We start from the raw sequence: 72,089 nt of genomic DNA, 5'->3' as shown, positions 1-72,089 counted from the left end.
CAGTACAAGCATTACACTATCACGATGATACCTGGGCATGGTCTGCACATTTTTAAACCATAACACCTAGAAGGTACTTTTCAAATCATAACCAACTGCTATACCATCAAGAGAAAATACCTTATTTCCACAACACTCTCGTCTTTCAATGTCGCCTCTTATGCTTACAGGCTTTGCCATAACAAATTCACGGAAACAACCCCAACCTCCAAACTTATCTAACAAGGATGACGACTAGATACCTCACATAAGCTAACTATCCATTAACTTCACCTTCAATAATTTCCACCGAAATGATGCACAAGGGATTTCCGGCTACCTTCTTAGACATAGACATATGAAAACACTGAATACATGGAGAACAATGATGGGGAAACATCATACTCATAGCGCGGCCTAATGTGAACTACACTTATTTCACCTTCATTATCAATTCACGTAACATCTTTAGGGGGAAAATGTCACGACCCGGATTTCCCACCATCGGGATCGTGATGGCGCCTACTCGTGGTAGCTAGGCAAGCCAACTTATTTACCTTTCATTAATAAATAAATCTGTTAACAATCCATAGCATCAATAAGAAACATGGAATTTAATAATAATAATAGCAGAAGTCTAATTTATAAGTCTTAATCAAAACGCGGAATAGTCAACAATAGCCTCTACCCAAGATATGGTGTCACATTACTCATGAACCACTAAGAATAAACTAAATACAAAGGTCTGAAAGAAATATAACAGCTGTCTATCTCGAAAACAATGAGGCAACAGTCAAAAGGAAAATATAAAGAAGAGACGACGGGCCTGCGGATACCTGCAAGGCTACCTCAGTCTCGTGAATAGGAAAGTCTGCTCCCGAACTACTGCTGCTGCTGCTCCTCAAACTGGACCTGTGCAAAAATGCACAGAAGTGTAGCATCAGCACAACCGACCCCATGTGCTGGTAAGTGTCTAGCCTAACCCCGGCGAAGTAGTGACGAGGCTAGACTGGACATCACATAAACCTGTGCAGTTATAACTATACAGCGGGAATCGAATACCAAGTAATTAACAACATGGGAGGGGAGACATGCTAAGGGGAGATACAATATTAACAGCAATCCAGAGTAACAACTAAAACAGCTTAGGTTCACAATGAACAAAGAATCAATACTCCAGTACAAACACATAGCCTCAATAACTGTTGCGGCGTGCAACCCGCTCCATAATTACTATTATTGCGGCGTGCAACCCGCTCCACAAATACCACTGTTGCGGCGTGTAACCCGACCCATATCATTTATCATGTATCATTGTTGCGGCGCGCAACCCGATCCTCACCTTTTACTATTTCGGCGTGCAACCCGATCCTCAATATCATTTAACAGTCCGACTCCCCAAACAACATTCACAATTAAGGGGCATAAAAATAAGTAAATATTTGACAAACATCCCGGCAAGGGAAAGAATCCAACAAGTTCAACCAAACGTCCCGACAAGGGAATAATCACCAACGTTTTCTCTTTCTTACTTTTCTTATCTCACGATATCACTGGAGCCCAAGCTCCAAGAAATTTCTTATCTAATATTCCGTCACAAACAACAATATAACGACTTCCCAGTAAGGGAACAAAACATCATCTCAAATATTCTGGCAAGGGGATTACTATAACCACATTAGTTCCAACATCTAACCACCACATTAGTTCCAACATCTAACTACCACTGCTATAACCAACCTATTACCACACTTGACCACCTCAGCTATATCTAACCGACTACCACACCCAACCAACCCATCTATAACTATAGTCATCATATGACACAAGGAAACATTAACCTGAGCGACCCTAGTATCCGTTAAGAACACAATGCAGAGGAATCACAACCCAACAATAGCCCGCCAAGAGGGAAATATAATGATCTCTCCTCTTTCTTGCTTTTACTTCACAATTCTTTTTCACAACTCGAGCAGATGCTCCAGAGGTTCAATTATCACTTATACTTTCGCAATTCGTTCTACAACTGGAGCCGACGCTCCTCAATGAATCAAGTCATTTCATATACTTTCAATATTCGTATCACAGTTCGAGCCAATGCTCCTAGGAATCAAATTATCACATCACCATTCACATGTTATTCACAATATATGGAAATGCTCCAATAAACATGAAATTCACAATAAGTTCATGATAATCACATTATAAGGACTCACGGTCATGCTAGACACCAATGTATAGATACTCGTCACCATGCCTATACATCGTACTCGATCACATAGCAGTTAGCAACAAGACTCAACTCCTATTCCCTCAAGCTAGGGTTAAACCAAACACTTACCTCGAAGCCTTGAAATCCACTTAATCGTCAACTATTGCTTTACCTCGCGGTTCCACCTCCAATTCGCTCGAATCTAATCACACATTGCTCAATTACTTTAATAAACATTATATGAATCAATTTGAATGCATGAAAATGAGTTTCCCAAGTTTTTCCCAAAAATTCCAAAATCGCCCCCGGGCCCACGTGGTCAAAACTCGAGGTTCGAACCAAAATCTGGTTACCCATTCCCCCACGAGTTCAAATATATAATTTGTTTTGAAATCGGAAACTCAAATCAAGGTCCAACTCCCCAATTTATAGAAAACCTAGGTTCTACCCAAAAATCCCAATTTCACCCATGAAAATCTTTGATTTCAAGTGGAAAACATATTTAATGATGTTAAAGATTGAAAGAATTGAGTAAAAATCAACTTACAAGTGATTTGGGATGAAGTTTGCTCTTGAAAATTCGCCTATGGTGTTTGGGTTTTGAAAGAATGGTGAAAAGTGATGAAAATTCGACTAAGTATAAAATTTGCTGGGCCTCGGATATGGGAATTGCGACATTCTTAGTTCGCATTTGCGAACCCATGTCTGGTGGCCAGGTTTCGCTTTTGCGAACATTCGATCGCATTTGCGACCAGGGCCACCTCGCATTTGCGAGCCAATGGATCGCATTTGCGATCCCAAGCCTTTTCCGCAGACTTCGCATTTGCGAAGTGTTGATCGCATTTGCGACAGTGCCACATTTTCCCAGACTTCGCAATTGCGAAGCAATGCTCGCATCTGCGAGCTCGCAATTGCGAGTCTTCCCTTCGCATTTGCGAAAACTGCAGAAGCCAGCATACCAGATTTTTAAAACATGAGAAATGCAATATGATGCCTATCCAAAACTCACCCGAGCCCTCGGGGCTCCAAACCAAACATGCATACAACCTCAAAAACATCCTACGGACTTGCTCGTGCGATCAAATCGCCAAAATAACATCAAAATCATTGAATCAAGCCTCAAAACACATGATTCTTCTTCTAAACTTCATAAACTTTCAAACTTGGAACTTATAGTCCGAAACACGTCAAACGACGTCCGATTTCGACCAAACTTTACAGAAAGCGCTTAACACATATTTAAGACTTGTACCGAGCGTCGGAACCAAAATACGAGCCCGATACCATAGTCTTTTAATCAATTTTCATTTCTATTTTCCTTAATAATTTCAGAAAACAATTTCACGGAAAAATTCATAGCTCGGGCTCTAGGCCTCGGAATTCGATTCCGGGCACATGCCCGAGTCCCATATTTTTCTATGGACCTTCTGGGACCGTCCAATCTCAGGTCCGGGTCCGTTTACCAAAAATGTTGACCAAAGTCAACTATAATCATATTAATATCAAAATTCTTCAAATTTTTTCACGGAATTCACATATTTCAACATAACAGCTTTCCGGCTACGCGCCCGGATTGCGCACGCAAATCGAGGCAAGTAAAAAAATGAGGTTTTAAGGCCTCGAAAGCACGGAATGGATGAGGAAATGGGTGATGACCCTTTGGGTCGTCACAGAAAATATTGGGAACAACCTGTTCGCCCTCCTAAATTCTAGATCTCTACGCGAACACACACGCTAAACTTTTGATGACCTTCAACGATTACACCAAGATGTGCTATAGTAAATTGACCATAAAATTACCTACTGAATGTGTGTGATCACAGGGTGACTTTGACACGTTTGAACGTTTAATACCAAATAGATCCAATACAGTAAGGAGCAACAGAGTTCAAGATTGGGCTGGAATTATTCAGGAATCCATTTATGCGCCGAGCAGAGTATTTCATGAGGTTACATACTAAGAGACACGAGGATTTCTATTAATGATGCTGACATGGTTTAGTCCAGGTGACTACATCAATTATTAGACAAATAAGGCATAGGGGTAACTCGTACATTGGCAATAGGAACCATTAAGGTGGAATATTCAAGCACGTGACCCAGTCGTCTTCTGGAGTGTATGGAAAATCCGTTTATCAAGAATGAGAATACTCTGGAACCTGAATGCGATATGGGTTTCAAAATACATGAAGTTGAATTACACTCTTAACATTAACTGACATAAGGAATCTATGCCACAAGCCCATGAGGATGAAAAGAAGTTGAACACTTATGAGATTATCACATTTCAGACAGCTTAACCCTTCTTGATAATTGATCATATATGAGAGAACTAAAGATACGACCACTTGTCTTCCAAATCAATATGCTCATGTTATGTGCAAAAATCTGAAGGCAATCTAATCTTAACCTTTCACGAGTGAAACCACATAGCATAGGACATCCTACCTTAGGGGTGAAATCATGTATTGGTTAGAGGAGTTCCAATGGTTGACGTATTGCTCCGGGAAGAAAGACATTTAAAACTCATATCCTTCTTAAGGAGGTGGAATGTCAGGGGTAGCAAAATTTCCTGCACATGACAATGACGTTGTCAATAATCCTAGAAGTCGAGTGAGCAGAAGGCCACGTAACCCATCCAATCCGACCCATTTAAGACATTTGAAAAGGGGACACACTTTGGTTTGAAATCACGGCAATTTAAGCTTGAACTTTAAGGAAAATCATTACCTTTGAAACCCCTGAGACAAGCACTCGTAGTCCTAGAAAATTGTCAACAATGGGAAGAAAATACTTAAAACCATTACGAGTTGGTATAAAACAAGGCCTCAAAGTGCCTAGATGGATAAGTTTAAAAGAATAAGACATCTTAATGCATTTATCGGGGAAAAGTAACCTAGGTTATCTAGTCACATGGACAAGTAGAGCAGGTAGATGATTGTTTAGGAGAACATCTCATAAGGAGTGCGAGCAATAATATCTTTTTATTCTAACAAAAGGGACATACCCCAACCCTTGACGCCATAAGGCATAAAATTAGATTCACGAGGAGAGTTACCAAATGAAAATAGATAGTAAGCCTAAGAGCATCGCTTGGAATCGACAAGCTTAAACAGAGTTGAAGACATTAGAAGTCTGTAGAAAAGGGGAAATTTGCCCACTCTCAGGGCGCTTGTAGAGTACATAAAAGTGAGGTTAATTAAATCAGATCATATGGTTGGATAACTAGCCGAGACATTGAGATAATATCGCATTGAAGATTACAGGTAAACAACACATGATGCAAGACAAATGAAAAGAAAGTGAGAGACTCATATGGAAGTAACCATTACATTGTAACCACTAGGAATGGTGGTAGTATAAAGCAATTACGAGAAGCTACATTTTTTTAAAGAAGATCTCTGTATGTAGTCATGTGATGTATAGCTCCAGAATTCAAAAATCCAATTATGTTTAGCAACTCTACTTCACAAGGAAGCACTACAACACACTTCTACACAACCAACTATTACTAGCCAAATTTGGAGACGCTATAAGACTTGACTGAGAGAGAAGCTTTGGCATACGAATGTGTTACTAGGTGTATTGCTCCTTGGTCAACCCAAAACCAAAAGGCGATAGTTAGACTGATAAGAAGATAAGCAGATCGTTGGACTAGCACATGTGTAGATAATCCATTATCTAAAGGAGTTCATTCAATCTCAGCAATTGCGGCATGCTATCAACCTTTGATGAACTTGAAATGAGGTGGGAACCCAATGAGATAGTATAAAATAATCATGGAAGGTTTGCAGATGTTCATAATGAGTTCTCCATGGATTTTGACTTGAGAAGTACCCAGATGCTAATGAAAGACAAAAAATAGGAGAAACAGGCGTTGTGCTACGATAACCTCCAAAGGTGCGCTTGGTCTTGACGGAGAGCCTAGTAAGGGTCCGTATGAGAAAGGAAGTGTTATAATGACACGTAGAATGATATGTTCTCTCATGATTATTGAACAAGTGTTGGGAAACTAGCACAATGAATTCACTAACTAAGGAACACAATTAACACTTCTTGTGGAGGTGTAAAGGGAAAATAAACATTTGTTATGAGCTGAACATGCTTCTGCTATATTAACTCCCAAGCCGCAATAAAATACCACGTCATGAGCAACCACCGTACTAGGAACAAAGTGAGCTACTTACTGCGGGATGTCCCAAGTGGACACGATTGTTATACCAAGATGACAACACAAGTTCTTCCTATGACGGGGATGTGAGGATCTAAATTTTCAGAAAGACTTTATGCACATGGTGACCATTTCGATTGACATGCACTCATGTGATAGGTGTTAAGGTATGCTCCTATGTTACTAGACATTGAGAAGCTTTCATGATGATACTCGCAAGAGAGTAGAGTGATTGTTCAAACCATATAAGCCATCTACACAAGTGAGTAAAAGAGTGACTCGAGAAGGATCGCAACACTGGGATGCTTTACATGGAACTTGACACCACATAGGTAAATTTTTACGACGGTGCATGCATAGGCACAAATGAGCAGGCGTTGTCCATAAAAGATTTTGTAGCAAATTCATCGGATGTAGTCCCCTGTTGAGAATTTAGGAAAGAAAGTGGGAAGTATTAATCCTAGAGTTATAACTCCATTCAAGGGCATATTTATAGAACTTAATTCCATAAGAGGATGTAAATAAGAGAAATTGTGATAGAGTGGATTCACGAACAATATGTCTCCTTCAAGGAGTAGTTACACACAAGTTTTGTGACTCATATCTTATTAAGACCATGTTTATGAGGACTCTTCAATAAGGATATAGACATGCAATGAGTAAAAATTTTTGTGTTGTTCATAATGATGTACTAGGGAGTGACTTACTTGGTGACTTTAGGTTAATAGGGCAATAACTTAATCAATGCCCTTCGACTCCACATCCCTAACGCACGTTGGTAACATACTGATATACTACATGATTTGGTGGTGCAATGACATTGATAGGAACAAGGGTACTCCCCTTAGCAACAAGTTCTACCAATCCCTCCATGGCTCGATACATTCTCCTAGCAAACGCTTGGGCAATCTCCCTCAGATTCAATGGTGGGGTTATTCCTTCCTTACTGCTTCCAAAATCATGAATTGCTCATCTTGAGATTAAGACATAGAATGGAAATTAGCTCCCTATCTTGAGCTCTACTGCACGATCTGGAGTATCAAAGAAGGGTGAAATTCCTAAATGTCCGAATAGCCTCCAACTTATAGATGTGGTCGACTACACACTGATAAGAAGGACTCTACTACACACGGCTCCGAGACAATCTAGGACACATTAAATCCTTAGGCACTGATACCAAGTTTGTCACGCCCTAAAAACCGAGGAGCACGACCGGCGCTCAACCGAGTAAACCCGACTGAGCAAGCCTGTTAGGTTTCATTCTACCCAAACTAATTCATGAATAAATAGGAGATGGACTCCATTAATCACACTTAGTAAGTATTTCATTAACAACTTCCATTTTATTTTCATTAGCAGCTTAAAACATAATTATCAAAATATTACAAGCTCTATAAATCTTTGCCAAACATCAATATTTTTACTTTAATTCCAATACCTGACACTACCCACAACCTGTCTACGGAGCCTCTAAACACAACTGAAGAGTAATGTAATATTGAAATGCTGGTAACAAGGCTCCGGCTATACCTCAAACACAAAGTACATGATAAACAGATGAAACAGGACCCCGAAACGAAGTGGGGCTCACCAAGTCAGCTGAAAGGATGTTGCGACACTAGCTGCGACTAACACTGCCTACTATAGAAACACCTACAACTATTTAAAGACGTAGCGCCCCCGACAAAAGGGATGTTAGTGCCATCGAATAGCACTAGTACGTATAACTAAACACCATCTAGTTAGAAAGAACTTTCATACAAGAATAAGAAATCACAAATATAACTCAAAACTTTAAACTATCACCACATCATCAAAGAAAGATTCATACAACTTTTGCATAATTTTTCCATAGCTTTTAGTTTGGGGCATTTCACACTATTCATCATTTGTTCACAATACCACCGCTATCATGAGCGGAGTCCGATATCGACCCGATCGGCTAGGTTGCCTCATTTGAGACATACACTTCAATTACAATCTCATTTCCCCTTTTTTCGGAATTCGTTCACAATACCACCGCTATCTTGAGCGGAGTCCGATCTCGGCCCGATAGGCTAGGCCGCCTTACCAAGGCGTTGTTTAATGAATTCGTTTCACATATATCGTTTCATAGGCACTTGGGGCCACAACTTTATCACATCATTCTTGGCACTAGGACGCATTTTACATCATTCCCGATTTCAATATTAGCTTTGCCATTTAGGACAGTAGGTGCACACCAGGGCAATTTAGATTGTAAGCATAGATAAGACTTCACATAGATGGCACAATATATGCAGCTTCAATCACAATTTAAGGTCAAAGCATTTCAATACATAATTCATATCTTTTGCTCCTTTCAAGTTATCAAGATAGCACATTGATCATGTTCAGACACATCTTTCACGCATATAAGGTTACAACACCAATTCATGTAAAATAACAATCGATGCAACAATTCAACTTTAATCTTACCATATTCACACAACACCGATGAAGCTCAATTTCTAAAAGACGGGGTTTTAGCCATACATACCTCAATAAAGCTTTTCTTAATCATTACAAAATTTGGGAACTCTTAGCACTTCGATCTATTATATAAGAATTACAAATTGAACCAAGAATTAGGGACAATTTTAGGATTCTAGCTCGTTTGAGCATATTATCAAGCACTAGGGGTGCATTGTGATCGTAGGTCCTTTTTGAAAGATTTCTATCATTTTATACCCCAATTGCTTTCTTTTTACTTCACAACCTCCCAATATTACATTATCTATTGTGCATGCAAGAAGCCTATTCTTATACCCATAAATTACCTCACTAATGACCCCTTATGGCTTTGTTGACAATTTAAGAGCTGAGGTGATGAAGTCTTACCTCTTGGGATGAAGGTTTAGGTGCCTCACTTGATTATCTTCAATGTTTAACAAAGATTTGTGGAGAAATTTTGATGCTAAGCAATTCCCCTCTCTTAGACCCTCTTTCTCACCCCAAAAGTACAAGGAAAATAGGCTCAAAATGAGCTATTGTACAAGATATATCGACAGGGGGTCGGGTCATGAAAATAGGAAGATTAACCCTCCGAATTTGGGTCTGCGGTCTCATAATGGACCACAGAATGGGTATGCTGGCCGCAAACGCGTCGCAAAACTCGGTGCCCAAAACTGGGCTACACTGGTCCAATTTGCGACCATATTTGTGATCGCAGATCGGTTATGCGGACCGCATAATGGTTTTTGGGATCGCATATCTGACACAGGATCGCATTTTTCCAGCCTTTGGTAATTTGATCATAACTTTGTGTAGGAATGTCCAAATGACGAATGGTTTGAAGCGTTGGAAACTAGACTCGAAGACCTTTCATTTGATAGATTTCTCGTCACATAAAATCGTATATATATATATATATATATATATATATGGTCGTCCAAAGTGGGGACTTGTGCGAACTCATTTGGAATTTTAGCCTATTATGAAATTTTCCAATTTGCCTTAGACTTAGGCCTTTCCTTGGACCCCAAATTACTTACCATAAGATTTATACACATATTTACCAAATCCAATTGATGCCCATCATGTTAATAGCACATAAAATATTATAATCGTCCTACTTGACACCACGAAATCCTAAATTACTTAGCGAAAGTTTTTCGGGGCCTTACAATTGCCCAGGGTCGGAGATCTCACAACTATCATGGTTGTGGTGGATAGGTTTTCCAAGTATGCCACCTTTATAGCAGCCCCACAATATATATCAGCAGAAGATCAAGCTCGATTTTTCTTCTCTCATGTCGTCAAATATTGGGGCCTTCCCGAAGACATTGTTAGTGATCGCGACTCACGTTTCACTAGCAACTTTTGCACCCAACTATTTAAGTGCCTTGGGTCAAAATTGAGTCACAACTCAAGTTTTCATCCACAATCTGATGGCCAGACGGAGCGGTTCAATGGTATGTTGGAGGAATATCTCCGCCACTTTGTAACCGGATCGCACAAGAATTGGGGGTAGCTTCTGGATGTTGCTCAACTGTGTTTCAATTCACAAAAGAGCTCTAGTACAAACAAAAATGCTTCTGAATTGTTACCGGACAGCAACCGCTACTCCCACACACAGTGAATGCACCAAACATGTCTAAATCTCCTCGAGCTGCTAGCTTCTCAAAAGAATGGAAGCGAAATTCGGAGATAGTGTGGAGCTATCTTGTCAAAGCTCAAAAGCGGATGAAGAGGCATGCTGATCAAAATTGTCGCTTTGTTGAATATCGAGTAGGAGACAAAGTGATGGTCAAAATCCCAAACCAGTACTTATTTGCGGCGGTCCATGACCCTCGCCTATTGCAAAAATACATTGGACCCTTGTCCATTGAAAGGTGCATTGGGAAAGTTGCATACCGGGTGGATACCCCAGCTTGGTGGAAAATTCATCCCGTCTTCCATATCAGCCTTCTGAAACCTTTTCGGGAAAACACGGAGGATCCTTCACAGAGCCAGCTCACAATACCCAGTATTCGAGGTCCCAATTCAACAAAAGGCGTGTTGAAGCTATCCTTGACGATAGAGTGATTCATGCCTCAAGGAAAGATCACCAAGAGTTCTTGGTGAAATGGCAGGGCTGTGATGCAGAGGAGAATACTTGGGAGAGGGGAACAAACCTCAAAGCCTACGAGAGCCTAATTGAAGATTATCTTGCAAGTAAGGCGCCGAGGACGTTGCCAACTCAGGTGGCGGAGAATGTCATGGGCGGCTTTCCAGGCATGCCCCATGACCCCTTGGGTGCGCCCCGTGGCGTCCTAGCAAGCCTCCCAATGCCTAGCGCCACGGATGGCCCCGTGGTCTTGGCTGCACCATGTGACAAGTGCGCATGTGCTTCTGTCAGCCCACCAATATCCCTCGCCGGCGCCCAGCTGCAGGCAGATGCCAACAGCGCCGCGCACGCAGACAACGCCATGCGCACAGACCGTGATACCAAAGACAATGCTGTTGACAACGGAACTGTTTCTGCCTTGCAGAAAACTAAGTCCTTTTCATTGTAAATTTAGAGTAGTTTTATTTCATGTACTTCCATTATGTTTCTCTAGCTTAGTCAAGTCTAGTCTTGTAACTTGGGTTTATTTTTTTAAGCACTATTAGGGGGGATCAAGCAATCAAACTTTCTAGCAAGCAAACAATTCTCGGTACTGGTGTCTCTCCCCCTCGACACCATGTTGCTTTTCTGTAATAGCTTTCATTAATGCAATCAAGCTTTCTTTCATTCTAAATTCTCATTTCTGTTCTCTCAATTGCTCTTGACATTGGATTTCCCGTATGGCACTGACAATCTCGTCTAGTGTACGGAGGGGACCTCAGTTGGCAGACAATAACTGCACTGACATCAATTGCTTAGCCTTACGTCGCCCTTCCAAGGAATCTTAGGAAGGTGTTGTGTAACATAACTCGTGTCAGCTACACTTCTGATTTGACTATATGTTAGGAGTGCTAAGTGCAAAGTATTCTATATTTGGACTTGGAATAGAGAGGCAAGCATGCAACCTATATGTGTGTGAGTTCACTCGTCCACCTAGAACTTTTTAGTTTTTTTTTCTTCCTTTTTTTATATTTGAAAATGATAGAAATTCTTCTTATCGATTAATTTCCTAGCTTGTTCATGAGTGAGGATAACCGAAGAGTAACTAGATAAAAACGTAGAAATGACAATCTTTAATTAAACTATTTACCCTTAAAATTGGATAACAATTAAACATATAATGTGGTTTTAAGGACACGTGATTTCACCTAATACCAATTGATAAATATGAAGATTAGTAATAGAAATTAACAATAAGATAAAGCAAACCAGTGTTGTAACGTAGTTCAGTCCTCGAGCTTGAGTGCCCTTGAATTGGTTGACGCCAAAACAATTAAGAAATAAACAAGCTGATGAACAAGAATATAAGCTAGAGAGAAAGTGTTATATTGCTTTGATACGTGAGAACAGTGTGTCTTACAAATAATTAAAAACCTCTTTATATAGTAGAGGAATCCTATCTATGGTACAATCCTAATTGTGGAAGTAAATCCTTTGATTAACTAAACAACCGCCCTTGATTTGATTTGTTCCGAGATTTTCGCCATGATCTTCGACCAGTCACGGATATATAGCCTTTCTGTTATCATGCTACCTTCGATCTTACTCGATGTTGTTAAGTTAAATTCCAAGGTTTCAATGATTGTTCATTTATTATATTTCGCAGGAATCATTAAAAGGAAAGAAAAACAATGAGAAGCTATCTAAAGATGTGATTGCTAAATAAATGGACCTATAGAAGGAATCAAAAGCCTGCAGATCTACTCAGCCTCAATCAAGGAAATAAGATTACCAATCAAGACGTTATTGCCATATTCAGTTTCCTTGATTAAAGATCAGTCAAAGGATTGATTGTCTCGTAAATGAATGTTGTGACAAGGAAAGTCACGACCGAATCCGGTCTTTCCCAAAGTGCAGGATTCGAAGAGGCACCCCTTGGATCAAATCCTTTTAAAGATCTCGTGCCTCTGTTTCTGGTCAAGACTCAACGCTCTTTTCCTCTCCTATAAGAAGGCTTCTAAGTTCAATTGGAAGACCTGCGCAACTACACACATTGTTTTCTAAGTCTCTCTACTTCTTAGCCTAAACATTGTAATATGAAGTTTATCAGTGTCTCAAATGATAGAAAGAGTTAGAACACAAAAGAGAGTTGTTTCATTATTAGAGATTCATTGTTGCTGTACTCCGTTGGTGGTGAACGAATCAAAACCATCCCTGTTGTAATACTTTCAAGGTCTAAAAGAAACCCTTGTGACCCAAGGGAAACTGGATGTAAGTACCATACCGGTACCAAACCAATATACAATTGATGTGTGTCGTTCTCTTTTTGTTTACTGTTATCTTACTTCTGCTCTCGATCTAGTCAATAGTCAACTAAAATCATCGTTAGTCGACTAATTTTTAATAGACCACAATTCACCCCCCCTCCCCCTCTTGTACTTTCAATTGGTATTAGAGCAAGGCTCAGAAACATTGCTTAACAACTACTGAGGAAAAGATTATGGGATCAAACATAGTTGTTGGTGCACTATTTTAAGAGGGAACTTCTCAAGTTCGACCACCATACTTCAATGGACAACACTTCTCTCATTGGAAGGTGCGTATGGAAACACACACAATGTCTTATGACATCAAAGTCTGGCGAGTGATCAAAAAGGAAAATCTTCCAATTCCCTCAAGGAAAGACAAAAATGGTCAAGTAATAGTATCTACTGATCCATTTGACTTAGATGACTACACTGATGAGCAAGTTGCTGTCATAACTATAAATGCCAAAGTAAAAAATCTGATGTACAATGCTATCAGTGGTGAAGAATATGAAATGATCTCAAGTTGTGAAACTGCTAAGAAGATGTGGGATAAATTAGAAGTTACATATGAAGGAACCAACAAGGTAAAAGAAACAAGGATAAATATATTAGTTCGAGAGTATGAGCTATTTCAAATGAAGGACGGAGAATTTACTGAAGAAATGTTCTCCAGGTTCAGCAAAATTCTTGGAGATCTAAAATCCTTTGGTAGAACAATAAAAAGCGGAGAACAAGTCAAAAAATTCTCAGAAGTCTACCTACGATTTGGCAGCCAAAGGTCATCGCACTCGAATCTCAGGATCTTGATAAAATCTCCTATGATGAACTCAGAGGTGATCTAATAGCTTTTGAGAAAACTCACCTGGATAGACAGATTCAACAAGAAAAGAAGAAAACAGTCGCCTTCAAAGCAATTGTGGCTGAACCAGAAGATGAAAAAGAAAATGAAGGAGGAGAACAGGATGAAAACATAGCCATGCTTTCTCAAGTTGTAACTAGCATAATGAAGAAAAACAGAAATAGCAGAAGAGGTAAACCATACTTCAGAAAGGGAAAGATGAACAACGAAAATGATGGAAGATGCTACGAATGTGGTAAACATGGACACATTCAAGCTGACTATCCAGAACTAAAGAAGAAGCTGAGCAGGAATCTTCAAAGAAAGAAGTCTTTTGGAGCCTGGAGTGATGAAGAAGAGTCTGATCATGAAGAAATTGCAAATATATTTTTCATGGCCATAGAAGATGATAGCAATGGAGAATCAGGAGAGCAAGGGTTCTCAGGAAGAAGAGGAATAAATGGAGAAGAATACTCAGATCAACGTGGTCTCACGGACGACGAGGGAACTAGTGAGGTACGTCCCCTACATTGCCCTAATTGTTATGAACTCCATGAATTCGTTGATATTGCTCTTGCAGATATTGAAAGAGTTCTAAATGAACTCAGAAAGATTCAAAAAGAAAAGAATGGGCTCTGAAGCTAGAAGTTTGTGAAATTGAACGTGATATGCTACAGGAAGAAGTCAATGAACTTCAACTTCAATTGAATGGATTGCAAAAATCCACTAGTCATACTTCAGTCAAATCAAATCAGACTGTTCGTCACAAACAGAAGAAATCTCATGGGTGTTCATTTTGTGGTAAAAATAGGCATAATACTAACCAATGCAGGAACAAAATCAAGGCATAAAAAGATTCTGCAAATAGTCCATCTTGTTTTTATTTTGGGAAAAAGGGCCACACCTCAAACCGCTGTAGGTTTAAGGATAACAGAAGATGGGTCTGGTGACCAAAATCTTCAAACCAAACTAACACTCAGCATTCTAATCCTTCTGGACCCAAGCAAGCTTGGGTACCTGAAAACAAGTAATTTTGTTTTGCAGGAACGCCGCAAGAAGAATCGAAAAGGAAAATGGTATCTCAACAGCGCGTGTTCCAGACATATGACTGGTGACAAACAATTTTTCAAGACAGTCACTAAACTAGGTGGAGGGACGGTCACATTTGGAGAAAAATCCAAAGGAAATGTAATTGGTGTTGGAAAAGTTCCTCTAAGCCCAACATGTGATGTAGATGAAGTCTACCTTGTTGATGAACTCAGATACAATCTTCTTAGCGTTAGTCAACTATGTGACAATGACTATGAGGTTCGTTTTAAGAAACATGGTTGGTTCATAGAAGATGAATCGAGTAAAGTCATTCTTTCAGGTAATAGAGATAGAAATGTCTATACTATTAGCAACCTAGATAATCTTAGGGATCAAATCTGTCTTGCTTCTATAGTTGATGATCCCTAGGTCTGGCATAGAAAACTTGGTCATGCCAGCATGCATACTATTCAAAAGCTTTCTAAACATGATCTCATCATTCGACTTCCAAAACTAGATTTTTCAAAGGATCATATTTGTGATGCATGTCAACTAGGAAAACAAACTCGCCCATCTTTCAAAATCAAGAATTTTGTTTCCACATCAGAACCTCTTCAACTATTGCATATGGATTTGTTGGTCCAACTAGAACTTCTAGCATAGGTGGTAGAAAATATGCTTTTGTTATTGTGGATGATTTCTCTAGATTTACATGGGTTAGGTTTTTATGTCATAGAGATGATGCTCTAAAGAATTTTGAGGTTTTCTGTAAGAAGGTTCATCGAGAAAAGGGTTACTACATCTCTTCTATCAGAAGTGATCATGGAGGAGAATTTGAAGTAGAGCTTTTGAAAACTTTTGCAACGATCAAGGAATCTCTCACAACTTCTCTTCACCAAGACTCCACAACAAAATGGAGTAGTAGAGCGTAAAAGTAGAACCCTACAGGACATGGCAAGAACCATGATTGTGGAAAATTCCCTACCTCATTATTTCTGAGCAGAAGCGGTAAGCACAGCATGTCATATTATCAACAGGTGTGTGATTTGACCAATTCTCAAAAAGACACCGTATGAACTGTGGAATGGTAAGAAACCCAATATTAGCTATTTTCACCCCTTTGGATGCAAATGTTTCATTCACAACAATGAAAAGGATAATTTGGGTAAGTTTGATCCTAAAAGTGATGAAGGTATATTTCTTGGTTACTCTCCTTCAAGTAGAGCATATAGAGTTTATAATAAAATAACACTCTGCATTGAAGAATCAATTCATGTTGTTTTTGTTGATACTAACCCTCGTCCAAGGAGTGAAAAACTTCCTGAAGATGAGGAAATTCCTTTTGTCCCTAAATCTGTCATTACCAGAAAGGATCATCAAAGTGAATCAGCTGATCAGCAAACTCAACCAACTGAAGAGTCTGTAGAAATTCGCGAACCATCTCAAACAGATCAGTCGACTAATGTAAAAAGAGATCCTCCTTCAACCACACCAAATGAATGGAAAAGCGAACCTGGATATCCCACAAATTTATTATAGGATATCCACAGAAAGGAATCACTACAAGAAGATCTCAGAAGAACTAATCTCATGTGGCTCTTATTTCTCAACTTGAGCCAAAGAAAGTGGATGAAGCTCTGAAAGATGCTCATTGGATAAGTGCTATGAAAGAGGAACTAGATTAATTTCAAAGAAACAAAGTATGGGAATTGGTTCCAAGACCTTCAAACTCTTTAATCATTGGAACTAAATGGATATTCAGAAACAAATTGATTGAATCTGGTCAAGTGGTTCGAAATAAAGCAAGATTAGTTGCTCAAGGATACTCCCAGCAAGAAGGAATCGACTATGACGAAACCTTTGCCCCTGTGGCAAGACTTGAATCCATTCGGATATTACTTTCTTTTGCTGCTCACAAAGGTTTCAAGTTGTTTCAAATGGATGCTAAAAGTGTGCTCCTAAATGGCTACAGCTCTGAAGAAGTATATGTAAAGAAACCACCAGGATTTGCAAACGTCACCTTTCCTGATCATGTATACAAGCTGACTAAAGCTTTGTATGGTCTCAAACAAGCTCCGCGTTCCTGGTATGAAAGGTTAAGTTCTTCTCTCTTAAATCAAGGGTTCAAACGAGGTAATATCGATACAACCCTTTATTAAGCATTCTAGTTCAGGTAATCTTATTATTCAAATTTATGTTGATGACATTATTTTTGGTAGTCCTAACTCTGCTTTATGTGAAGATTTTGCTCAATCCATGAAAGGAGAATTTGGAATGAGCATGATGGGAGAACTGACATTCTTTCTCGGACTTCAAATCAAACAGTCTCCTAAAGGAATTTTCATTAGCCAAACCAAGTACACTAAGGAGCTTATCAAAAAGTTTGGAATGAAAAATGCAAAGTCAATCGACACTCCAATGAGTCCAACAAAGACACTCGATGAAGACAACAATGGAAAAAAGGTTGATGAAACCATTTATAGAGGGACGACTGGATCCCTATTGTATCTCACTGCTAGTCGACCGGATATTATGTTCAGCGTATGCAAGTGTGCAAGATTTTAGTCGGCTCTAAGGAATCCCATGTCACTGCTGTTAAATGAATTATTGGATATCTAATTGGTACTTCTGATCTAGGATTACGGTATTATCATTCTAACAATTTTGCATTGAAAGTTTTTTCAGATGCAGATTTTATAGGTGACAAGATTGATAGAAAAAGCACTAGTGGCACGTGTCAACTCTTGGGAAATGCATTAGTATCTTGGCATAGCAAGAAACAAAATTGTGTTGCCCTATCAACGACTGAAGCAGAATACTTAGCTGTCGGAAGCTGTTGTACACAAGTTCTATGGATTATGCATCAACTTCGCGACTATGATTTATCTCTTACCTCTACTCCTATATTTTGTGATAATACCAGTGCTATTTGCTTATCAAGAAATTTTGTACATCATTCTACAGCAAAGCATATGAAAAATAAGCATCATTTTATCCGAGATCATGTTGCTAAAGGTGATATTATATTAGAATTTATTAGTACTGATTCTCAACTTGCCGATATTTTTACAAAACCACTTTTGGAAGAAAGATTCTGTTTTCTCAAGAAAAAGATTGGCATTTTGCCAAATTTGTAAATCAAATCTTTTTTGCCGTGTTTTAAAATATTTTATTTCCTTAAGTATGTGTGGTTTAATCAATTTTTGTATAGGTGTAATAATTGCTTCTTCATCAATGTCGCCGATCAGTCACTTCAGAAGCATCACTTCCTTCTGAACCCGCCTTTTTCTTTAACCAAGGCGACCCTTCATTACTCCAAAAGCATCGATAAAACCCCTCCCATCTATGTTACTCACTTCATTCTTATCAAACAAACCCTCTCACCATGGCCAAAAGAAATTCCTCTTCCTCCACTGCAACCAGACGAAGCCGAAGGTTTCAAAAACCCCTTAACCCTAAAGAACCTGTAGATTTGGATTCATCTATTGACTAAGATTTTCTCAAAACGGACAATAAGAGTAGTGAATCCTCCGAAAATCCTCCCATCAATCAGAAAAAGGCAGGAAAAAGGCCCATGGAGCAAACCCCTAAAAAGGTTGCATGCAAGAAAGGAAAGGTAGAGAACACTGAATTCGGACCTGAGGACAAGTTGATCTTTCATGGCCCGAGTGAAAAAGCAAGGTTTGAGTCCTACAAGTCAAAATCTATGGCTTATGGACGCTCTGTACGTCTTTCTCTCGTGAAAATTTGCACTGTGATGTGACCTATATATTTGATTTTCAGCATCTTTCTTTTCTGTTCAACACTGTTGGTAACTCTGTCTTTGAGGAACCTGTGAGGATGTTTTATGCAAACCTTTTTGTGAATGACAAAGATGACCTGGAATCTATGTTGTTAGGAACTAGAATTGTTCTGGACTCTTATCAATTTGAAAAGATTTTCTCTGTTAAGTTCAGTGGGTTTGATGTTTTTGTGCAAAATTCTTGGCCAAAAGATTTTGAAGTATCCTTTGAAGAAGCCAAAGTCTTTTTAACTAATAACCCCCATGATATTGGCCCCAAGAATCTAAAGTTTGAACACCGTGTCTTGGCCCACATGATTGCTACCACTTTACTCCCCAGAACCGGGTCCCTTAGTTCTTTATCCACTAGAGATGTTTTTGTCCTTTACTGTCTTGTTAATAATAAAAGACTGGATTGGTTTGTGTGGATTCGCCAATATATGCTTGAAAGTATTTGGTACATATCTTCCTCTGCTGCTTGTTTACCATATGGTCTACTCATCCCACACATCTTTGAAGTTATGAAGGTAGATTTGGCACCCTTTGCACCCAAGCACATTACCGGCACTTATGATAAGACAACTTTTTCAATGATGGGGTACACCTTGGGTGATGATGGATGGGTTAAACGCGCCAAAGTTGACAGTATTCCAGTGCCAGTTGAAGTTCAAACTGAACAACCAGAATCTCAATCGACTGCCTCTCAAAATCTTCAGCCAATGCAGAAATATTTGGATGAGGTGAAACAACTTGTGGTTGAGATGAAGGAACGGGTGGAGAAAATCAGGGAAGTCACTAAAGAAACAGGTACAGATGTGGCTAAGCTCAGAATGGATATAGGAGCTACGCAGAGACAAGGAACCATGGCTTTCATCTATGACTGAAAAAATGGATAAGCTTGTCAAAGATGTCAAGAATTCCTATGACTCCTTCTGAACCAAAGTGATCAACACCCTCAAGTACTTCCTGGGAAAAAACTAATGTGTATTCGTGTGATGGGTTCTAAACAATATTTTCTATTTTCCTATTTTTTGCTTGCTTGCTAGTAGTCCTTATAAACTTTCTTTTGCTTGGGTATGTATAACCTATGCCTCTGCTGAAGGCATTACGTTTGTTGCACTAGTTATTATATATATTACTTCCTATATTACTTTTTCTTGTGTTTGTTTTCTTTCCCTTTTTTGATTGATGTCAAAGGGGGAGAACAGGTAAGAGAAGTAAACGGGTTGAGAAGTAATTCAATTTCTCAGGGGGATCAAGCATCAAGTCAGCGGGAGCAACCTCTTAGGGTAAATTCAACCTCTTAGGGGGAGCAAGCATCAAGTCAGGAGGAGCAACCTTGGAATTGAAATCAAAAGGGAAGTTTCATAATTAATGTTTATAGTCTTTCTTAATGTTTATTCTCTCTTGATTGTCATCATCAAAAAGGGGGAGATTGTTAAGTTAAATTCCAAGGTTTCAATGATGACAATGTTCAATTATTCTATTTCGCATGAATCATCAAAAGGAAAGAAAAGCAATGAGAAGCTATCTAAAGATGTGATTGCTAAATCAATAGACCTATAGAAGGAATCAAAAGCCTGCAGATCTACTCAGCCTCAATCAAGGAAATCAGATTACCAATCAAGAAGTTATTGCCATATTCAGTTTCCTTGATCAAAGCTCAGTCAAAGGATTGATTGTCTCGTAAATGAAAGCTGTGACAAGGAAACTCGCGATCGAATTCGGTCTTTCCTAAAGAGCAGGATTCGAAGAGACATCCCTTGGGTCAAATCCTTTTAAAGATCTCGTGCCTCTATTTCTGGTCAAGACTCAACGGCTCTTTTCCTCTCCTATAAGAAGGCTGCTAAGTTCAATTGGAAGACTTGCGCAACTACACACATTATTTTCTAAGTCTCTCTACTTCTTAGCCTAAACACTGTAATCTGAAGTTTATCAGTGTGTCGAAAGATAGGAAGAGTTAGAACACAAAAGAGAGTTGTGTCATTATTAGAGATTCGTTGTTGCTGTACTTCGTTGGTGGTGAACGAATCAAAACCATCCATGTTGTAATACTTTCAAGATATAAAAGGAACCCTTGTGACCTAAGGGAAGCTGGATGTAAGTACCATACCGGTACCGAACCAGTATAAAATTGTTGTGTGTCATTCTCTTTTTGTTTACTGTTATCTTACTTCTGCTCTCGATCTAGTCAACTAAAATCATCGTTAGTCGACTAATTTTTAATAGACCACAATTCATCCCCCCCCCCCCCCCCACTTGTACTTTCAGATGTCTATCTCATTCGGTCTCAATCACTATCGGTCTCGCTCTTGACAGGTACCTTGAATCTTCGAACTTGGTACCTTGTCCTCGTACCTCGGTCTGATCTATTACGGGATTGATCTTCGATCCTTCACACCGGTCTCGATAAATCAGTAAAATTGATTGGCCCGATTTTGACCGTATACATAAATCTTTTTAATTCTTATGTTTTTTAATATGGAGATCTAGCTAAGCTAATTTTAAACTCTTTATATGTGAAGTCTCGTTAAAAGAGAGTAAAGAAAATGGAGTTTTTGGCTTCAAGATAGACCGTACGTGAAACTTCTAAATATAACAAAAGAGTGATAAAAACATCTTCTTCAGTTGGGTATTTTAACGACAAATGACTCGAACCGTAGGAAAATGACAAATCTATCAAAAATGATATCTAATGGTCCAAATTTTGTAATGATCCTCCGCAGATCAATTCATTTACGCTTCAAAGCGACAAATAATTGGCATTGTTTCTCGTAGTTAGCTTTCATCCATGCAGAGATGTCTTCACTTTTGAGAATAGTCCTTGCAAAAGCTTCATCTGCGATTTTACTTCCAAAGTGACTGATAAAAACACCTTCCAAAACAGCCCTTAGGTTTGACATTAAACTCTTTGCATCAGCTTCATCCACAAGCTTTGATTGGGGATATGTCAATTCTATTCTCTCGATGCTAAAACAGCCATTTCTCTCCACCACTTTAGTCATGTCTTCAGGAGAGGGAAAATACACTGGCACATTGAATGCGTCAACTAGAGATTCATCTACCATTCCCTGTATATATGTCAGAAACATAGAAAACTCAATTCCAAATATACAGCTTAAACTTATTGAATTAATAAGTGATTAGCTAGTTGCACATGTAGTGCACGTGAGGATAAAGCCTGTATCAGTCTATAAAAGGCTGTCATTATACATTTTGAATATTCCATTAATTGAGCATTGGAGCTCCATCTCTGTGTCAATTTCTTCAAAACTAACTAGTTTTTCATGAGTTTCACATATCCATTCACATTTCTCTCTCATCATAAAAAGTTCATTTTATATGAAATAGGTAACAATAATTAAATCTAGCTAAAATGGGAATGATAAAAGTAGATAGTTTTCAAATATGAAAATTAATGTGACTCTTTGAGACATAAAAAAGAAAATGTGTCAGCATAAAATGGAATGGAGAGAGTATCAGATATCAATCTTTGCAAAACCATGGAGTACATAATATACCTCATTGACCATATCAATAAGACTTGATCCGAAAAATTTGAGGAGACGATAACCTGAAAATGGCGAAACTAGGACCATTATTCCTCCACGAACAATCTCCTCAGCTCTTGCATTCAAGAACACTTCCATATCCTTGTCGAACTGAGAAACATAAGCGTTAACTACTGCAATATTTGCGGCATCTACATAGTGAATCAATCCCTTATTCCACGCTGGGGATTTCTCATCTAATAACTCTTCTGGCAACTTAGATAACCAATGGATAGCAGAAGATGAATGTGCAAAATGGATCGATCCTGAGGGAAATAACCTGCCGTGGAAAGACCCTGGAACTCCTGATGCAAAATAAGACCTATCGGCAGGTAGGGATCGAAAGAGGGTATTGAAATCATTGGTGATATGATCGTTGAAGAATACTTGGAATTCAGGAACAATATTAATGGAATCTGTACTGAATTGGTCCTTTACAGCTTGTATAATATGTTGCATAGCTGAGAAAGTGTTCGGTCCAACTGAACATCCCAAGTCTACAATACGAAATGTGTTTATTGAAGCTGTAAACAGGCTTTTGATGTCAAGCTTTTCAGCAATTGCATCTCTTATCATCTTTTTAGCACCATCTAACACTTCTTTCTGCAGTTGAAAAACACACATAAGTTTGACTAAGAATTTGCAGCTTTATCATGCATGCTAATTCACCAACATCTAATATCTAAAATTCATGTGAGCAATTTGTTATGTAATGTTTTTGTTGATGTGGATGTGCGGGCACACTAGGATGGATAAGATTAGGAATGAAGATATTCGGGAGAAGGTGGGCGTGGCTCCATTGATGACAAGATGCGGGAAGCGAGACTCAAATGGTTCGGACGCGTACAAAGTAGAAGCCCAGATGCTCCGGTAAGGAGGTGTGAGTGGCTGGTTTTGGAGGGCACGAGAAGAGGTAGAGGACGGCCTAAGAAGTCTTGGGGAGAGGTGATCAGGAAGGACATGGCTATGACCCTTGATAGGAAGCCATGGAGGTCGAGTATTAGGGTTGTAAGTTAGGAGATAGTTGAGTCTTTCCTTGCTTCGTACCTTTGTGAGGCTAGTCTGGTAGGGTTTTTGTCGAAGTCACCTAGTGGCAATGTTGTGTCTTACTACTCTTTCATTTTTCATAGCACCGGGTGTATGTGCTATCTATCAGTTTTGCTTTGCATCTACTTTCTCATTTTCATAATGTTATTTTCCTATGTTTTCTATTGGTGGTACTGTATATTNTTTTGTTGGTAAATATACTCGAATTACAAGAATCTATATTAAACACTAGGAGTAGTATTAGATACCACTGACGACTTTTAAATATATAGAACTAATTAATTACAGGTTTTCAACTCGAAGGTCACTGCCCTTCAAGTAGATCTCAAATTCAAGCTTATAGATCTAAAGAAAACTGCCTAGCTTTCCTTAATAACAGATATATATATATATATATATACAGTCAAATTGCTTAGGCAGTTGTCTAGCTATATGATATATATATATATATATATAGTCAAATTGCTTAGGCAGTTGTCTAGCTATATGTGAAAAAGAATACGTTCACATGCATGACTAAAAATTCTTATTAGTTACAAAGCTATGTATGTTTTAAACACTGGATTCCAGATATTTTTCGTTCCATGTTTTTCAGAACAGTTAAGCTAAGCTAGAAATTAAATATAATACCTGCAATTGGGAGTTTCTGGAGTAGCTGTTGGCACCATCACCAGCATTCATTGGGAAATAATATCTTTGCATTTTGTCTAAAGCTTGATACTTTCTCTTCATTATAAGCTTTCCTTTTTCTCTCCCACAGTTGTTGCTCATATATATAAATGTGGATAGAGTGAGTGGGACACAGATTCCCTTTTTGCAAAGCAACAACTCTAAGTTGACTGCTGCCAATAATAATTTTATTTTATTATTTCAATATGCTAAGTTAATTGGGGGAGTTTCCACAAAAATATGTACTGTATTTTGGTTGGAAGGCTGGCCACGACGTAATTCTCCCGTTGTTATGGTCTATGGAGAAAGAAAGGCAACGTAACCTACCTTTCTTCATTCCTTTTCAGTGGAGAAGCGTAGAAATTAATCATCAATATGACAATATATAATATTTTAAAGCAACAGTACCCCAGATTTCAGTGGCAATTCCCCAGCAAAACATTATCCTACAATCACTGGCAATATTATAATACCCCAACTACATATATACAAAGTAGCTAGGGCACACAATCAAGTTATTAAATGTCTCTTTTTATAACATTTTTGCATTTGTCGTTCTCAGGTCCATGTTTCATGATCCTACAACGGTTTTTATTTTTCCTTGTTTATTCTTCAAAAATATTGGCCGTAGACTGTATATTTTTCTCTTACACAAGGTTTATCCAGTGGGAACTAAGAGAATAGACGCTAACGATTCTTCACTATGTGCTAATCCCAGTATGGATTCCGAATTTAAATTTAATAATGAGTTCACCTTTTAAGATTTTTAGTATTGAACTTATTGTACTGTTAAAATCATGGGTTCAAATCTAATACTTAATGATAATTTAGTAATTCTTTACATTTAAATCTATCCCCAAGTCGAAAGTTATGGATTCAGTTGAACTCATATCCAAAAGTCTACATTTTCCCCTATAACTACTGTCATTGGACTGTCAGGTTCATCTGAATCCAATACTTCTAATGTGGAGCATAAATTTATAGGCAAAAATCTACTAATATTGGAATAAATACTAAATATGAACCCATAATTTAAGAATATAATGAGTTCAATGCAAAAACCTTAAAGATCGCATAAAATTTAAATTTTGGATCTGTCTCTATATACTGCTCCGTCTCCATACCTTTTTTGGAGAATTCTTTTGGATGCTTCCTTTAATTTAACCGTGTTTATGTCACTATGAATGTCTTGTCATAACTTTGTCACTACTTCGTCGAGGTTAGACTCAGCACTTACGGAGTACGTGGGGTCGGTTGTACTCATATTACACTTCTATACTTCTTATGTAGATTCCGGTGTTGGTCCTAGAGACGCATAGAGGAGATTGCTCGGATCAGATCTATCTAGGAGACTTGGGGTAGATCAGTATTGCACGACGTTCGCAGTACCTGGAGTCCCTTTCCTATCTTGTTTTACTATTTATCTTGTTTCACTGTTTATCTTGTTTCGAATAGTTGTATTTCATTTCAGCCTATATTTGTTGTATTCTATTCGCTTACGTACTTATGACTTCGAATTTTTGGGATTAGTATAGTCAGCGTTACTTATGGATTTATTATACGAATATAGAGTATTTCAATCTTTAATTCTTAATATCTTACTTTTAAATTGTTAAACTGATTAGTTTTTTAGCTAATTTTGGCAAGCGGATGTTAGGCACCATCATAATCCCGTGATTGAGATTTTGGGTCGTGACATTTGTCAAATGTTCCATCCAAATCATTACACACTACTTGTGCACTCGAAGCATACATAATACCACCAAGATCAAGTCCACTAGATACTAAATTCATAAGCCAAGACAATACAATTTCAGTTACTAATTCCACATATTCTCTAGAAACTTTCTTTAGTACAAGTTCCATCAACCATCCCTAATTTGTTTCTTCATAACAGAGCCACTCTCGTAGATCTATACCAAAGTAAATAGTTTTCAATGTCTATTAGCTGAAATTAGATAATCTGAATTTCGCTGACATCCGATGGACTCAGAAATAATAGATGATTGTAATCTATGCCCAGTGCTGAATTTGGTGTGACGCCTTGACTAGAACTTAAAGGTTGGATCACTACTGGAATCATTTGTTCTTCAATGGCCATTGTCAAGATTCTTCAAGAGATTGATGAAATTGAAACATTTGCTTTGAGATTTGCGGAATCGTAAGATCGAGTTCAAGCTAGGATGTCCAGCTTGACTGCTGTGATACCATGAACTGATTAATGGGTATGAACCCTAATATTGAAGAAGATACAGAAGAGCAGAAATAAGAGAGACGTAGAGAAAGAGAAGAAAATAATTGTATTAACTCTCATATGTTGGTTTGTCCATTATACTGTACATATAGAAATGAGCTTAAGAGAAATAAACCAACTTCAACTAACTAATCTATCGGTTATACACTATAACTACAAGATACAATGAAAAGACTATACTACCCTTCACTAATTATGTTACACCTTTTGCAACAATATATTAGTATATAATTACATGATGACTCAAATATTATTAGAATACGGTAAGTTGATCACAAAGTAAATAATAACATTGTTTACACTTTCGGATAACAATTAAATTTGTAAGTGGTTTTAAGGATACGTGAATTTATTCAATACAAACAGTAAAAATTGCTAGAATAAACAGATAAAAGATACAATAAATTATGAAACCGCTTGAAAATAAAGGGGGATGATTCTGGACTCGTGTGCAACCTCAATAATGTATATGTCTTCGATCTCGGGCTTATAATAATGAAACACTGATCTACTACGTAAGAACTTTGAATGACAGAAAAATAATACTCCCTCCATTCCAATTTATGTGAACCTGTTTGACTGAGCACGGAGTTTAAAAAAATGAAGACTTTTGAAATTTATGGGCATAAACAAGTCAAAAAGGAGCCTAGAGTATTTGTATGGTTATAAAAGCTTCTCATTAAGGGTAGAATTGTAAGTTTAAGCTAAATTGTTACCAAATTTAGAAAGGGATCATTCTTTTTGGAACAGACCAAAAAGGAAATAGGTTCACATCAACTGGAACAAAGTGAGTAGTATATTGCTTTGGTTCGCGTGTTACAATGTGTTTAATGAATAATCAGCCCCTCCCCTTTTATATAGTAAGGGAATCCTACTCTAGGTACAATTTCATAAAAGGTAAAAATCACCCGTTGAACTAGTTACTGAATTTCCACCGGTACGTGCTGAGATCCGTACTGTGATACCCGGTTGGTCACGGATATTACGGCCTTTCGTAATCGTGTTTGATTTCCCAATAATACTCTCTGAAATCTTTTGGGACTTTAACCGATCCTGGGGTCATGGCCCCGATATACTCATGGGCGGGCGTTTGTGCCCCCCGGAGCCTGTCTCGATGAGTCTCTTACCTCGATTCTGGCTCCTTGTCATCACGTCCTTTACTCGATTTATTTTATCGGGAACCGGGTCGGCTTATGGTCCTGTTTCACCCGTATACAGATAGTCCCATCGTTTCTCGGAGAGTAAGTTCTACGGAAACGACGAGGAAAGACATGAGTTCTTCGGTCTCTTCTTTAACACGCTGCGACACAAAATGACAAAGAAACTGAAACGTCCCGTCAGTCACATTATAATGACTCCTAACGCGTGTCACCCGTCAGCAGGCCGTGCCTGAATGCGAAACGGCGTGAAGCCCCTATAAATACCCCTTCCTTTGTTCATTTTTTACTTTCACCAAGCTTCTACCATCTATCTTTTATGAAATTACCATCTTCTCTAATCCCTCAATTTTCTTACCTTCGTTCTTCAAGCTACAACCTTTCTTTTACCCCTCACTTAAGCTAGTGTGCTTGTTTTCATCAACAAGTTCTCACCCTTCATCTCCTCATTCTACTTTGTAGTTTCATACCTTTTTATCCAAATAAAAGAAATGGAAAAGTCTTCAAAGACCGTTCCCCAGAAAGATGCTCCTTCTTCTTTGCAGCCAACCATTGAGGTCGAGGAGACCGCCCCGGGCGCGACCATTAATGTACCGGCAACCGAGCACCCCTTGAAACTGTTCGTCTCCGGGGGTCGGGTTAGGTTCGAATGATGACTNAAAAGAATGACCCCTTTCTAAATTTGGAAGCAATTTAACTTAAACTTACAATTCTACCCTTAATGAGAAGCTTTTATAACCACACAAATACTCTGGGCCCCTTTTTAACTTGTTTAGCACCACAAATTCCAAAAGTCTTCGTTTTTTCTTAAACTCCGTGCCCAGTCAAACATGTTCACATAAATTGGAACGGAGGGATTAGTTGATATGTAGCTATAGCCTTTTTAAATGATTTTAATGCCCACAATACAGCATAAGATATTTGAACAATATACTTCCAGGTTGCTTCTTATTGTCAACTTTTTGTCCTGATTTCTGTAACTTCTAGGCCGAGTTCGACTTTCATGGGGAGGAATGGGAATGGGGTGCTTATAAGACTCAGCGTGTTCTGGCAGCTGGTGCATACAGCAATGATGATGGTTTGCGTCTTGAGAGAATCCCCCTTCCTTTGTTCATTTTTTACTTTCACCAAGCTTCTACCATCTATCTTTTATGAAATTACCATCTTCTCTAATCCCTCAATTTTCTTACCTTCGTTCTTCAAGCTACAACCTTTCTTTTACCCCTCACTTAAGCTAGTGTGCTTGTTTTCATCAACAAGTTCTCACCCTTCATCTCCTCATTCTACTTTGTAGTTTCATACCTTTTTATCCAAATAAAAGAAATGGAAAAGTCTTCAAAGACCGTTCCCCAGAAAGATGCTCCTTCTTCTTTGCAGCCAACCATTGAGGTCGAGGAGACCGCCCCGGGCGCGACCATTAATGTACCGGCAACCGAGCACCCCTTGAAAATGTTCGTCTCCGGGGGGTGGTTAGTCAATGATGACTTTAAGTTGGAAAAATGTTCTTCGGTTTAAGTCCGATGCGAGGCGGTGTCACGGTACATCTGCTCTATTACCGAGGCGGTTCTTCGTGTAGTTCAAAAGGACTACGCCTGGGCTGATAATGATATGGTGATTCCTGGGCCCGATGACGATACCATTACACATGTTGAGGGATATCTGAGTGTTTACACTTATCCTTTACATTGGGCCCGATGGACCCGGTCATCTTGGACTTTTGTAGGAGGTACAACATATGCCTCGGCCAAATCCACCCATCGTTGTGGAGGATCGTGATCCTCCTCCGATATTTTATGAACAAAATCGATTTGTGCACGTTCACCATCGAACATCTACTTCCCTTATACAGTCCCCGAATCTTCTGGGGGGGACTGATAAAGCTTGTACGCTGGGCCAATAAAGCCCCATTCTCAAGCATCGACGAGGACCGAGATCGGGGATGGCAAAGACGCTTTGTCCGAGTGAAAAATGCCGACCTGATACCTGCCAAGTGGAGGCTGTTCCCCGAGAAGTAGAATGTATCACGTAAGTGTAACTTCCTTTTAAACGTCGACTTTGTGCTTCGTCTTCCTTTTTCTTATCGGTATTTGTTGTGGTGCAGCCCTTGCTCGAGTCCCAAACTCTATTCCTCGGCTTAAGAAATGGATGGGGGCATTTGTTCACAGATGCCTTATGCCGAGCGCTCATGGTGCGAGCTCACGAAGGGCCGCTGGGAGGCCCAATCTCATGGTAAGATTTCTTTCTCTATATAAGTACCTTTATACTTTCTTTTTTCAATACTATGTTTCATTACTTCTTTTCTATTTTTTGCAGGCTTGCCTAAGACCATCGATCTTAGGCCCTTGGTACGGGGCGAAGACCTACCCGCTGATCTTCCTGCTTCGGGGCAGCCTACAGCCACAGCCGGAGAGAAGAAAAGGAGGAGGGCTTCGAGTTCCCCGAGCCCGGAGAAAAAGAAACCAAGGAGAAGGTTGGCTCGTAACCGAAAGTAAAGCTCCAGCTCCCGAGTGCCTGACTCGGACTTACTTTACTGGCTCTGGGACGAGCCCGAAGAGGACGAACTTTATATGGCCCGCAAGCAATATGTCCCTGAGGAGCAGGTGGCAGCCGAGGGGGAAACGACGGAGGCTAGTCCCCCTCAAGTGCTCGAGGCTAGTGCAGGGGCGATGGCCGAGACTTCTCGAGATGTTGCCCCCCCCTCGATGTAATAGAAATTTCAGGATCGCCTTCGTTCACAGAGTCCATGTTTGATGAAGCTCGAGCGACGAAGGAGCGATCCAAGAAAGGGTTCTGTGGAGCGGACGATCCCCTCTGATGCTTCTTTGATGGTGTGGACTCAACCGACCTAGAAGGTGTCACCGGGTTTGGTGACTTAGAGGTGCCGAGGAAAAGCTCATCCTCGGAGGTTGGTGGGCATAACTTGAGCCGGAGGCTGATTAACGGATTCCCCACCGCGAGCACGGATCCTGGTTGGAAGCGATCAGTTGTTATCACCGTTATGGAGGATGCCCAAGTTCTTTCCGCCCCTGTCGGGATAGGTAGTTACCTCCGGTGTCTGGTAACCAAATAAGACCAGGCAAAAATGAACGAGGTGGATGCACCATGCTTGTTCAACAAAGCACAACAGGCACTGAACCGGGTAAGGTGTTATCACACTCTTTTATCTTTGGATTCAGTTTTTGAGGACTCTAATGCCCTTTCCTTTCCTCATTTTGCAGGCCTCGGTGCTTCATCATGAAACCTTTCTCCTGTACTGGGATGAACTTAGGCAACTAGAGGCCGAAGTCAAAGAGCTTGCTAAGAAGAGGGACATGTATAAGCTTCTCCGTGAGCAACGCGAAAGAGAAGTCAAGAACTTTCGAGCCGAGTTGGACGCGGATCAAAAAGAACATGCTAACCTGGTGGAACATGTAAATATATTTGAAGTTAGTGATGACGAGCTAGTCATGGTGACTAACTGTCAAAACCTGCAGGTCCAACAGAAGCTTAACCGGATCGACCAACTCTGAGCCGAGATGGGCGTAATCAAGGCCGAGGCAGAAGAATAGAAAGGCTAGATGGATCGTTTGGCTTCGGAAAAGGAGAATTCCTTGGAGCAGCTGGCCTCGGCGGAGTCCCAACTTTAAGCGGCGAGGGAGAAAGCTGAGGCCTGGTCCCAAAAAATCAAAGACCTCCAGTCTCAACTGGGTTCGGCTGTTTCTGAGCGGGATACCCTTGTCAATGAGCTTAAAGCAGCCAAGTTAGTGGCGGAAATAACCAGGGCAAATGCTGAAGAGATGGTGGCCCAGTACAAAGCCGATGCTGAGGCAGCCCAGGACCGCCTGAAAGACATTGTTGAATACGTGAAGTGGCAATCCCGAAGGGAGGCTCTCGAGGAAGTTCATGCCTGGGGTTTTGAACTATCGGCCGAGATCGAAAATGCTAAAAGGCTCGTGGCCGAGGCCAAGAAGTTGGCATATACCGAGGACGAGGAAGGCTCCAAGGGTTCTGGCGGGTCCGAGGGCAGAGAAGACCCCGATGGTCCAGGTGATGAGGCGGGCTCTAGCGAAGATTAGGCTTAGGTGCCTTCTAGATTTTTCTTCGTTTTTGTACTTTTATATTGTTGAAGTGATTTGGCCTTGTCGCGCCCCCTTTTTCTCGCGAAATCGGGTTTAGCCATTTCTAGGACAACTCCTTTTTTGAGGGTGGGGAATTGGATGAGTCGCCACTTGACGGATTATGGTGTGTTAGGGCACCTAGAGCAAATAACTCATACAACCAGTTTACATCACTAGAGATCGGGCAAGGGCTCGAAATTACCTTAAGGGGAATGTGTTAGGCACCTCTCGAGGTCCACAACGGTGGGTCCCGGCCGAACTTAAATTAAGCGAATTAGTCTAAAAAGGAAGAAAACAATTTGGACAAATACAATATTCGATTTATTTTAAACGGGAGTGTAAGGAGGTGGTCCTAAGTTTTTTAGCCTATAGGATCATTCCATGCAATACTTCGTAACTCCTCTAAGCCGAGGTGTTACTCATAGCATTAGCGCACGGGCTATCATATCCTTACTACCCAATTACTATCTTTAAGTTGTTACTTAAGCGCACTAGTTGATTCTAAATAGTACCTTATGCATACACTACTTGGCCCTTACCTATGGCCCTAGAGGTATTAGGACCTCTATTTGGGAAGGTTCTCGACCAACCTATGTTATTTAAAAATGTGAAATCTAGGCGACAAATAAAACAAATAGGACTTGCAGATAAAGAACAAGTATGGGCTCACATTGACCTCCACACATAGGCAACAAAAGCACGAATTGAACCAGCAACTTTATTAATTTGGGATCCTACAGGCAGGATATCTATGTGAGAAAACAAAGTGCAGAGACAGATTTGTTGAGGTGAGCATTAAGACATATTTGTTTGCCTACTGATTTTATTCAGCATGAATCTGGGCACTTCAGGCAGTAATGTCACAATTATAAACCCAAAATTATTAAATCCTATTGCCTAAACGATTGAATTCAGAACAGGATCCTATAGGCATGATTTCTACGAGCTTATTAATTATAGACCTATAGACATGGTTTCTAAGCGTAGCACTGATTTTAACTCGTAAAAAAAAGATTTTTTATTTCTTATAGGCATGCTTTCTGATTACTGAATTGACTTAAACCTTATAGGCATGACTTCTAAATTGGAAATTGATTTTTGGTCCTATAGGCATGATATCTATTGCTGGATTGATTTAAGCCCTATAGGCATGATTTCTAGGTTTGAATGGATTTAAATTCTATAGGCATGATATCTATTAACTGTGTACGGGCATAAATTAAACAGATCAGGGAGGACAGTAAACAAAATCCTATAGGCATGCTTGCTAATGCACATTTTGTTGAAACATGTATAGGTCTATAAACAGGATTTCTAATGTACAGAATTGAACGAATGTCCTATGAGCGGGATCTCTAGTATGCAAATGTAAAATACAGAATCAACATGATCATGAAAGTCCTATAGGCAGGATTTCTAAACACAGCATAATACTCACATAATTCAATCAGCATAATTGAATCATATAGGCAGGATTTCTACCCAGTTTCAACAAAAGATATAAGAAGAAACCCCCCGGCTTTATCTAAATATCCCCAAATCTGTTATTACATACCAGAATAGCCAAATGAATTACATAATGGTATCAATTACACTATAGGGAGCCTTCGTAGGCCCAAATAAATCTGGGAACCAGGCCTTCCCACATAACAGCGTTGCAGCATAGCAATGATTCATCCAAAGCACATTAAAATCAGGATTCTAGTGTGTCAAAGTTCCCAAGGGCCTCAGGGACCCCGGGCAATGCTCACACCAGAACCACACATTCAGAAAGAATGTATGAATAGATGGGAAAACCAACCCCCTAGTGTGTCAGAGTTCAGAGGAGTATCAGGGACCCTAAGCAGTGCTCACACTAGGGTGGTTGAGAACCTAAGGGACTAAGAATATGCAAAAGAGGGAGGGCCAGTTTTTTTTTAAAAAAAGATAGTTGGATTTCAGAAAAACAGGATTAAGAACATGGAGTTGCAGGCAGAACTACACCAAGAAAACATACAGAATTTATGCTTGAAACACATAATTCGAATAAGTTGAAGTTTTGTTAAGCTAAATACTCATGCTAGTAATTAAGACAATCATGGTTTAATCACAGAAACAATCAGGCGGGAACATTACATATGAGCTCAAACAACAAGCTAACCAATTACATATCCCTAGTGTGCAAAGTTCAGAACAAGTATAGAATTAACAAGCAATGCATGAGACAACTAAACCTTAGGCTAAACTATGAAATGGATTCATATTATTCAGAACAAATTAGTCATAAGTTAACAGTGCTGCTAGATGAGATCACCTAATCACACAAAGGACAGAGTCATGCTAGGAATTCAAACAGTCTAGGCAAGCAAAGCATAGAGAAGGGAATTGCAAAGGTTAGGGCATACCAGTTAAATGAGAAAGCAAGTAAGTATACCACAGCAATGAGGTTCCAGAATAATTTTTGCCTTGGCTTTCAGCCGGCCAAAATCAAGAAACGCTTAGCACAGAAATCAGAACAAGAGAGAGCACGAGAGCTTAAGGTTGTAGTAGTCAGAATAGGAAAGTTCGAGTCTTGTCTAGAGGGGAAAGGGGAAGGGTTTAAATAGCACAGAATTAGAGTACACAAATAAGGTTATAAGTCAATCATACATAATCAAGGAATGAAAATAATTCCATAATCAATTAAAGTCGGCTTCAATCACTTAACAGAACCTAATAGCATAAAATCAGGCAAGTTTTACTACAGAATCAATCAGTGTTCAAGTACCAGATCAAATAAGGTAAGGAAATAATGAGAACAGGTAAATCGAATAAAATAAGAAAATATCAGTACCATACAAAAAAGGAAAGACTGGAGTCTCAGTAAAGATTTCAAAAGCCCTAATCTTTTGGGGTAAATAAAATTAGTCGATAGTAACAAAGAGTTGTAATAAAATTCATAGAGACACATGAACGGCAGTATTAAAGAAAAGTGATTAAGAAATCAAAGCCAAATTAGATCTAGAAAGATCTGAAACCCTAATTTTGGGTAAAAAACCAAATCAACCAGAATGAAAGGAGAATAACACAGATTCGTACCAAATAAACATATATAAGAGTTTATTAAAGGAAACTCATAATCCAATCAGTTTTAATTCAAGTACAAGGAACGGTTTGAAACCCTAGGTTTAAGTAAATCACAGAATCGGTAAAAAAATCAACAGATCTGTAGATAACATAGCAAATATAGATGAAGAAAATGTTTAAAAGACAGAGTTTGAACCAGATTTGGCTCAAATCAGAGAGGATCTAAAACCCTAACCTTTAGGGCTTAGCGAATTAAGAGGGATATGAGAGAATCATTACAAATAACATGTTGGGACTTGAGGTTGTCTAGATTCAAAGGGCAAACATGGATTTAGACGGATCAAAATTGGGGTACTTGCCATATTTAGGCAAGTACCTAAGTTATTCCTGAATCGGGTACCAAGTAAGGGAAGAATGCTAAAATGGTAAGGGAGCAATGGGAGAATCCCATTAGAATAGGGATTCTTGGGGTTTTGGGGTGAGACAGCGGGTTAGGGTTTGAGAGGGTGAGAGGTGAGGACGAGAGGATTCAATGACGGCGGTTGCGGAGAAATTAATTAGGGTTAGGGGGTTAGGTTAATTAAAAAGGGGCGGATGAATGAGGGTCGTTGATCTTTCAAGATCAACGACCAGTACTAAAGGGGGGAATTTAGGTCGGGTAAGATCGGGTACTGGGTTAGGGTTACTGGGTATTTGGGTATTAGGTATTGGGCTAGTGTATATAATTGGGCTAGGTCCGAGAATTAATTAAGAAAAAGGGCTAGATTTCAAATACCCAATTAAATCAGTAAAATAATTTATAAAAATAATTAATAAACAATAAGAAATGTCATTTGTGCATGAAAATATTTTAAAATAATAACTTAACATTATAAAAATATAAAAGTCATTTTTTATTTGAATAATGTAATTATGCATGTATATGGGCTATAATTGCAAAAATATGCAATTCTAGCCTTAAATGCAAATGCAATTATAAAAATACAACTAAAATATTTAAGCACTACATAGGCATAAATGATAAATTTATATGATTAAATCATCATAAAAATAATATGAGGGATAATTATTGGATATTTGGTATGATAAAAATGCTCAAATAAATTGATTTAAAGCTTTTAAAATTATAGGAAAATTATAAAAACACTTATGCATGTTTGTAAATCTAATAATAATGCGTTTGCACTATTTTGAAAATATATATGCATATAAAAAATTATATGAGGGAAAAATTGGGTATCAACAGCTGCCCCTCTTAACCCGGGAAGGATGAAAGACTTGTCGGGTAAAGAAATGATGATCGATTTTGATCGAATGGGGTATTTTGAAAAATATAGGCCGCACCCTGGTCTCTGAGCTGCCTACATATCCCCGATTTAATAGGAATCAGGCCGTGTGTAGTTCTGGACCCAACGGTGAGTGAAACTGATGGAATTGTTATAGGAATGGTCGTATGTTTTGGAAAAGGTTCCTTTGGGAAGGATAGTATCGGATGGGTTTATGTGGAGTTGGAAATGTGAATCTGAAATGTTACGGATGTATCACAGGGAAGATATCTGAATTGTCATAGGGTAAAGGCAAGTAATTGATGGGAATCGGTTACGTTGGAAATAATGGTAGGGTGTAAATGGTATGAGCGGAAACTGGAGCGAAGGTTGCTCCCGTTTGAAAAATGGTTACTTCCTGGATCACCTGCAAAACTCAAAAAACACGATGCATGCAAGTATATAGATTATTGCGAGAATTTAAAGATGATGCAAATTCTTTTTGGACCATGAAGGTTGTCTTTGGACAGTGAGGATAACGTCCTTAGACCATGATGTCCCAAGCCATAAATCATGAGATAAGGGATTCGTAGGCCATGAAATGATGTTCTCGGGCCATGAGAATGATGCCTCTGAACCATGACACCTTTGAATAATGATGTGCAGTATTGAGAGATCCTCACGCCAAGACATGCTATCTTCGGGCTATGAGGATGATACCTTCGGACTATGAGGATGATTCCTTCAGACTATGATGCATGTGGACAAGTTGGCTATACATCAGCCCATGAAGTGCAGAGACATGATACCAAAGGTAATAACAAGACAAAGCTTAGTCTTGTGCAGAGTTTGGGGGCAGAGCTTAGCACCGAGAGAAGAGGATAATGCAAGGTTTAGAATAGAGAAACACTTATGCAAAGGGAGACAATGCTTGGTCTCATGAGAAGGAAGTGCTTAGCCTTATGCCAATAGGGAGGCAGGGCTTAGCCTCATGCAAGAATTGAGACAGGGCTTAGTCAATGCAAAGACAAGGCAATGCTTGGCCTTATGCAAATATGGAGGCAGGGCTTAGCCTCATGCAAGGTTTGAGACAGGGCTTAGTCTCATGTAGAGAGAAGGCAATGCTTAGCCTTATGCTGGTGGGGAGGCAGGGCTTAGCCTCATGCGCGAATTGAGACATGGCTTAGTCTCATGCAGAAAGAAGGCCATGCTTAGCCTTACGCAAATATGGAGGCAGGTCTTGGCCTTATGCAAGATTTGAGACAGGGCTTAGTCCCATGCAGAGAGAAGGCAATGCTTAGCCTTATGCAAATATGGAGGCAAGGCTTAGCCTCATGCAAGATTTGAGACAGGGCTTAGTCTCATGCAGAGAGAAGGCAATGCTTAGCCTTATGCAAATATGGAGGCAGGGCTTAGTCTCATGCAAGATTTGAGACAGGGCTTAGTCTCATGCAGAGAGAAGGCAATGCTTAGCCTTATGCAAATATGGAGGCAGGGCTTAGCCTCATGCAAGATTTGAGACAGGGCTTAGTCTCATGCAGAGAGAAGGCAATGCTTAGCCTTATGCAAATATGGAGGCAGGGCTTAGCCTCATGCAAGATTTGAGACGGGGCTTAGTCTCGTGCAATGGAAAAATAACAAATAGGAGCAGAATATTTCTTAGCTTGAGATATATTTGCGCTTGGTGGCCTGGTTGTTACGAAGGTAATGTTTTTGAGGCGCACGTACTGGTGGTTATTCCTTGTCCCTGCATTCGAAGAAAAATCGTGAGTTTTGTAGGGGAGATTGGTTCATGCCTTTGTCTGTCTGGAGATCTTCTTTGAGTTACCTTCGATAACACCTGGCTGTCATAGAAATAAAGTTTTCGAAAAATATGCACTTATTGATGAAATAGAAGCATTTCGAAAAACATAGTGGTTTATGGTATTAAGCAAAATAGAACCACAGTCAACCAGCTTATTGTGCCCACGTCTGCAAGTATGAGTGCTCCTCCTGTTAGCACCCTGTGAACCATGTAGGGCCCTTGCCAATTGGGTGAAAACTTTCCTTTAGCTTCATCTTGATGTGAGAAGATTCGCTTCAGTACCAGCTGCCTCGGTGTGAATTGTCTTGGTCTGACCCTTTTGTTGAAGGCTCTGGACATTCTGTTCTGATAAAGATGACCATGACACACTGCATTCATTCTTCTTCCATCTATGATGGCTAGTTGCTCATAGCGGCTCCTTATCTATTCTGCATCAATGAGTTCGGCTTCTTGTATGATCCTTAAGGAAGGAATTTCTACCTCGGCGGGAATGACAACATCGGTACCGTAAACCAGCAAATAGGGAGTTTCCCCGGTTGATGTGCGGACTTTGGTACGGTATCCCAATAAGGCGAATGGTAACTTCTCGTGCCATTGCTTGTGATTTCCTACCATTTTCCTTAGTATCTTCTTGATGTTCTTGTTGGCAGCTTCCACGGCTCCCTTCATTTGAGGCATGTATGCTGTGGAATTTTTGTGCTTGATTTTGAAGGTTTCACACATGTCTTTCATCATATCACTGTTGAGATTGGCGGCATTATCAGTGATGATGGACTCAGGAACCCCGAATCGACAAACAATACGATCCCTGACAAAATCTACGACGACTTTCTTGGTTAAAGCTTTGTAAGATGCAGCCTCCACCCATTTTGTGAAGTAATCGATGGCCACTAAAATGAACCCGTGCCCATTTGAGGCGGTGGGCTCGATCGGACCGATGACATCCATTCCCCAGGCGACAAAAGGCCAAGGTGCACTTGTTGCATTGAATTTATTTGGTGGTGCCCTTATCATGTCTGCATGTATCTGGCATTGGTGGAATTCTAGACATACTAGATGCGATCTGTTTCCATAGTCATCCAAAAATATCCAGCTCTGAGTATCTTCTTGGCTAGAACAAAACCGTTCATATGTGGTCCACAGGTTCCGGCATGTATTTCCTCGAGCAATCCGGAAGCCTCTTTGGCGTCAACACACTTTAATAGTCCTAGATCAGGTGTTCTCCTATACAAAATTCCTCTGCTTTGGATGAAATGATTGGACAGTCTATGCAGTGTACGTTTCTGAGTATGGTTTGCCTGCTCTGGGTATTCATCTTTTGCAAAATATTCCTTGATGTTGTGGAACCATGGGTTTCCGTTCGTCTCTTCTTCGACGTGGGCACAATAAGCTGGTTGAATGTGGATCCTTACTGGAATGGGATCGATGAAATTCTTATCTGGGTGTTGTATCATGGATGACAAAGTAGCCAGTGCATCTGCGAACTCGTTCTGGACTCTTGGAACATGTTTGAATTCTATCTTCGTGAACCTCTTCATCAATTCTTGCACATGATTCAAGTATGGTAGTATTTTGGTGTTTTTCGTAGCCCATTCTCCTTGAACCTGATGTACCAGAAGATCTAAATCACCAATTACCAGCAACTCTTATATATTCATATCGATGGACAAATTGAGCCCCATGATGCAAGCCTCATATTCTGCTATGTTGTTAGTGCAGGGAACCTAAGCTTTGCAGATACCGGGTAATGCTGACCTGTCTCTGACACCAAGACCACTCCAATGCCCACTCCCTTGAAGTTTGCAGCTCCATCGAAGAACATTCTCCAACCGTCATAGGCTTCAGCAATGTCCTCTCCTACGAATGACACTTCTTCGTCAGGAAAATACGTTTTTAGTGGTTCGTATTCGCCTCCAACAGGATTTTCAGCAAGATGGTCTGCAAACGCTAGTCCTTTGACTGCCTTCTGAGTTACATAGATGATATCGAACTCACTCAACAATATCTATCATTTGGCCAACTTCCCAGTAGGCATAGGCTTCAGAAAGATGTACTTCAGAGGATCCATTCTTGATATGAGGTATGTGGTATAGGCATAGAAGTAATGCCTCAATTTCTGAGTTGTCCATGTCAAAGCACAGCAACTGCGTTCTAGCAGAGAATACCGTGCTTCTTAAGGTGTGAACTTCTTACTCAAGTAATATATGGCTTTCTCCTTTCTTCCTCTCTCGACATGTTGTCCCACAACACAACCGAAAGCCCCATCTAGTACGGACAAATACAGTAGCAAAGGTCTCCCAGGTTCTGGCAGGACTAGGACTGGTAGCGTGGACAGGTATTCCTTAATTTTGTCAAAAGCCTTTGATACATCTTCAATCCAACTAGTTTCAACATCCTTCCTCAGCATTTTGAAGAAGGTTTTACATATTACTGTGGATTGTGCTATGAAGCGGCTGATGTAATTGAGGCGTCGCAGGAAGCTCATCACATCCTTCTTGCTCTTTGGTGGTGGTAACTCTTGAATAGAACGGGTCCAACTCGATTCCTCGGCGGCTAACGATGAATCCCAATAATTTTTCTGCAGGAACCCCAAATGCACATTTTGCAGGGTTCAGTTTTAAATTATACTTCCGTAGCCTGTCAAAGAACTTTCTCAAGTCTGTTATGTGATCTGTGGCCCTCTTGGATTTGATGATGACGTCGTCAACGCATACCTCTATTCCTTGTGTATCATATCATGGAAGATGGTCGTCATGGCCCTCATATAGGTGGCCCCAGCATTCTTCAGACCGAATGGAATCATTTTGTAACAATACACCCCCCATGGTGTAATGAAAGCTATTTTCTTTGCGTCTTCTTCGTCCATCCAAATATGATGATAACCCGTAAAGCAATCTACAAAGGATTAGAGTTCATGCTTGGCGCAATTGTCAATCAGAATGTGTATATTTGGCAGTGGGAAATCGTCTTTGGGACTTGCTCTGTTTAAATCTCGATAATCAACACACACCCAGACCTTCCCATCTTTTTTCGGAACCGGTACGATGTTGGCTAACCAAGTTGGATACTCAACTACCCTGAGGACTTTGGCTTTGATCTGTTTAGTGACCTCCTCCTTGATTTTGAGGCTCATGTCTGGTTTGAACTTTCTGATTTTCTGCTTCACTGGCGGACACGTTGGATTGGTAGGCAACTAATGAGCCACTATGGATGTGTTCAAGCCGGTTATGTCATCATATGACCATGCAAATATATCCTCATATTCTTTCAGGAAACTAGTGTATTCTTCCTTCTCTGACGGTGATAGGTGAATACTTATGCGAGTCTCTTTAATGGTTTCAAAATCTCCCAAATTGATTGCCTCAGTTTCATCCAAGTTGGACTTAGGTTTGTTCTCAAAATTCTCAACTTCTCTGATAACTCCTCAGGTATCTCATCATCTTCTTCCGAGTCACTATCCTTATGTTGCGTTGTCTCATTACATGTCACAGTCGTTGGTTCATCAAGGTAAGAAAGAGTAATGCTATAGAAGAAAGATATGAAAGATAATAATAAATGTTGAAATGTGAAACAAAATATCGTCTGAATGACTTCAAAACAATGTTTTCCAAAATGAAATACTGAAAGGGAAGATATTTAAAATTAAATGCTCAAAAAGACTTGTTTTTTCATATAACATTAGTAGCCATGCTACCCCGGGACTCGTCTGGCCCTTGATGGTGTGGCGGTCCAGTTCCTGAGAAATTCTCCTTTCTCCACGGTATGAATGGTAAGGCCTTCTTCCTCCTCCTCCTCAACTATCACATTGCAATCCATATCCTCGTCCTCAAGAAACAAGTTCCTTAGCCCAACCAAAGCTTCTTCCTCCGCAGATCCCCATATTGTATTGGCCTGATGAAAGGTCTGACTCAGGTACGGCACTGGTTGCTCAAGAGGGTAATAGGGACCATGCCATAGCGGCGACCAATCATTATATTCTTGCCATGTGTATGTATATCCAAGCCCAAAAGTTGTGCCGTGACGTTTCAACTGTACTGGTTTGGTAATGCCATAGAGTTTCTTCCCAAGCCCTTTGTCGGGTTCATACCCTGACCATGCCAGTATGCTTTCTATCTTGATACTCCACCATTTATCTTTCTCAATTGCATTAACATGCTCGATGCGGTGATAAAATTCTCCACCCAGCTTTCTTCTATTCTCGACAACTGGGACAGTTTGACTGGTGTAAATGGGATTACTTCCATCTCCGTGAATGATTACCTCCTGATGGTTCCATTCGAACTTCACGTCCTAGTGTAGCGTAGAAGCCACAGCTCCAGCGGCATGTATCCAAGGTCGTCCCAGTAGAAGATTATACGTAGCAGATATGTCCAATACCTGAAACTCAACATCAAACCAAGTCGGTCCCATCTGCAAACAAAGGTTAATTTCCCCAATTGTGACCCTTTGAGACCCGTCAAATGCCTTCACATTCATACTCCCTGCTCGTATCTCATGAAAATCTTTGCCCAACCTTTTCAGAGTAGTCAATGGACAAATGTTGAGGCTTGAGCCCCCATCTATTAAGACTCCGGCGATGAATTTGTCCTCAAATTGTATTGTGATGTGTAGTTCCCTGTTGTGACTTAATCATTCAGGTGGTAGTTCATCTTCGTGGAAGGTGATCTTGTGGCTTTCCAGTACTTGCCCCACCATGTTGGCCATCTCTCCACTGGTGATGTTGTTGGGCACATAAGCTTCATTCAACACCTTCATCAGGGCGTTCCTATGCGCCTCAAAGTTTTGCAGCAGTGACATGATGGATATCTGAGCGGGAGTCTTGTTCAGATGATCAACGACAGAGTATTCTCTTGCTTGTACTTTTCTCCAGAGATCATCTGGACCAGTTTCAATAACGGGTTATTTGGTAGCAGCTTTCTTGCTTGTTCCTCCCAAATTCTTGGGTGTATAGATCCTTCCAGTTCTGGTCATCGCCTGTGCAGTACCAGACTCTTCTATTTTTGGTTTTCTTTTTCTCCTAGCTTCGGCAACATAATCCCAAGGTATGGTGTTAGACTTGAAAGGTGGTATGGGTGCCACCGTCACAGTGAAGGGTGTGGCTACTTCTACTTCAAATGGACTAGGTGTAGCTGCAGATGCGGTTACTTCAATTTCAAACGGGACTGATGTGGCTCCTTCAACTTCGATTGGTGGCTGTATCTTTATTACAATAGGTGTGAGTGTGACTGCAGGTTTAGGCTCATCACCTTCTCAAATAAGCCCAATTAACCCTTTAGGATCACATTCTTCATCACTTTCTATTACATTCACTCCTTCACCCCTATGATCTGGGATGGGATTGTTGCGGATATTTAGTGTGGCTTCCTTTGCATGTATAACTTTGGTATCAATTCGGGTTTGAATCTTGTCTTTCAAAGTGCGGCATTCATCAATAGTATGCCTTTTCATGCCAGAATGGTATACACATGTTTTGTTTGGGTTGACCCACTGGGAGGAGTTTTCCATGGCAACAGCAGGAATAAGGGGAACATATCCGAAAGCCTTCAATCTTTCATATAGTTGGTCAATGGGCTCAGGGATACGGGCGTATTGTCTGGGCGGCATGCAATCAAAATTGGATCTGGGTTTTTGATAGTTTTGACGGGTTGGATGTAACACCCAGTAAATTTGAATCGGTTGTGGATGCATTAAATGAGTATTTACGTGATGGTAATCAATTGGTTATGATAATAAGTGTACTAGGAATATCATAAGTGATTTGGGGTCCAAGGAGAGACCTAAGTCTAAGCTAAGTTGGAAAATTACTTGATAGACTAAAATTCCAAATGAGTACGCAGAAAACCACACTTTGGACGAGCATATCTACAGATATATAAGGCCTTAGGTGTGCACAGCCTATCAAATGAAAGGTCTTTGAATTTAGTTTCTAAATCTTCAAACCGTTCATCATTTAGACTTTCCTACAAGAAGTTATGACCAAATTACCAAAGGCTGGCAGAGGACTGCGCGGATGCGAAGCATCCGAGGCTGCATCCAAAAAGAGGCGCTGGCAGTGAAGTACTGCCATAGCATCCGTGTAGCGTCCGAGCTCCTGAGCGGAGGACTGCTGGGATGCGAAGCATCCACGTCCGTGTCCGAAATTTGGGCTTATAAACACAATTTCGAGATTTATTTTCCCATTCTATTTGGACGACCCTTGGGGTTCTTCTTCACCCACTCAAGAGCACCAACTCCTACCCTCTTTAAGGTAAGCAATCCCCATTATCTTGGTGTGAAATTCCATAATTTCTACACTAGTATTGATGAAATCTACACATAAAATACGTAGATCTTCAAGAGATTTCTTCAAGAACTCAAAGGAGGATTTTGGAGATTTCTTCCAAAAAGGTAATCCTACACCCTTAGAATTACATGTATGGATTTATTAAGGGAATATGAGTATGAATAAGTAATAGAACTCCAGGGATGGTGATTGGATGCCATAAATTCCCAATTTAATTACATAACTATTATAGAGATAGAATAGATGATTTTCTAATGGAACTTTGTTGGTTGGGTGTGGATGGATGGTCACATATGTGATGTTGGAAGTTATAAATTGGTTAATCATGATGGGGGATAAATTTTTGATGAATGGTGGTAGTTGGATGAACTAAATATTTGGTGATGGGATGTAGAGATTTATGCCTACAAGATGTTTGATAATATGCCTAAATGGCTTAAGTTATGGAATTTGTTACTAATATTGGTTCCATTGAATGTTGCTATTGTAGATTGAAGGTTCTTAGTGTTGTGGATCATTGTAGTATCACTAAGGGGCGAAATTGAGGTATGTGAGGCTAATTCTTTACGTTTGGGAATGTCTATGATTCTCCCTACGTCCCATTCATTATGACTATTACTAGTTTCCTCAGAAAGTAATTATGCCTAGTTCCATGAATAGTAATAGAACTTCTATTCTCTAGATGGCATAGTTTCATAATCATTCGATATTCTATGAGTTTCAGTTATGACAAATAAACTTATTATGAATACACATCTCATTTTAGTCCTATTCATTATTCCAATATCATGTAACTCGGTATGGTTTATTATTTCAGTATCATGTATTGCATTATGATTCTCGGTTCCTAATTCTAAACTCTTGAATGTTGAACACCTGTATTTGGGCCTGAGGCCGTAGTTTATGCTTTATGCATCATTGGGTCTGAGGCCGTAGTTATGTATACGTATACTTGGGCCCGAGGTTGTAGCTTGTGCACACACACACACACACACACACATATATATATATATATATATATATATATATATATATATATATATATATATATATATATATTGGGCCTGAGGCCGTAGTTTATCAAATAAATAGGTTGTTCATCATTCAGAAGAGGGAGTATTCATAACCTTACTTCACATATTATGTTCAGTTATCAGTTATCAGTTATCAATTATCAGTTTCAGTTTCAGTATTTACCGTTCTTTCCTTTAGTTGTTTTACATACCAGTGCAATTCAAATGTACTGATATCCTTTTTTGCCCGGGGTCTGCATCTTGCGATGCAAGTAACGATTTACAGGTTGACGACTCTGCTTGCTAGGACATCTCGTATCAGCTATTGGTGAGCCCCAGTCTTTCGGGGCACTATCCCTCCCTTTTTTAGTCATTATAGTATTTCAGTTAATAAGGTATACCGGGGACCTTGTCTCGGTAAACAGTTAGCATTTCAGTATTCATTAGAGGCTTCGTAGACTATAGTTCAGTCAGTCAAATGTTAGCAGGCTTTTATGTGTTAGACTTGTCGGCTACTCATTTATACTTGCAAACTTTTCAGTATTTTCGCATGTATGATATTTCAATCAGACTCTTTAACAGATCATCATGTTGTATATTTACATCTAGCTTATAGTTATACCACATGTTGATCCATTCATATAGTTGGTTCGCTTGGTCACATGTAGTCAGGCACTGATTGTCGTGTTACACCCAGGCCATGGTTCGGGGCATGACAAAGCTTGGTATCAGAGCCTAGGTTCAAGAGTCCTAGGTAGTCTATGAAGCCGTGTCCAGTGGGGTCACTTTTATGTGTGTGCGCATGCCACACTTGTAAACAATTGACCACCAATACATCTAGGATTGTTCCATTTCTTTCGTAATCTAGATCGTGCAGTTAGAGCTATGCTTTTCGGAATCTTTCTAACTCGTGGGAATTGCGTATTTCAGAAAAATGCCTGCAAAAAGAAAGTACACCAGGAGGGCCTCAACTACTAGCCAGGGGGCTACGACTAATGCTGCTCAAGAGAAGGATACTCTGGCCCAGGAGGTTGCATCAGTCTCAGTGCCTAGTGCTTCAGATATGGATGTCAGGGGAGCTATCCGGTTGCTCACCCAGATTGTTGCTACTCAGGCTCAAAGGCAGGCAACAAGTGTTGTTCATGAGGCGGGTAGCTCCAGGTCCAGGGAATTCCTCAACATGAAACCTCCAGTCTTCACAGGGTTAAAAAAGGATGAGGATCCACAAAACTTCATTGATGAGGTTCAGTAGATATTTTGAGTGATGCATGCTACAGACACTGAGGCAACAGAGCTTGCTGCGTACCAGCTGAAGGATGTTGCCAACAATTGGTATGAAACATGGGAAGAGTCCCGAGGGGAGGATGCAACTTCTGCAACTTGGAAGGAGTTTGCAGATGCATTTCTTGAGCATTTTCTACCCATTGAGGTCTTGGAAGCTAAGGCTTTGGAGTTTGTGAGACTCAAACAGAATGATATGAGTGTGAATGAGTACTACCTCAAGTTCATCTCTCTGGCTAAGTATCCTCCGGAAATGGTACATGATATGAGGGCCAGAGTTAGGCGGTTTGTTTTGGGGCTTTCAGATGTTTGTTTGCTGATGCTAATATAGCTGCTCAGAATAATTACATGACCATCACTAAGATGGTTGCCTTTGTTCAAGGGAACGAAAACAGGTTGAAGGAAGAAGAGCGGCTATAGAGAGAGAAGGATAGGGAATTCAGCAAGAGAGCGAAGTCTGCAGGAAATTTTAGCCATGGGGGATCTCAAGCAAGAGGCAATCGCCAGTTCTTCAGGAAATCAAATCAGGACCTGCTCCATCTTCAGCTAGTGCACCAGTGCAGAGGTCCAAGTTTAACAAGAAAAACCAAAATTTTAGAGCGACAGGCTCACAGTCACAGACTAGTGTGGGCTACAGAGGCCTTGAGTATCCTACTTGTAACACGTGTGGTAAGAAGCATCCAGGGGTGTGTCATTTGGGCACAAATGGTTGCTTTGGGTGCGTTCAGCAGGGCCACTTCTTGAGGGATTGTCCATCAACAAAGCAGAACAATGTAGGCAATGTAGCTCAGTCCACTAATTCAGCAGCCCCTCATAATCTCAGGCCCAACAAGGGCATGGTGCAGCAAAGTCTAGTAATGCTGGCGGTAATCGAAACTGCTTGTATGCCCTGGCAGACTGTTAGGATATGGAGGCTCGGGGAGATGTTGTCACAGGTATGCTAATGATATTCACTTTTGAGTTCTATGCTCTTATAGATCCGGGATCCACCCTATCTTATGTAACTCCATATGTTGCTAAGAAATTTGGGATAGAACCAGAAAAGTTGTGTGAACCTTTTGAAGTATCGACTCCAGTTGGAGAATCAGTTATAGCAAGTTGTATCTATAGGGGATGTCCAGTCAAAGTGTATCATCGTCTTACTGTAGCAGACACAGTAGGATTGGAGATGGTAGAATTCGATGTGATCATGGGCATGGATTGGCTAGAGTCTTGTTATGCCACAGTGGGTTGTAGAACCAAAATAGTAAGTTTTGAATTTCCCGGTGAACTAGTCCTAGAATGGAAAGGTGATGCAGTAACACCTAGGGGTAGGTTTATTTCCCATCTTAAAGCTAGAAAGATGATCTCCAAAGGGTATATCTATCACCTGGTTCGAGTTAAGGATGCAGATGCTCAGATTCCCACTCTCTAGTCGGTACCAATTGTAAATGAGTTCCCATAAGTGTTTCCCGAAGATCTTCCCGGAGTCCCTCCCGATAGAGAGATTGACTTTGGAATTGATCTACTCCCCGGCACTAATCCTATATCTATTCCACCTTATAGAATGGCTCCAGCAGAGTTGAAAGAGCTAAAAGTCCAGTTGAAAGATCTTCTAGATAAGGGATTCATAAGGCCAAGTGTCTCAGCTTGGCGCAACGGTCTTGTTTGTCTGAAAGAAGGATGGGTCTTTGTGCATGTGCATTGACTATCGTTAGTTTAATAAAGTCACCATCAAGAACAGGTACCCTCTTCCCAGAATAGATGATTTATTTAATCAACTTCAGGGTGCCCAGTGTTATTCTAAGATTGAGCTCAGATCGGGATACCATCAGTTGAAGGTTAAGGAAGTCAATATTCTAAAAACAGCTTTCAGGACTCGGTATGGGCATTTCAAATTTTTGGTAATGTCATTTGGTTTAACAAATGCATCAGCAGCTTTCATGGACCTTATGAATAGGGTCTTCAAACCCTATCTTAATTTGTTCGTTATTGTTTTTATTGATGACTTCTTGATTTATTCCCGTAGCGAGACTGACCATGCAGAACATCTCAGAATTGTGTTGCAGACACTGCAGGATCACAAGCTATATGCAAAATTTTCTAAGTGTGAATTCTGGTTGAAATCAGTAGCATTTTTGGGCCACGTCATCTCAGGGGAAGGCGTGAAGGTAGACCTTCAGAAAATAGAGGTAGTGAAGAATTGGCCTAGACCCACCTCAGTATCTGATATAAGAAGTTTCTTGGGTCTATCAGGCTATTATTGGCGTTTCATAGAGGGATTTTCGTCTATCTCGTCCCCTTTGACTAGAATAACTCAGAAGAAAGTCAAGTTTCAATGGTTGGACGCTTGCGAGAAAAGTTTCGAGGAGTTAAAGAAGAGGTTGACTTCAGCTCTAGTCTTAACACTACCGGGAGGAACCGAAGGGTTAGTTGTTTATTATGATGCTTCAGGGGTTGGTCTTGGGTGTGTATTAATGCATCATGGTAAAGTCATAGCCTACGCATCGAGACAACTCAAGGCTCACGAGAAGAATTATCCGACTCATGATATTGAATTAGCATTTGTGGTGTTTGCGCTTAAGATCTAGCGCCGTTATTTGTATGGGGTGCATGTTGACATTTTTACAGATCACAAGAGCCTCAATACATCTTCAAGAAAAGAGAATTGAATCTATGTTAGAGGAGGTGGCTCGAATTACTTAAAGATTATGATGTTGATATCCTCTATCATCCGAGGAAGGCCAATGTTGTAGCCGATGCTCTCAGTCGGTGTTCTATGGGAAGCTTAGCTCAAGTTGAGGCAGACAAGCAAACTATGATGAAGGAAGTCCACCGCTTAGCAAGTATAGGAGTTCGATGTTTGGACTCCGAAGATGGTGGCGTCGTTCTTCAGAACAGGGTTGAATCTTCCTTAGTAGCCGAAGTGAAGGAAAAGCAGTTCAGTGATCCCTACTTATTGCAGCTGAAGGAGGGAACTCACAAACACAAGACTACGGCTTTTGAACAAGGGGGAGATGATGGTACTTTGAGGTACAGAGCCAGACTATGCGCTCCAGACGTAGATGGGCTCAGAGAGCGGATTATGTCAGAAGCCTACAATTCCAGGTATTCTATTCACCCAAGTTCCACAAAGATGTATCATGATCTTAAGGAGATTTATTGGTGGAACGATATGAAAAAGAACATAGCATATTTTGTGGCTAAGTGTCCAAACTGTCAGCAGGTGAAAGTCGAACACCAGAGGCCTGGTGGTTTAACTCAGAGTATAGAAATTCCCATTTGGAAATGGGAGACGATAAACATGGACTTCATAACAGGTCTACCTCGCTCATTTCGGAAGCATGATTCGATTTGGGTGATTGTAGACCGACTTACCAAGTCAGCTCACTTCTTGCAGTGAAGACTACGGATTCGGCCGAGGATTATGCCAAGTTGTATATCCAAGAAACTGTCCAATTGTATGGGACTCCTTTGTCCATCATCTCAGATCGTGGTGCTCAGTTCACAGCAAACTTTTGGAAATCCATTCAGAAGGGATGGGCACAAAGGTGAACCTCAGCACCGCTTTTCATCCTCAGACAGATGGCCAGGCGGAACGCACCATTCAGACTCTTGAGGATATGTTAAGGGCGTGTGTTATCGATTTTAAGGATAATTGGGATGATCATCTACCCCTCATTGAGTTTGCTTATAATAACAGCTATCACTCTAGTGTAAAGACGGCACCGTACGAAGCTCTGTATGGGTGAAGGTGTAGATCACCAATTGGTTGGTTTGAAGTTGGCGAAGCGGAGTTATTAGGACCTGATTTGGTTTATCAGGCGATGGAGAAAGTCAAGTTGATTCAAAAGCATTTGAAGACGGCTCAGAGTCGCCAAAAGTCTTATTCGGACGTGCGGCATAGAGACTTAGAGTTTCAAGTGGATGATTTGGTGATTTTGAAAGTTTCGCCTATGAAAGGCTTTATGAGATTTGGGAAGAAGGGTAAGCTTAGTCCCCACTATATTGTGCCATAGAGAATCCTGCGAAGGATCGGGCAGGTGGCTTATGAGTTAGAATTGCCACAAGAATTTGTTGTTGTACACCCAGTGTTTCACGTGTCTATGTTAAAGAAATTCATGGGAGACCCTTCTCCTGTGGTTCCTACGGAGACTATAGGGGTTAAAGACAACCTGACTTACGAAGAAATTCCAGTGGCTATCCTTGATCGTCAAATCCGCAAGCTCAGAACTAAGGAAATTGCTTCAGTGAAAGTGCTTTGGAGGAATCAAAAGGTTGAAGAGGCTACGTGGGAAGCCGAAGAAGACATGAAGTCCAGATATCCCCATCTCTTTGAAGAGAAAGCAGAGAATCTAGACGGTTGTACACGGTAAAAATCAGAGGGCTCAATTTTGTGATCACTAGAGTGCCTCAGGGAGACCACCCCCGGAAGGCTCGAAGTCTAGCTTGGATTTCGCCCCCAAGGGTTCATAATGATCGAGATCGAGGCAGTGCTAACCAACGGCCACGACGCACAAGCGGGAAGTTCCCAAGGCACATGATTAAAAGCTGGCCTAGCCTACTGGGCTAGTTTTGGCCCGCACTGTAGCGTTAAATGGTTGTGCCAACTTCTTGTCTTTTCAATAAATGCATCTTGTACCATGTTAATATTCCCCCTCATCTATAAAGGGGACCCTTGTCATTTTGTAAAGGCATTTGATACACAAGATACAATACACTATATTCAATACAAGAACATTCTCTGCTCTCTAGCTTGAACGCATTCTTTTGGTTTCTTTATTTACATTTATTACATATACTCATTGTGTTCTATTAATTGTTCTTCATTTATAGCTCATTATTGGTCATAAAGAGCCGCAATCACAGTTCTCATGATTGTTAATCCTTCATCGACTGCCCTTAACCGGCCATTTCGATTCGACCTCGAGGCCCCGTATACGCAAGCTCGAGGCCTCGATTCCCAGCTATTTCGGTTCGATTCTTAAGCCATCTACAAGCTATCATCTTAATTTCTAATCCTTTACTTAGCATTTATTGCCTTACAACTAGCATAAAAATAGATTACATATTTTTAGAACCACAAAAATCAAATCTAATTGTTATTACCATTTTCAAGGTAAATAGTTTGGCGCCCATCGTGGGGCTAAAAATAATAGTGATTGTTTTCTTGCTGGTTTACTACATAACGCAAGTTACCTTTCACACTTTTTCTTGTCCAAGATCTTTGATTTCAGGTCAAAATGTCTAACTCAGTTAACGCACGTGAAAACAACAATCTTGAGGACCATGGAGAAAATGGTGTAGCTGTTCCAGGTGTTGGTGTACCACGAAACCCTGGGGATGCGCAAGAACAAATTCCTGTGGACGCGGTCTCGCGCGACGCTCGACACGTCGAAATAAGCTCCCACACCAACAGGAGCATACACCAAGGAGATCAACAGGAAGCTCACAAAACCCCGGCTGAGGAAGAACAAGGGGTTAGTCTTCACGTCATTCGAGATGTTACAAGCACAACAGCTGGCGATTGCTTAGCTGCAAAGCCACCAGAAAACTCCCAGCACGGTAGCACGGGAAATGGCTCCCCAAGCCGAGCAGGTACCAAAAAGATCAAGCAACAACGGGTCGGCAGCCGACCTCGCCATCATAAAAATGCTCGAGGACCTCACGAAGAGGATCGAGTCGGGCGAGAAGAATATAGAAGGCAACGATAAGAAGGTGGAGACCTACAATTCTAGGTTCGATCAAATTCCGGGCGAACCCCGAATCTTGAAGGGTGTAGATTCGAAGAAGTTCACACAAAAGTCGTTCCCACAGGAAGCGGCCCCAAAACCCATCCCAATGAAGTTCAGAATGCCCGACCTTCCGAAGTACAACGGAACCTCGGACCCTAACGAGCACGTCACTACTTACACTTGTGCAGTAAAGGGAAACGACCTAAAGGACGACGAGATCGAGTCCGTCCTGCTCAAAAAATTCGGAGAAACACTTTTGAAAGGGGCCATGATGTGGTATCACAACCTTCCTTCAAACTCAATATATTCGTTCGCCATGCTGGCAGATTCCTTCATAAAGGCGCATGCTGGTGCCATCAAGGTAGCTACAAGGAAATTAGACGTCTTCAAAATCAAGCAAAGGGAGAACGAGATGCTGCGAGAGTTTGTATCTCGCTTTCAAATGGAACGAATGGAACTACCATCGGTCTCCGACGACTGGGCAGTGCAGGCCTTCACCCAAGGTTTGAACGAGCGAAGCTCGATAGCTTCGAAACAACAGAAGCAAAACCTAGTCGAATATCCCGCCGTGACCTGGTCGGACGTCCACAACCGGTACTAATCAAAGATCAGGGTCGAAGATGACCAACTAGGAGCTCCCTCGGGCTTGGTATATCCCAGCAGGCTTCAGATAAAGGAGCCAAAGCCAAACAAATAAAGATACCAACCCTACACTGAAGATAAAATAAATGCCCCGAGGCGCAATATACCCCGCAACGATAGAATGATGGATCGAGGCCAGAATCCTCGGGGTCCTGTGGGCCGAATTGGATTCGATAGGCACACAAGGCCGACAGAGGCACACTGCCAGTCGGAATACAACTTCAACGTCGACATTTCAGACATCGTATTCGCCATCAGTAAAATCAGAGACACCAGGTGGCCAAGGCCCGTACAATCAGATCCTTCGCAGAGGAACCATAACTTAGTGTGTGAATTTCACAACACACGGCCACAGGACAGAGGATTGCCGACAACTCAGCAAAGGTCACCTCCGAGAATTCCTCAGCGACCGAGCCAAAAATCAGTTTTAGGAAAGAGAGGCGACCAAGAAGAGTGAAACAGGAGAGCCACAACATGTCATCCACATGATCTTCGTAGGTATCGATGCTCCACAGGAACCCATGGTCAGGAGAAAAAAAATTAAATCACCAGGGAAAAGAGAACTCGAGGTTACATACCCGAGGATGCCCTCACGTTTAGCGACAAAGACATCGAGGCTCTATCTCATCCCCATAACGACGCATTGGTAATTTCTTTTCTTGTAAATACATTTCAAATTAAGCGCGTGCTTATGGATCCAGGTAGCTCGGCCAACATTATCAGGTCAAGGGTGGTGGAGCAGCTCGGACTGCTCGACCAAATTGCGCCCGCCTCTCGAGTCCTCAACGGGTTCAACATGACGATCGAGACAACGAAAGGGGAAATCACCCTCCCGGTCAACATGAACGGCACTACCCAAAATGCCAAATTCCATGTCATGTCATCGAAGGGGACATGAGATACAACGCCTTGCTCGGAAGGTCGTGGATACACTGCATGAGACAAGTACCATCCACCCTCCATCAAATGATGAAATTTCTGACAAAGGACGGGATAAAAACTGTCTACGGAGAACAGCATGCAGCAAAAGAGATGTTTGCGGTGCACGATGTGGCACCGGCACCAATACCTCCACCGCCGAAGGAGCCAAAGGATAAGCAAACAGTAAAATAGCAATAACTAGCTATATTCTCGGCTACATCTGACTAAACTAGCAAAGGACCGTGTCCTGAAAGCAACTGTTCGAAGCACATCGAGGCCTAAGGCGCCATTGGAAGTAAGGTATAATCATCTCCCCCTTTTTAGTTACATTTCACACTAACCTGTGTGTAGGTATCCGATCGAAACAGCCAAAGCGCTTTCCAACTTGAACCACTTTCCAACTTGAAGACCTTAGGTTCCAAAAGCATACGTTGCACTTTTTCCTTCGATCGGGTTTTTATCCCTAGAAGGGTTTCGCCGGCAAGGTTTTTAACGAGGCAACATCTATATGCTACCTAAGGAAGACTCAACAAGTATTCAAGGCTTCTCTTCAAATCAACCTCGAATACTGGGGGGCATCCCCCCGGAAGGTCACCTCCTCGGAGAAGCCAAAGATGTGCTAGACAGGGTCTCGATAGGAAAATGATGTACCGGGCCAAACGGTCGAATGAACCGTGTTCGTATAGAATAATCGAGCCCTTGGCAGTGAAGACGTGAATACTTGTACCAAGTAATCAAAGAATACTTTCCCCTCCATCAAAGCATTTCGCATTTCAAAGAAGTTTGTTGTTTCTTACAAAAATGGCCCCAGGGCCAGAAAACGTCCCGAACACTTGAGGACTGGCGTCAAAACTCAAGGCCATATGACCTCCGGGTCAAAAGCTTAGAACACATAACCCCTCAACGAGGCAATATCAAGTTTACAAAAATGGCTCCAGGGCCCAAAATTTCCCGAACACTCGGGGACTGGTATCCCGAACACTCGGGGACTGGCCTCAAGTAGGTTTCAAGTTTACAAAAAATGACTCCAGAAGCCAAGAACGTCCCGCGGGAATGGCGTCAAAAACTCGAAGCCGTATGACCTCCGGGTCGGAAGCTTCGAACCTGTAAAGCCCTCAATGAGGCAACTTTAAGGTTACAAAAACAGCTCCAGAGCCAAGAAAAATTTCAATGTCTCGGGGACTGTCACCAATTACCATCCCATCGACTCATCAAAAACCCGAGGCCATAAGACCCCATATGGACAACCTCGGTCTTGTAAGACCTATATAAGGCATAACAGCAATATCTGTAAGACCCCAAGCAAGGCATGAACCATACTTGTACCAAGTAACCAAAACTGTAAGACCTCTAGCAAGGCATGAACCATACTTGTACCAAGTAACCAAAACTATAAGACCTCGAGTAAGGCATGTTCAAATTTATAAGACCTTACAAAAGGCATAAACCCGATCTTAAAGTTAAGGCTATATATCGAACTTGTAAGACCCCTAAAAAGGCATACCCTCGATATAGACACCGAAACTACTTCACTTGGGGACTGAAAGGCTCCGGCCAAACACAATGACTATGATCACAAGGCTGTACCAGCCAAACTAACGCGACCCGGGGATGCCCGACCGTCGCTATAAAATCACAAGCCTTCAATTACTTCGAAAGCACTTCGAAAAGAACCGGTTAAACAGGCTACCCTCGACATAGGCAAAAGAGCTTTGACCATGTCAGCTCCAAACTACAGGTTTCGAAACACTCAGCCATCGAGCAAAACCTCCCGAGGTGCTCGCATATCGCCACATAACGACTCACAATCGAGGTTTTTATCGAACCATCGAAGAGTCAAGAAAACACAAATTTCAAAAAGTCCTTAACGAGGGAAAAATAAAGCCTATATTAGAGGTCGTACCGACCCTAATGCGTAAGATCCACTATCGCCAGCCCATATAAAGGGTCGTACCGACCCTAATGCGTAAGAGCCACTATTGCCAGCCCATATAAATGGTCGTACCGACCCTAATGCGTAAAAGCCACTGTCGCCAGCCCATATAAAGGGTCGTACCGACCCTAATGCGTAAGAGCCACTGCCGCCAGCCCATATGAGAGGTTGTACCGACCCAACGCGTAAGAGCCTAAGGGCTAGCTTTAAATTCAAAAACGTAGGGGTAAATGAGCTCGAGTCGAAACCCGACTCGGAGACCGAGCCCGAAAAAGTTAACTGAATATGCCCAAGAGCAAAAGCATAAGAGCTTAAACGCCGGATCATACTATAAGGTCGTACCGACCAAACGCGTAAGAGCCTACAGGCCAGCCAAATGAGCCCCAGGGCCTATAGACCTAAGGGTTCTTCTTTCAAAGACCAGTTCATCTGGCTAACGACTGATAATCGTCGAAGCAAAAGGAAGTGCACGAAAAATGAAGCCGCAAGGCTTCCTTTTATACGTATGTATGAAAAAATACAAAGCTCCATATACAATGTTGTCATTATATACAAAATCATAAAAGAAAAACCCAATCTACGTCCCCTCGGGGACTATGGCCCGTCGGCCTCTTTCTTGCTATCTTCGGTATCGGACAGAAGGAACTTAGCGCCATATTCGTCCGCCTTCGCCTGCTTTATCTCTTCCGAGAGGTCAAAGCCCCTAGCATGTATCTCCTCAAGGGTTCCCCTTCGAGATTTGCACCGAGCATACTCCTTGCTTCTGCTCTCACGGTCAAGAGCCCCTCTCAGCTCAGCTCGAGCGTCGGCAGCGTCCTTCAAATAGTTTTTGTTCTAGTTGAGACGTATTTTCCTTGGAGACCAGAGCACCACGAGTGACCTCTACCCGTTCAGCTGAGTTGATTGAATCTTCCATTCTTCTTTTGCTTTTGTGTCTGACAGGACTGGGAGGAGGAGTAGGCGGAGGGCCCCTGGATCTTGTAAAATATGATGATGTTGCCAGAGTTGACGAACTAACCATTGGGGAGGGGAATAATCAAAACAAAAATAAAACAAAAGGTAACCAAGTTAGTGAGGTTCGTGAAAAATCGATGCAATATTTAAACACATAATGCGGGAATGTAAATCGCGTCCTAATTTGGGGACCTCTTTGTGCCCGAGGTAGGCCTAGCGACAAGTTGATTTGGAGAACTTAGAATGCTAAATGCCTCATTTTATTGATAAAAGGTAGACGAATCCCAAAACGACACTAAATAATAATTAAAAGTCACTAATGGCCATTGGCCTTATTACATCTTATAAAGCGAAAATGGAAATTCCTATCTATTTGGTCCCAGAAGGACCTTCCCCAGACTCGGCATTATTAGCTCCCTCGAACAGCTCCCCTAGCGCGCGCAGTCCTGGTAGCAAGTAAGCTTTAGCCAGATGTCCGCCTTCATTTCCTTCAGCAGTCCGGCAAACACAGACCTATCACAATCCCAGAATAGGGTAGCAGCTTCTATGATTTTGTTGTTGGGTTGAACTTCCAAGAGAGAGGGTAGATTTCCTAGATATTTCCTGACAAGAGCTTGATCACTGGAATGAAGATCTCCCCACTAGTTTAGCAATTTGGGGTGGATGCTGGTGACCATGCCGAATCTGGGGACTTCGTGCCTCATGTTTCTGCAAGAAAAGGTTAGGCCCTTACCCCCACCAGACTCGACTACTAAATATCAATAATTGGCATAAAAGCACTTTAGTTCTCCAAATAAATGCACAGAACATGATAAGGTCCGTTTGGGTTTCAAGGAAACCCAGTAGACTTTGGACAAGGCTATCATAAAGAGTCATTATGCGGACAACATAACTGACTCGGCTAGGTTTGACCATGATGCATGTACAATTAAATAGAGTAAAGTTTCTATGTGGTATTAGACTGGTACCCTTGAGCGGACAACTCAAGAAGGAAAGGCGCGGAACCGTTGACTACACCGTTGATCGATTAGTTTTACCGCAAATATGCCTTTGCCGGATTTAGGGGTGACAGTATCGGAAGAGCGCAACCACTCATTATAAGCGTTGCTATGGTCTTTTGTTTGGCACGAGTGGAATATGATGTTGAATATGCAGTTACAATAATCAAACAAGTCGTCACGTATTTGCACGTTCATAAAGTAATAATTACAACAGTTTCTCATAATTTATAACAGTATTAAAGGAAAGCGATAAAGGAAAGCATTTAGAGAAATAAAGGAAAGAAACAAAGAGCCAAGTCAGTTTCGAGGTAGAAGAGGAAAAATTACTTAAAGGCATTTAAGCAAATAAAGATATATAAAGAAGCATAAAGTCACAAATAGCATGAAATGGTAAAAGCCTTAAAGAGGTTCCCCAGCAGAGTCGCCACGCTTTCGATGCCCCCTTTTTCTCGCGAAATCGGGTTTATGACATTTGGGAGGACAACTCGTTTCCTTTTGGGAATTGGGTTTGAATTGAAGAGTCGCCACCTAATGGTTAAGTGCATTAGGACACTAAGAAGAACTTTGATTTAGAAAACCAGAGATTGGGTAAGGGCTTGAAATTATCCCGAGGAAAAGGTATTAGGCACCCCTCGAGATCCACTAGTGCGGTTCCCGGCCATACTAAATTGTGACTTTAAGTGCAAACAACAAGTACACAAGCAAGAATAACAAATACGAGGGGGGTTTTCATGTAATGGTTGCAAGAAATTGAAATTAAAAGAAGCTAAAGAAGCTGGAATTTAAGAAAAAGCAGTTTTGAGTTTTGAATAAATAAACCAGTAAAGAGAAGGGGTTTTCACATAATTATGGTAAGTAATTGAAATTAAAAGAAGTTAAAGAAGCTGAAGTTTGAGGAAAGCAATTTTTTTTAAATAAAATAAACAAGTAAAGGGGGGGGGTCCTAGGTTTATAAATAATATGGATCACCCCACACAACACCCGGTAACCGTTTATGCACGTGGTGTTATCGCGTGGTCATCATATCCATATCTACCCTTCCTGCCCCGTTAAGGTATTAAACGCGGAATGGTCTTGTTTTACTTATTGCATGCTATTACCCGCCCCCATCCTATCAGCCCCGGAGGTATTTGGGACTACTAATCCTAAAGGGAAGGGATGTGAGGTTTTATGGTTTCAAAGGAAAAAATTCTAAGGCGACAATCAAAACACATATGTAACAAATATGGGGAAGAAACACACAACAGATAGAAAGGGCTCAAACAAACCTCCTTAAAAACAAAGAGAAGCATATAGTTTAGCATGTCTTTACACGTACTGTTTAGGGTCTGATTAAACTTAAGAGTTGTGGCAGACTGATCTATTACATATTTCATATAAGAAGCCCGAATCAGGCCTGCCTGCTGGCTGTAGTTAATAAAATCTGATTCAATTTATAAGTTACCCTATGGCTTGTCTAAGTGTTGAACGAAAACCTATAGGCATGATATCTATTAGTTTCAGAAAAGAAGTATACTGATTTTAAAGAAGAGGACTTGTTAAAAACATAAATTCTACAGATGTTAAGCATTTGCTACTACTGATTTAGACTTATAAGCGAATGCTCGATTCAGATTTAGTTGATAACTCCTATAGGCATGCTTTCTAGGTGCTATTGATTTTAAAACATTTTTTCAATCGAAACAAGAGTGGAGAAGTCCTATGGGCATGGTATCTAAATGGTGTTAGTTATTTTAAACCTATAAACAGGTTTGCCTAATGACAGATGATGATGCAAAATTCAGGAAGTCCTATAGGCATGTTAGCTATATGATATGCAGCATTTGGAGATGACTTATAGACATGTTCTCTTCATAATGTAGAAGTGCAGAAACCTATAGACATAATATAATGCAGAATCCTATAAACATGGTTTCTATATGAAATACATAACCTATAGACATAATATCTATATGAAATACAGAATCCTATAAACATGGTTTCTATATGAAATGCATAACCTATAGACATGGTATCTATATGAAATACAGAAATGAAAGTTGAAAGCAGGATATGAGTGCAGGAGCATAATAATTCCCTATGAACATGATATCTACCCCTTTTGCATGCATGATTGACCCTCCCCTTTTCACTAACAGCCCCAATAGTTATTACAGCCCAGAAGAAATAAGAAAAGGAAAAATTACATTAGAGAACTAAAAATTTACAACCAAGGAGAGCCTGATTCAGGTTTCCTGCCTGAAGCATGAAGTAAACCAACTCCAAAGATCAAGATCCAAAGCCTTTCTGTTTGGGGTGTCTCAGAGTTCCCTAAGAGCCTCATGGACTCCGGGCGGTGCTCACACCCAAATACATTGCAAGATTGAGTCATAGTGCAGTGTGGAAGGGCCAGCCCTCAAATGTCTAAGTTCGGAGGGAACTCAAGGTCCCAAAGCAAGGCTCATAGGAGGGGGGCAGAACTTAGAAGTTAAGGGAGAGTGTGAGTGCAGAGAGGGAATTCTGGGGAAAAGCAAAAGACAGGCTAGTGGTCATACCTAGCAATTGGTGTGCTGGCACACCCCAACTAGCCTGTTAGGCCACATTGTTTGGGAGTTAGGATCCCCTAAGGGATCAAGTCCAAACATGAGCAACAACTTGGATGTTGCCATGTTCTGAACTTCAACTCAAACACATAGAAGGGGACAGGGGTGCAGGGATTCACAGTAAGAACATATGCAAAGAAATTGTCATGCTGATTAATATTAAACATAGGCAGGAAAGCAGAAAGGGGTGTACAAACTATAAAATAAACACATTGGGATGAGGCTGAAAACCAAACTAGAACATACCAGTTTCAGGGAAACAAGTGAAGCAAGCAGTAGTCTTGTAAAGCCAAAGTGCAAGCAAATAGTCAGAATGCTATGATTAGAGGAATATGATACTTGAGTAGTGTAAAAGTATTGAATTAAGAGTGTGTGATTGAAAGTGTCTGAAAAGTGTCGAATTCAAGGTGTGTTGGTGAGAAGGGAGTCGTGCCCTTTTTATAGTGTAGAAGGCAAGTAGAATAAGATAGGAGAATAATTTGAAAATCAATTACAAAAGTTTTCCTTTAATTAAGGGATTCTGATTTCAAACGGGTAAAGATAATTAAGAAAAGAGATTGATCAAAACCTTTTCCAAAGCAGTACAAGAAGGGTAAATACACAGAGATTTATTTAAGGAAAAATTCTGGTAGCACACGGTTTGTGCAAATAAGGAAAGGAAATAAATTAACAACCAGTAAATCATAAGGTCTGAATTTGGTATGGATGAATCCAGTCAGAAAAGGTGAAGAATGGTTTTACGTAAGGAAAATCAGTAATAATCAATCAAACCTAAAAAAAAGATTCTAAATCAATCATAAGTTGGAAAACCTTTTCGGAAGAAAGAGTTCATCACACATATAAAAACACACAGCCATGCTTAAGCACGAAGAACTACCATGCTAATCAGTAGAAGAGTCTAGCATAGAAAAAGTTCAGAGTCGTAAACAAAGAAGTTCAAAATTAGCTCATCGACTAAAAATGAGTCTAAAAGAGTCAAGGGTTCCAAAATAGAACCCCAGTTCAAACACCTGACCCAACCTTGTCAAAGACCCCCAAATTCTAGGGTTTCCACTTCGAATCAGATATAGAGATGAGGAGGCAAGTAATTGAAACAGGCTCAGAGATCTCTTTCAGAGACTCATGAGAAAACAAACAGATACAATAGCCAGTTCGAAGCAAACAGAGTGAAGAAACTGATTTGAAGCATAGTGAGAGTAGAAGGAACATATTTAAGAAAACCTGGGACTTAAACAAGTTCAGAAGAGAAAAGAGATAGTATAACACTTAAGAAAATAGTAGAAGAAACACATTTAAAGGGAACTCCAACAAGGTCCAGTAGAAGGCAAACAAAACATAAGAACTCAGTATGAAATACATACAGTAGGAAAGCACAAAATACCGGAAAAATATAGCAAAGAACGTATAGGAAAACACAACAAGACAAACATGCGAGCATGGTCTAGGAACACAGTAGAAAAACAAAGCACAGAAGAATCATGTAGGGTAGAAAGAACGCATAAGAAAACAGCAAAAGCACATGCGTGACAAATACACACAAAGAAAGGAAAAGGCAAGTCGGAAAAATATTTTGAACCCTTCAGAAAACCCTAAATCGAAGAGAAGGGGTTTTAAAGGATAATTTTGAAAGAAAAATTGGGGAAAACGTTTAAAACTCCAGTAGTGCACAGATATATAACAAATCTAAGAATAATCAGAGAAGAGCTCGAGTAGCTAGGGTTTCAGAGGAACCCTAAAACGAGAAAGGCTTGGAAAAAGTCCGATTTGAGTCTGATAAGTCAGAGATAGGCTCATAATGCTTGGATACGCCGGAGCAAGGCCGGAGAGGCCATAGAACCTTGAATCGGAGAAGATCTGAATGGACAGCATCGAGGTCAGACCTTGAAACTTCGAACACCAAGTGTTTAAAAGCAGAGATAGATGGGTTCAGGCCATCCATGGCCGGAGAGTCCATGGATTCCGGTGAGGTTGTGGTTGAAGATGGTGAGAGAGGCTAGGGTTTCAAGAACCTTCGAGAGAGTTTGAGAGAGTGGGGGGGGTGTTTGGAGGCGGCTGAGAGATGGGAAATGAACGGATTAGGGTAGTCGTTTGGGTTTAATTATGGAAGGGTGGATAGGGGCTGTTGATCTCAGAGACCAACAGCCAAGATCAAAAGGGGTTAGGTCGGGTAATTTAAAACGGGTTAAGAGTTGGGTTAAATGGAATTGGGCTGGTCTGAAATTGGATTCGAAATTGGGTCAATTAGGGGAACCAATTTTGGCTATAATTGAAATAAAATGAGGCCAGACTTTAAATAGCCAGTTTTTCCCTTTTTAAATTTATAAAAATAGTAAAATGATTTTTTTGAAACAAATTGAAAGCATTATATTAATTAATAATATATAATCATTAAATTAAAAATACTGGAATAAATTTTATAATTAAAAATGCTGTTAATTCTTAAAATAGGCTAAAATCGCAATTGTATGTAATTTAGCTTTTAAAATACCAAATAAATTTGTAGAAATGTATAAAAAAATTACCCTAGCTATATTTTGGTATAAATATGAGAATAAATAAGTTATTCAACAAAATGATAATTTTGGGAATAATTATTGGTTTTTGTACTACTAAAATGGGCAATAAATTGATTTAAAAAAAATCTTTTAAAAATTAGGAAAAAATACTAAACGCTTGGGCATACTTATATATGCTATTTTGAAAGTATTTGCATGTAAAAATACATAGGAAAAAATTGGGTATCAACAGTAATCATGTCCGTCCGGACCAAGCTGTTCTCACGAGCGTTGCGGAGTTGCACTTCGGGGGTGGAAGCCTTGGCCAAAGCATCCTTCTCAGCCGCAACCGGGGCGTCAACCCGAGCCTTTAGCTCATCGCACTCACACCTGGCTAGATCAACTTCGCTCCGAAGGCGTTCCATGTCCTCCTTCTTTTTTTGCAACTAAAGAAAACCAAACATTAGCCTCAGAAGATAGAAGAAGAAACACTTACTCCCTTGGACCGAAAGTTACCTGCTCCTCGAGGTAGCTTTCGTAGTCCAGACTTCCACTCGCCTCATACCGCAAGCGTGCCAACTCGTCTTCTCTCTCATCACAAAGAAGCTTGAGGGATTTCTCCACATCCACGGCTTTTCGCAGCATGGCCTCACGACGAAGCAGCTCAGACTTGAGCTTATTAAAAGCCTACGAAGGAGAAACTCGATAAGGGAGAAAAAGCTACAAAGGCTAAAGAACCGATACGATCGGCCAAAACTCACCACAGAGTAGAGCCGCTGAGCTTCCTCAAAAGTCGAGCGCACATCTACTAGTCTAGCTCCATCAACCCCAGTAAAATCGCTCCCGATTGGGACACGATCGCTTGATGTATGTGGCCCCTGGCCTCGAGCATCCCTCGAAGTACCTTCAACGAGAGAAGAAGTCGGCGGCAGAGAACCCTTGCTCCTTGAGGTACCCCCGACGGGAAAAGAAGATGGCAGCAAAGGAGGGACTTCTTTCCAAGGCCAGAGATCTCGGGCGCTGTAGGCACGGCTGACGCATCCTCTGTGAGCCTCTGGCCTGGACTCATCCTTCTATAGGCATCGTCGCCCTGCGAAGGCTCCTTTCGCTTACTATTACTGTCCCTCGGCCCAAAAGCTGCAGATCCCTCTCACTCTCCGAGAGGGCATGATCTCACCTCAAAGAACTCCCCAATGCCTACGATGACGGAGTTAATACACATAAAAGAAAGTACCTTTCAAAAAAGCAGCAAAACACATAGCACATACCGCGGTATTTTGCCTCCCATCTACCCTTGGACAAGTCTCGCCACTCACGATCATCATAAGTCGAGTAGGTCGCAAACTTCCAAGCCAATCCGTCAGGTCGGGGACCTCGTATGGCATCCATGGAATTGCTGCAGAAAAGGAATGAAAGGCGCATTTGCGGAGCCTTCCTCCACCATAAGCAATATAACGAAAGCACAAAGTGTACCACTTACGTGTAAAATTCCATTCCTCGGGAAATGGCAGAAACTCCACAGGGATAACGTCGATAGTCCGTACTCGGACGAGTCGGCTCATCCATCCCCGATCTCCATCTTCTTCATCATCGACAACAAAGGGCTTGGTGGAGCAGCATCGTAGGGTTAACAGGCCTCGATGATGAAAGGGCCAGTACAGCCTGATGAGATGACTAAGGGTAGCCCTGCTTCCTCCGTAAAGAATCTCATCATCAATACTATCCTCCAAAGCAATAGATGAACCTGTGCCAAGGTAGCTCGATACTTTCGACAGAAGTCGAGCACAACCCTATCAAGGGGGCCCAGCGTAAAGGGGTACGTGTATACATTCAAAAACCCCTCGGCATGATCCATAATGCTCTTTTCAGGGGAAGGTACCTACAGTACCACCTTTTCCCCCATCCACAATATGTCCTCACTGACTCAAGGTGCCCCTCTCCTATCAAAGAAATAAACTTCGAGGCATACTCCCAATGACCCTGAACGTTGGGAGGTTTTTCCGATGAAAAGTCCCTCCTCGAAACAAAATGCCCCGAGGTTGTCTCGCCAGACACCGATGGCGCACCATCAACCAGGCGGGAACCATAGGAAGAACTTCCTTCTCCTCGCCGAATAGATCCTGGCGTAGCAGCCATAACTGTCATAAAATTAGAGAATTGGAGCGGGAATTTGAGTGAGGGCTTCAAAGCTAAAATGGTCAAAGACCTAACACATGGAAAAAGAGCTCTATGAAGGAGGATAGCTACTCAGAATAGCGGAATCTTCAAAGAAGGGAAGACAAACCTATACACAGAGAAAGCGGCGACTGTCCACCTGGCTCAAAGGCCAAATTTAAAAATACTGACTAAGCCATTATCGCTTTGGGAAGATGTACCGGCAGGATCACCTCGGTCGTCCCATAACCATTCCATACGATCAACGCTACCGTACGACATTTTGGGCATCAAAAGGCCACGGAGATCAACTAAGCCTCGAGATGGTACCCGATCTCGAGGATCTCTATCAAAAAGAAGATAGGCTTTGAGAAGCTAGTAACATCATTACAAGCATTGAGATGGTACCCGATCTCGGGGATCTCTATCAAAAAGAAGATAGACTTTGAGAAGCCAGTAACATCATTACAAGCCTTGAGATGGTACCCGATCGAGGATCTCTATTAAAAAGAAGATAGGCTTTGAGAAGCCAGTAACATCATTACAAGCCTCGACATGGTACCCGATCTCGACGATCTCTATCAAAAAGAAGATAGGCTTTGAGAAGACAGTAACATCATTACAAGCCTCAAGATGGTACCCGATCTCGAGGATCTCTATCAAAAAGAAGATAGGCTTTGAGAAGCCAGTAACATCATTACAAGCCTCGAGATGGTACCCGATCTCGAGGATCTCTATTTAAAAGAACATAGGCTTTGAGAAGCCAGTAACATCATTACAAGCCTCGAGATGGTACCTGATCTCGAGGATTTCTATCAAAAAGAAGATAGGCTTTGAGAAGCCAGTAACATCGTTACAAGCCTCGAAATGGTACCCGATCTCGAGGATCTCTATCAAAAAGAAGATAGGCTCTAAGGAGCCATTAGCATCATTACAGGCCTCGAGATGGTTCCCGATTTCGAGGACCCCTGTCAACAAGAAAGATAAGCCCCAAGAAGCCACTCATATAAGCCTGACCTCGAGGTGGTACCCTACCTCGAGGATTTCTGCTATTGGCAAACACGGGTCATTCATCCGATTCTTTGGCCCTCGAGCTACCCGAGCCCGGGCCAGTTTTCATTCGAGGATCACTAATCAAGCCTTAGGGCTATTTCTCGCCTTGAGAAAGTAAACTGGCACTGCATCAAATGTTCTTTGGAAAGACGTATGTATGGGACGTCTCAGTTATCGGAAAAGCTGACGTCATAAGCATGACATCATCGCAAGAGGCTCGAAGGGATCGGTGTCAAAAATGTTTCTTATCATTTTATTCTAAGAAACGTGGGGATTATTTGTACACGGTACAAATCAGAGGGCTTGATTTTGTGATCACTAGAGCGCCTCAGGGAGACCACCCCCGGAAGGCTCGGAGTTCGCCCCCAAGGTTCATAATGATCGACCTCGAGGCAGTGCTAACCAACGGCCACAACGCACTAGCGGGAAGATCCCAAGGCACATGATTAAAAGCTGGCATAGCCTACTGGGCTAGTTCTGGCCCGCACAGTAGCATTAAATGGCTGTGCCAACTTCATGTCTTTTCAATAAATGCATCTTGTACCATGTTAAGATTCCCCCTCATCTATAAAGGGGACCCTTGTCATTTTGTACAGGCATCTGATACACAAGGATACAATACACTATTTTCAATACAAGAACATTCTCTGCCCTCTAGATTGAACGCGTTCTCTTGGTTTCTTTATTTAAATTTATTACATATACTCATTGTGTTCTATTAATTGTTCTTCATTTATAGCTCATTATTGGTCATAAAGAGCCGCAATCGCAGTTCTCATAACTGTTAATCCTTCATCAACTGCCCTTAACCGGGGATCCGATTCGACCTCGAGGCCCCGTATACGCAAGCTCGAGGCCTCGATTCCCAGCTATTTCGGTTCGATTATTGAGCCATCTACAAGCTATCATCTTAATTTCTAATCCTTCACTTAGCATCTATTGCCTAACAACTAGCATAAAAATAGATCACATATTTTTAGAAACACAAAAATCAAATCTAATTGTTATTACCATTTTCAAGGTAAACAACAGTAACTAACTTTCTCCTTCAGACCTTATATAACAATCTCCATGTCTTTCAATGTTTAGTCAGCTTAGTAGCCATTCAGTCTAGTACCTATTCAGTTCAGTATCTCATCAGTTCAGTAATCGTATATTCGTTCAGTTTAGTATGCAAGTGTTAATGAATGTTCATGTTCCCACCAGACCCATTTAAGGTCCAGAGTTAGCCGAAGATACAGCAAAGACAATCATTCGAGGACGAATGATCCCAAGGGGGAGATAATGTAACACCCGTAAATTTGAATCGGTTGTGGATGCATTAAATGAGTATTAACGTGATGGTAATCAAATGGTTATGATAATAAGTGTACGAGGTATATCATAAGTGATTTGGGGTCCAAGGAGAGACCTAAGTCTAAGCCAAGTTGGAAAATTACATGATAGACTAAAATTCCAAATGAGTACGCACAAGACCACACTTTGGACGAGCATATCTACATATATATATAAGGCTTTAGGTGATGCACAGCCTATCAAATGAAAGGCCTTTGAGTCTAGTTTCTAAATCTTCAAACCGTTCGTCATTTGGACTTCCCTACAAGAGGTTATGACCAAATTACCAAAGGCTAGCGGAGTACTGCGCAAATGCGAAGCATCCTAGGCCGCGTCCGAAAAGAGGGGCTGGCAGTGAAGTGCTGCCATAGCATCCGTGTAGTGTTCGAGCTCCTGAGCAGAGGACTCCTCGGATGCGAAGCATCCATGTCCGCGTCCGAAATCTGGGCTTATAAACACAATTTCGGGATTTATTTTTCCCATTCTATTTGGACGACCCTTGGGGTTCTTCTTCACCCACTCAAGAGCACCAACTCCTACCCTCTTCAAGTTATGCAATCCCCATTATCTTGGTGTGAAATTCCATAATTTCTACACTTGTATTGATGAAATCTACACATAAAATACTTAGATCCTCAAGAGATTTGTTCAAGAACTCAAAGGAGGGTGTTGCAAGATTTCTTCCAAAAAGGTAATCCTACACCCTTAGACTTACATGTATGGATTTATTAAGGGAATATGAGTATGAATAAGTAATAGAACTCTTGGTATGGTGATTGGATGCCATAAATTCCCAATTTAATTACATAACTATTGTAGAGATAGAATATATGATTTTTTTAATGGAACTTTGTGGTTGGGTGTGGATGGATGGTCACATATGTGATGTTGGAAGTTATAAAATCGTTAATCATGATGGTGGGATAAATTGTTGATGAATGCTGGTAGTTGGATGAACTAAATATATGGTGATGGGATGTAGAGATTTATGCCTACAAGATGTTTGATAATATGCCTAAATGGCTTAAGTTATGGAATTTGTTACTAATATTGGTTCCATTGGATGTTGCTATTGTAGATTGAAGGTTCTTAGTGTTGTGGATCATTGTAGTATCACTAAGGGGCGAAATTGAGGTATGTGAGGCTAATTCTTTACGTTTGGGAATGTATATGATTCTCCCTACGTCCCATTCATTATGACTATTACTAGTTTCCTCAGAAAGTAATAATGCCTAGTTCCATGAATAGTAGTAGAACTTCTATTCTCTAGATGGCATAGTTTCATAATCAGTCGATATTCTATGAGTTTCAGTTATGACAAATCATCTTATTATGAATACACATCTCATTCTAGTCCTATTCATTATTCCAGTATCATGACTCGGTATGGTTCATTATTTCAGTATCATGTATAGTAGTATGATTCTGAGTTCCTGATTCTAAATTCCTGAATGTTGATCACCTGTATTTGGGCCTGAGGCCGTAGTTTATGCTTTATGCATCATTGGGTCTGAGGCCGTAGTTATGTATACGTATACTTGGGCCCGAGGCTGTAGCTTGTGCGCATATATATATATATATATATATATATATATATATATATATATATATATATATATATATATATATATAATCATTAAATTAAAAATAATGGAATAAATTTTATAATTAAAAATGCTGTTAATTCTTAAAATAGGCTAAAATCGCTATTGTATGTAATTTAGCTTTTAAAATACCAAATAAATTTGTAGAAATGTATAAAAAATTACCCTAGCTATATTTTGGTATAAATATGAGAATAAAATAAGTTATTCACCAAAATGATAATTTTGGGAATAATTATTGGTTTTTGTACTGCGATAATGGGCAATAAATTGATTTAAAAATTCTTTAAAAATTAGGAAAAAATACTAAACGCTTGGGCATACTTATATATGCTATTTTGAAAGTATTTGCATGTAAAAATACATAGGGAAAAATTGGGTATCAACAGCTGCCCCTCTTTACCCGGGAAGGATGAAAGAGTTGTCGGGTAAAGACATGATGGCCAAATTTTGACCGAGTTAAGTGATTTGAAGAGATTGACCGTGTCCTGGTTCCTGAGCTGCCTACATATCCCGGGTCTTACAGGAATCAGGCCATACGTAGTTCAGGATCCGTCGGCGGAGTATGCCGATGGAGATCTTTCAAGAATGGACGCGATATTTAGGTTGGGATGGGTGGTTAAGAGTCTAATAGGGCTGCGGGAACCGGAGCGGGATTGTTCCTGCTGAGATGGCCGTTGCTCGCCGGTTTACCTGTAGATAAGCAATATGCACATATATTNATAGGGCCTGAGGCCGTAGTTTATCAGATAAACAGGTTGTTCATCATTCAGAAGAGGGAGTATTCATAACCTTACTTCCTATGTTAAGTTCAGTTATCAGTTATCAGTTATCAGTTATCAATTATCAGTTTCAGTTTCAGTATTTACAGTTCTTTCCTTCGGTTGTTTTACATACCAGTGCAATTCAAATGTACTAATGTCCCTTTTTGCCCGAGGCCTGCATCTCGCGATGCAGGTAACGATTTACAGGTTGACGACTCTGCTTGCTAGGACATGTCGTATCAGCTATTGGTGAGCCCCAGTCTTTCGGGGCATTATCCCTCCCTTTTTCAGTCATTATAGTATTTCAGTTAATAAGGTATACCAGAACCTTGTCTCGGTAAATCGTTAGCATTTCAGTATTCTTTAGAGGCTTCGTAGACTATAGTTCAGTCGGTCAGATGTTAGCAGGCTTTTATGTGTTAGCCTTGTCGGCTACTCGTTTATACTTGCAGACTTTTCAGTATTTTCCGCATCTATGATATTTCAGTCAAACTCTTTAGCAGATCATCATGTTGTATATTTACATCTAGCTTATAGTTATACCACATGTTGATCCAGCCATACAGTTGGTTCGCTCGGTCACATGTAGTCAGGCACCGAGTGCTTTGTTACGCCCAGGCCATGGTTCGAGGCGTGACATTGGAGGTGAATGGCAATAGGTTGGCCGGGTGTTTTAAGTGTGATAGGCGATAGCGGGTTAAGAATATCTGGGAGTTGAAGGTTGGTATATGGGTGGAGGTGTTTGGTATGTGAGTGGAGATTTTGGACCTTAGGCCACCATTACTGCCCCTACTTCTTTCTTCTTTGATATACCCCCTGACTGTAATGCTTTGTCTGTGGCCTGCAATGCTTCAAAATTGGTTACCATCCCACTCTTGATCCCTTCTTCAATCCTTTCCCCGAGTTTGATGATGTCGGAGAACTTGTGATTTTCGATAACCATTAACCTTTCATAGTATTGTGGATCCCGGGCCCTGACGAAGAATTTGTTCATCGGCTCTTCCTCTAGTGCCGGCCTAACTTTTGCAGCTTCTGACCTCCATCGAGTAGCATACTCACGGAAGGTCTCTGTTGGTTTCTTCTTGAGATTCTGTATATAGAAGACATCTGGTGAATTCTCTGTGTTAAACCTGAATCGATCTATGAAGTCCGATGCCATGCTTACCCAATGGACCCATTTCTTGGGATTTTGACTTATGTACCAAGATAGGGCGTCTCCAGTGAGACTCCTCATGAACAGCTTCTTGCGAATCCTTTCATCTTTCCCAACTCCCACGTTTTTATCATAGTATGTCTTCAAATGTACCTTAGGGTCACCCGTTCCGTCAAATATTTCGAACTTAGGAGGTTTGTAACCCTCCGGCAATTCCACATCTGGCTGAATGCATAGATCCTCATAGTTTAGACTTTCAATTCCTTTGCCTCCTTCGACACCCTAGACTCGGCTTGTGAGTTTCTTGAGCTCCTCTGCCATGTTCTTAATGATCAAGTCCTTCTCGGCGGATTCTGTAGTGTATGAGATTGGCTGAGTAGAGTGGGGTAAGGTTTCCACGTATATAGGATTATTTTGGTAGGTGCCGGGGGTTGGAGTGTAGTGGTGATCATTAGTTGAATTTTACGGATCAGGGATAGGTTGTGGGTATTATGTGGAGTAAGTGGTTTGTGGCTATTGAGTAGGAAGATGTTGATGTTGAGGAGGAGTGAGTATTGGTGGAGGATTAGGATTTTGGGGAGAAGTTGCGTATTGATGGGGTGAGGGAGGATTTTGTGGTCGTTGGTTTGGTGTGTTCTGAGGAGGTACTGGGTTTTGAGCATTTTGTTGGTTAACGTCAGGGTCGTTTAGAGTGAGGGAGAGGTTTGCCAAATTGCAGACCTGCTCAAGTTCCCCTTGCAATTCTAGTATCTTCTGTTCCAACCGTAGGACCAAATCATTCTAGGCTGGAGTACTTCGACCATCTGAAGTTTCAATATTCTCAGCATTTTCCTTTCGGATACCACTCATATCATCCATCTTAGCTTTTCCCTTGCCTTTCGGATTACTTGGAGGAGGAGGAAGTGGATGGCCTCTGGATCTGGTGTGATATGCTAACGATGCCAGTATGTGCGAACCAACCTTGGGGAATGGGAATAATCAAAATAAAGAAAAATGCAAAAAGGTAAACAGGTCAGTAAGGATTCTTAAAAGCATTTGCAATATTTAAACACATATTGCGGGAATGTAAATCGTGTCCTGATTTGGGGAACCTCATTGTGCCCGAGGTAAGCCTAGCGACAAGCAGATTTGGAGAGATTTAATGCTGATAAATGCTTCATTTCATTAATGTAATATATCAGACAAACCTAAAAACAATAATAAATAAATGAGTTACTAATGGCGTCTGCCTTATTACACTCGAATTCCAAAACGACTCAAAACAGATAAACCTAATCTACTTAGTCCCAGAGGGACCTTCCCCATATTTGACCCTCTTGACTCCGTCAATTAGATTCCCCAGGTCGTGCATGTCCAGCAGCAGGTATGCCCTTGCTAGGTGTCCTCCCTCATTGCCTTCTGCATTCTGACAGTCTACGACCCTCTTCCTCATTTTCCCTTCCAGTTCCATTTG

At 40.8% G+C, this 72,089-nt stretch overlaps 2 protein-coding genes and 1 pseudogene across 2 annotated transcripts; 2 read left to right on the top strand and 1 right to left on the bottom strand.

Moving 5' to 3' along the window:
• Positions 1 to 21,451: 21,451 nt before the first annotated feature.
• On the bottom strand, positions 21,452 to 24,228 carry LOC109236844 (probable S-adenosylmethionine-dependent methyltransferase At5g38100). Its single transcript, XM_019403075.1, has 3 exons — positions 24,094 to 24,228; positions 22,387 to 23,019; positions 21,452 to 21,936 (listed from the first exon to the last, which is right to left on the bottom strand). Exons 1-3 carry the CDS (start codon positions 24,193 to 24,195, stop codon positions 21,598 to 21,600), a joined length of 1,074 nt encoding a protein of 357 aa, XP_019258620.1. The 5' UTR covers positions 24,196 to 24,228; the 3' UTR covers positions 21,452 to 21,597.
• A 22,086-nt stretch (positions 24,229 to 46,314) lies between these two features.
• LOC109236841 lies at positions 46,315 to 48,901 on the top strand. The gene is made up of 5 exons (XM_019403073.1): positions 46,315 to 46,638; positions 46,805 to 47,213; positions 47,309 to 47,502; positions 48,098 to 48,192; positions 48,340 to 48,901. The coding sequence occupies exons 1-5, from the start codon at positions 46,315 to 46,317 to the stop codon at positions 48,899 to 48,901; spliced, it is 1,584 nt and encodes a 527-aa protein (XP_019258618.1).
• Positions 48,902 to 49,089: 188 nt separating this feature from the next.
• Positions 49,090 to 50,686, top strand: LOC109236840 (annotated as a pseudogene).
• The last annotated feature ends 21,403 nt before the right edge of the window (positions 50,687 to 72,089 follow it).

The sequence above is a fragment of the Nicotiana attenuata genome, unplaced genomic scaffold, assembly GCF_001879085.1.
Source record: "Nicotiana attenuata strain UT unplaced genomic scaffold, NIATTr2, whole genome shotgun sequence".
In the NCBI taxonomy this organism is placed as follows: Eukaryota; Viridiplantae; Streptophyta; class Magnoliopsida; order Solanales; family Solanaceae; genus Nicotiana; species Nicotiana attenuata.
The sequence above is the reverse complement of the archived record's forward strand: the minus strand, read 5'-3'. Positions and strand labels throughout refer to the sequence as shown.

Coding starts and splice junctions, on each gene's coding strand:
- LOC109236844 (XM_019403075.1), bottom strand. CDS start 24,195: ATGAAGAGAAAGTATCAAGCTTTAGACAAAATGCAAAGATATTATTTC. Junction 23,020..24,093: donor CCAGAAACTCCCAATTGCAG/GTATTATATTTA, acceptor TTTCAACTGCAG/AAAGAAGTGTTAGATGGTGC. Junction 21,937..22,386: donor TTATTGATATGGTCAATGAG/GTATATTATGTA, acceptor ACATATATACAG/GGAATGGTAGATGAATCTCT.
- LOC109236841 (XM_019403073.1), top strand. CDS start 46,315: ATGCATGCTACAGACACTGAGGCAACAGAGCTTGCTGCGTACCAGCTG. Junction 47,214..47,308: donor GGCGGTAATCGAAACTGCTT/GTATGCCCTGGC, acceptor ATGCTCTTATAG/ATCCGGGATCCACCCTATCT. Junction 47,503..48,097: donor ACACAGTAGGATTGGAGATG/GTAGAATTCGAT, acceptor AATCAACTTCAG/GGTGCCCAGTGTTATTCTAA.